Source organism: Neodiprion fabricii, chromosome 1 (assembly GCF_021155785.1).
Source record: "Neodiprion fabricii isolate iyNeoFabr1 chromosome 1, iyNeoFabr1.1, whole genome shotgun sequence".
Classification (NCBI taxonomy): domain Eukaryota; kingdom Metazoa; phylum Arthropoda; class Insecta; order Hymenoptera; family Diprionidae; genus Neodiprion; species Neodiprion fabricii.
Window position 1 is genome coordinate 18,992,931 of NC_060239.1, and position 72,089 is coordinate 19,065,019.

Genomic DNA, 72,089 nt, shown 5'->3' on the forward strand with positions numbered 1-72,089 from the left:
TACTGTTTGCATGAAACTCTCTTTCAAGATCCAAACTTAGATCATTGTGAAGATCACTAAATGTACAAGACTGTAGTGGAACATCCGAGACGGACTGTAAAGAATTGAGAAACGCATCGCCTAGTTGCATAGGTGGTGAATCTTCAATGTTACCGTTTTCAATTTCCAATCCATTCATGTCACACTCTTCATCACTAAGAAATTGGCCCTTAAAATCAAGCAATGCATTAAAATCTTTGTGGGTTTGTTCCTCCAGTAAATCAGTGTTCAGTTTCTTGTCTGCCGAGCAATTCCCACTTTTGAAGAGTTCACAATTTGTATCGAAATCGAGCGAAACGCAATTATTATTGTCACTGCTATAATTAGCATTTAGGTGGCACTTTTCAGCATTAGAATTGGAATCCAATAGCTGTTTCATTCTGTCGTCATTAGATTGCAGGCTGTCTAAAGACTGTTCATTAAATTCGTCACTGAAAACGTTATCAGGAACCTTGTTACTAACAACCAGGGAAATTGCAGAGCTATTGAGCTCATCAGTTATTGGTAAAGCAGCATTCGAAGTCTTGGTATAATTGACTTCACCAATTTCAGGCTCAGAATCAATGTATGTCGAAAATGTTGGCTTTTCAAGACCTTGTTGAAATTCTTGAAAATCATCATCAAATTCAAAATCCCAATCACAATCGAAAGTGTTAGAATAACTATCATCCAAGTTATCAGAGTGTATAATTTTTGTAAATGTATTAATTGGCATCTCAAGCTCATTGTTATAACAGTGTGTAATTTTACGACTGCTGTCCAGCTCCTGCGTTGATTTATTATATCTATTTTCAAATTCTCTGCAGTGCCTAACAATATCATTACCGTTTACATCGTATTTTATTATATTTGTACTTGGTTGTACAATGGCTGACGATTCTAATAGCAGACTATTTACGTCAGAACTCAGTAATTTATCCATTTCATCAATATCGAAATGAAGATCTTCGGAAGCAATGTAATTTTTATAATCTGGTTCTTTGAACTCTTCAAATATTTTCTCAACCGATTGATCAATACGGGTACTTGCACCATCACTGTCATTAGACAAATTCCCAGTCTTACATAGTACTTCCAGATTAGCTGTATGTAGCTCGTCGCAGTAGATAGAGTCCGGCATTAGTTCTTCTGTAATTGCTAAATAGCCTTTTTTTGGTTTGGAAAATTCGCTCTCCACATCCTGCTCTGATATGTTTTTTGGATTTACATCAGAAGCTGTTGAGTTACTATCTTCAGTTAAATTCCGATTATCACGGAATTTTGGCAAAGATAGATTAATTTTTTTTTTTTTTGCAAACGTTTGGTTTATCTTTGATTGGTGACGTTTCAAATTTAACGGCCTCAGGACCTGCTTCCTCTTTCTTTTTTTCATTACTTGATCTTCACTATGTTCACTAGCTTCATTACATTTCATAACGCTCGCATTATCAGACTCAGTTGGGTCAGTAATACTGCTGAAAGTGCCGTCAATAATTTTTGTACTTTTCAAAATATTAGGAATGAATCTACTATGTTTGTTCAGAGTTAATTGTAGAGTCCTACACTTCGAGTCGTTCGTATTCATCTTGACTGATTTATTGAAAAAAATGTCTAATCTTTGCTGCTCGTGTAACATGTTCGTACATTTGTGGAGGAATTGTGATTCGGTAAACAGACCCTTGTCAAGTGCAAAACTGCGCTCTATACTTGGCAATCTTTTGTTACTTCTAGAAATTTGAGTTATTTTCGGTAAGGATAAGTCGGCTATGTTTGACTCATCCAAATTACCCACATCCTTGAGTACAATACTACGAACACCTTCGCTAACTGGCTCACAAATGTTCTTTTTCATTTTGAGTAATTTTCTACCAGATACTTTTGCATCTCGATTTTTATCAATAGGACTAATAACTGCGCTCATGTGGGAATGTCCAGGATTTTTTTTTAAGGTTAATAAAATATGCTTTGGAGAAAAAGTTTTCTTAGCTTTGTCATTTACCGCTGAGGTATTCATTATTGGACCCAATAGTTCTTCCCACAGAGTTGAAATTAAAACAAACAAGTAAAACCGACAATAACAAATGCTTCTCAATTTCTTCTTCTTTGTTTACTGCTTTCGTATTCTAATGACGGCTCTCGTTTAATTTCTTTCCATCCTATTGCCTTCAGATAGTTGAAATTGCATTTTTTCCAAGGCAACAAATTACTACGCACAATGTTCTCCATACTCAAAAATTATGGATCATCCGCCTGTAAATTCATATTTTATGTAACTATTGAATCCGAGGTGTAAAAGCATATCAGTGATTACACAAAAATATTGCACCCCTGGACCAGACAAAATTGAATTTAATAATATTAACGCAATGAAACATTGAAAAGGAATCACTATTTTGCAAGTCACGAATATGAAGCTGATGCTAGCAGCCAAATGCACAAAAATTATCATCGTTATCATCAATTGTAAGAGGCATTCTCCGTCAGTTTAGCCATTATTTTTCAGATCAGGTCATGTATGGGCTCATAATTGGCAAAATTTTATTATTACCTAAAAGTATGTTTCTATGAATCTTTTTAGATTTTTGAATCCTTCAGGAATATGAAATTGTTTTTATCATGCCTTTAGCTTCAATCGGGTAAATATGGGAAAAGTTTTTAATACAGTACAAATTTTATTCTACACTGAACTATGTAACACAATAAATCTCATATTTTTATCCTTATCACAAAGGCTCTTTAAGTGAAAATCTTGAAATCTCCTTTCATTTGTGTCACCTACCTTTCCGAAATCACTTTAATAATAACATACAATTAGAATTCCAACTAATCTATGATTCTGTATAAAATTAGCGATTTCATGTGGAAACCTAAGGAGAAAAAAATTATATGCATTAAATAGCCCATAGGCATTGTACCGATTTTTCTGTCGTTTTTCAAACATCCCTGTAGATTTTACAACATCAATAATGATATCAGAGGTAACCAATTCAGGCTAAGAAAAATTATTTAAATTTTTTGGCTCAAAACAACTTTTACAAGCAGGATAAAAATATAAGATTTATTACATTACATAGTTCAGTGAAAAACAACATTTTTTGAAACAACAATTTTTTTACCAGATCTACTTGATCCAAATTGTATGTTTTATAAAAGAAAAATTAATCTCTTAAAAGACTTGATTGAAAATTGTAAAATAATTCGGAGAGACTACTTTCAAGTACTAATAAAATGTGGTAAATTATTAGCGATATCTGAAAGGGTCCATGAAAAAAAAGTGGGCAGACTGATAGAGAATACCCTATAAATAGGATGAATAAGTAAAGTTTAATGCCTACTATACTGTGAGACTATTAGTTTCCCAATAAATTTTACAAAATCTTGATTACTGAGCTTGGACTGTCTTATTTTCATCAAAATAACAAGTTTAGATGCTAGCCCTGGCTGTCAGCTTCAGCTTTATCTTTGGAATGACTTTGAGGGGTTAAACGTGCCAATTTTTTTTTCTTTTTTTTGTATGATTGCTTATTTTTCAGCCACGTTCATCGTTTTCCTGATATTTCAAACATGTTTTTCAGTTATGATTTGGTCCGTTGACACTCTGGTAACCAATCATGTTGAAGTTTGTAACGTTATTGGAACAATTTATGCTAAAGAAAAATCTCTATTTTACGACTTTAGAATTGTTTGAAACTTAGTAAACCATAATAAAACAAAACATATTAATACTTTGATATCTTAATTCCTCCAAAGTCATTGCAAAAAAAAATAAAGTAGTGAATTTTTTCCCAATGTTTCGTTACGATAACATTACAAACTTCAACCTTGTGGTAACTAGGATAAATAGCATAAATATGGAATTATTAAAAAACAAACTGTGTCGTGAATTCAAATTAAAAATAACTCAACAAAATATGGATAATAAGAATTCAGTTACTCTAATTATATTGAAGATTGAGGGTATAGCAAAAAAGAAGGTAAATAATATCTTTTCATATACAGCTAAATTTTAAGCGAATTTTTTGCCATACCGTAAAATTTTAATGATGCAGTGAATATTTTATTTTCGGCTAGGTATGCGTGTATATTATATTCCGCGAACGTTACAAATTTCACCTCGTTAAAAAAATGATTTCGAGATAGGCAGACTTGCTAATATTAAACAATATTGAGGGTTGGGTTTTTTCTCATAAAACATTTTGATAACGCAGTGGTAACACGTGCTTTCGAATTTGTCAAAGCAATTCAATTACATATCACCTGATGATAAGCACCGATTGGGTTGACAGTACAATAGGTTATAGGTATAATTTGTGGTGAAATATGAGACATGTACAGAGTGTAAGATAATTAGAGCGGCGAAGAAGTTCGTTACGTAATAAAATAGGATATAACGTAGATAGAAGCTTATACACTGATATACTAAAAAGATAGGTAAATACTCACAAAAATCGCCAATCGAATGTTCGAATGAACGGGCAGCGATTGGTAAAAATGCGATGAATTATTTGAGGTCTGCATTGTTCTTGAAATAATATACTTAGGGATGAATCACTACGTCGTGAAATAAACTATGGCAATTTTATCTTCGGATAAATATTCATTTCACTCGTGTAAAATGACGAGTTAAATCGGCTGACGTAAAGCAAACACCATGCCTAACGCCGATGTTGAACGATGGGTGCAAACTCGCGAAGACTCGCCGACGAACTTACCAGTACGAGACTGTTGACCGTGCTCTTGTCTCTGCAGATCGTAGCGTATTCGTAGGATGTATGTGTGCATGCAGCTCAAGCACGAGAGACGGGGTGTCAAGTAACAAAACAACCGACAGTGGGATACGTGTAACCTGCGTCTTTGGTATACACCTCGAGTGGACCGACTTTTTTTCTCTCACAATCAGACACTTGATCGAAAATAGTTTCTCTCTAACGAATTCTCTGTGCTTGCAGCACGTTTGGCTAGCGTCGAAGGATACATGTGTCGTATAATTTACTTATGTATACGTAATCTGACATATTTTTATAGAAAGATCGCAAAATCATAACGTTAATTTGAGGTACAAGTTCGATATACATGTAGTTAAAGAAGTAACGCAGGAAATAGAATTGATGGACAGAAAAATACCAAACTTGGCAGAATGTTCGATTATAATGCAAAAGGAACTCATACAAATTTTTACGATCCGAGGTGGGTTTTTACGCAAGATATTTGTAATTCTTTTTATATCTTTACAAGCCACTTCGACATGGCCTCTTATGAGAAATGACGGAGTTAGCTGCACATTATTCCTTATATCTCCGTAATTGATGGATAGATCAGAATGAAATGTAAACAGCAGAGAGATGAAATACTCAACATCATTTATCCGGCTTAAAAATATTCAAAGGTGACTTATGAGAGGAATAATGAAAACAATAAAAAGTACTAATAGCGAATTTTCGGACCCTCGCTAAAGATATTGCAACGTCGCATATTCGAGGTTATGAGCGCGCATTTTGAAATTTCAACGTATGTGACAACTCGTCCAGGCTATTACATTTTTTATAATTCTTTGTTTTTTGTTTGCACGACATATTTTACCTTTCCAATAAAATCTTGGCTTCTTTTCTTCAGGCATATCGAACTGGCGCTTAAAAGAAATTCACTGATACCGCTGATGAGCTGTCGACGGCATATTTGACATACATATACACGCGCACACAATCAATGAAAAGCGACGTTGCCAGATTAAGTCTACTTTCGTCAAACCACGGGCAAATGTTTTTATGACTAGGTGGGTAGTTGCGTTACTTCCTTAAGGTATCATCCTAGTGTAACGGGTTGAAAAATGAAGTAAACATTTTGAAGAGGACTGGCTCAGCCAGAAAACCATGCGGGATCGGTTATCGGATGTTTACGCTACGGAACAACTCGACTCGAGAGCCCCGAGGACTGCTCTCGGAGGAAGGCGGTCCTGGAGACATTCGACTGAAATAGGCCGAAACCGAAATATTCTCTACAATTTCAAATCTGTCAAAGTTCCTGTTTTAAATAAAATACCTTCTACAAAAATAAGTGATTTTCGTAACATTTTTCGATGCTGATTTATCAATCTGAATTTTTTGTGTCAAATCAAAGCACTTATGAAGAACAGAATTTTTTATATCAAAATTGACAAAATGGCGGAAATTTGGAAAAAACAGTATCGAATTTAGGTTATTTTTTCGACAGTTTATGGGTAAAAAAAAATATGAAGATTTAGAAAAAAAAAACTTCCATAGCAAGTTAAAAAATGGCGAGAAGAATATTGTGTACAAATTTAAGACGAATGGTTTGAAAACTCTCCGTTTGAGAGTGTACACAGTTTTGAAATATCACGTTTCGAGAAAGCTGTTAGAAAAAAAATGTAAAAAAATAAAATAAAATGAACGTTAAAAAATTTATCTTATGTTCTTCATGAGTGCTTTGATTTGACATAAAAAAATAAAACTGATTAGCGTATTTTAAACATCGCAAAAAAAATCACGATAATCAACTATTTTTCGACCCTGTACACTAGTATGATCCCTTAAAGAACGCCGTGAATAATTTTTTTTAAACTTACTTCCTTCTCATATTTTTGGAGAAAAAAAACGAGGGAAAATTATTATATAATCACTTGAAAAATGAAAAGATGAGCTTTCACTCGATCTCTACATTTTGATGTCTAGACAATTAGTTCGAACCATTTGTCATAATCAATAAGATTACAATGAAAAAACCACTTCAATTACTCACGATCAGATCATAGTACTATCCTTGTTCAATACATGGAGATAAGTAGCACAAGACAATGCTTTTAACGCTTCATACCAGCCCCCCGACACTCACCACTGCTCGTGTACTAAAAAATTGTACGCGTTTTGTCCCCCTTTTTTAGTTCCTGTACGTGGCGCTAGTAGACTTTTGACACGCTCGCTGCCCTCGCTGACCGCGCGCAAGCTTATCAGACAACTACTAGCGCCATTAGTGGTGGATGCAGAGTACAAAAAATCCGAAATTACAAAGGTCAACAAAAAAAATTATTTTGTTTCAGTTTATATTTGAATGAATAAATTTTTATTCCACACATCGAATAATAATCAAAATTATCATTTATTACTTATAAAGTATGCTGTTTTCTATTTTACGTTGATATATAAGTATTTAAGTTTTTGGTTCATACCTATGACTAAAAACTTCAAGACTTATTTATCAACGTAAAAAAGACAAAACCAAACTTCATAAGTAATAAATGAATATTTTGGCTACTATTCGATGTATACAATTAAAATTGAATACCTATGACGCAAAAAAAAAATGTTCTTTTGGCCTGTGATTATCATATTTGAATAAAAGTGATTTAAATGCGAAACTCAAGTTTGTTTAATTGTTATTTACAATATAATAAGAAAAGAAAATAGGTAATTTTTCTCAAAATCCGAAATATCGTTCTGGTTTCTACAAAAGCAAACTTTATCTAATAAAACTGATTTTAGTTTTATAATTAGTTACGTGACAGAAATGAAAATCTGACATCTAGAACCCAGACTAAAAATTCATATTGACCGCTGCTATTGATCATATGTAGTCGACATTCAATTTTGATTTATGTATTAACAAAAAAACATCAAACACATATCACGTGTATTTCTATTTTTTTCTTCAAACTAGGGGCTTCACCCCTGCGCGCTTCGCGCGCCAACCCCACCTCGGCGATACGCGCCTCACTATTTCCTTATACACTATCTGTTAGACAGGTGAATTTATTTGTGCTGATTTGATGACAGGTCCGCAACTGTTGATCGGTTGTTTCCGTTCAACCCGACATTGCTATTGGCTCCCTATGCAGGTCTGCTCAGCAGAATTGGGCAGCAGAAATTACTTTCGTCATTTCATTACCCGTAAATTACAGTTACTGTGAATAACTGTAATATTTAGTAACTAATTACAATTGCGGGAAATAATTATAAATTTTGATTTATCAATTACAGTTAGTATAAACAATTGTAATTTTATGATTATCAACTACAATTACTCGAAATAATTGTAATTTTTTTGTTGTCAATTAAAATTACTTGAAAAAATTGTAATTTTTTTGCTACTAATTACAATTACTTGGAACAATTATAATTTTTCTGTTATCCATTACAATTAATGGAATTGATTATGTTTTTTTTTCAAATTTCAATTGTTTTTCATAATTTATTTAAACAAATTACCCTTGGAAATGTAATGTCGAATTCTCAACATAATTTCAAATTCCGAAAACATCGGGAACTTCATGGAGCTTACATATTCACATTGACTGGTCAAGCAAATTATTTAAACAAATTAATTTTTCAAAGTAATGTGAAATCCTTGATCAGCTACCCAAAAAACTTTGGTAACCATAGCCCATTCACATATTGACTGTAAAAGACTCGTTCCGATCACACCATTTGAATACTCCAAAAACGGAGTAAATTTATTTGTCTATTTGTTATTATTTCACAGGAATAACGTTAGAGAAAAAAATTCAATTGGACCACATCGTGTGGTTTACAATTACTCAAAAGAATTTTAATAATGTCTGATTTAATTACAATCACTGAGGATAATTGAAATGATTTCTGATTAAATTCCAATCACTGAAAGTAATTTTGATAAACTTTGATTAAATTCAAATTACTCAATGTAATTTTAATGAAATCCAATTCAATTACAATTACGGGAAATAATGTCGATGGACTCTGAGTCAATTACAATTATCAAAAGTAATTTCACTGAACTCCGATTCAATTATTATTACTGGAAATAATTTTAATGGAATTCGAAGTCATTAAAAATTATCCTTAGTGATTTGTAATTGTTAATTTTTTATTACAATTTTGCCCAACACTGCTGCTCAGATTGTTTTCGTAAACGAATCCACTCACATGTACAAAACCCCCGATGCCATGCATCCCCAATTCCATTTGGCGACTTATTTTGCTATAGTTATTATTTTCCCCATAGTAGAAGAAATTCATAGCTTTGCTATAAGTAGAATTTCTGTGGCTTCAGACAAATTAAAAACTCGTTATGATATTCGAGCCAGGGATATAAAATTTAATCCCGGAGATTCTGTCTGGCTCTTTCAACCTCGAAGACAGAAAGGACGGTGTCCGAAACTACAGAGAAACTGGGAAGGTCCTTACTTAGTGGTTAACCGGATTAAGGATTTGCAGGATCCAAAAAAACCTATTTCTTTTCTGATATAACTCTCCTCGAGTTCTGTTTCATTACTTCTGCTGACATGTTTGCCAGTATGATATATTTGAAACGATACTCAGTCTCACCTCTGGGTGTCGATCTTGAGTGCCGTATACACAATACGCCAGCGTCCGAAAAAGACAATTCCCGTCGGGAATCATCTTGATAATTCTCGTTTGCATGTTTATTTTTTGCGTGTCAGAAACAAATACCTATAAAAATATTTCTCAAAGACTGTCATAAACAGCGGATGACAACTGTCAAAGGAAGTTTTGTTTGCTAGATGCTTTTTGTTTTGTTTTCGACATCTCACCCCACCGCCAACTTCATGCATATGCTATTGTTATTATAATCTTCTTTATCCTATCGTTATTATAATCTTTTTTACCAGTTCATTTGTTCAGAACTTTTTTATTAGATAGAGAGATACAATATTTTTCAATTATTCTTTTATTTAAGAAAAAATTACTTTTTACGCACAAAGTTATCAGGCCTCAAACATCGAACCGTTTGAATTAATGATGTTATTAATTTATAAATGCTACAAAACTGACTCATATCGTTGATTAATGAAATTTATTAACTAACATTTCATTGGAAGCCTATAGTTTTAATTTTAAAATCAATAATATTGTGTATTTAAGTGATATGAGTCAGTTTTGTAGCATTTATAAATTAATAACATCATTATTTCAAACGGTTCGATGTTTGGGGCCTGATGACTCCGAAACGACTCACCTTACGCAAATCTTTATTCAGATCTTAGTTGTAGAGCGTAAAATTTCCTACAAGAATATGTTTTGTTTATATCTTCACACTGATTCGTTTTCGAGCAATAAAATTCTAAATTTTAAAAAAAATTTTTCCCATGTTATTTAAATGGGAAATAGAAAATTGAGAATCGCTACCTCTAAATATCAATATTAAGAGCTCATAACTTACCGAGGTCATTTTTGAGGGACACTCGGAAGATTTTTCAATGTTCTTCGAAAAAAAAAATAGTCGGTTTTTTTGAAACACTCTAATATATAGCCTTATTATAATTAGATCTTGGATCAGATTAACCTTATTTATAATAAAACCATGTAATTACGGGCTGACTTACTTATTGATAAATCAAATCGACAGATTAATAAAAAGCTCGATTAAAATATGATAATTGTTCTAACAAACAGTTCTAGTGGGTTGTGAATCTCGTCGAAGTGAATAAAATACCACAGTTTGAAGTAAATCTGATATCGTTCTAAAACGTCCTCACTGACTCCCCTTTTTTTGGCTCACTGTACAAAATTGATACATCAGTACAGTTTCACTATCGTCATATAGTTTTATCTTGCTATTTTAAGTATCATTGCAGAGGCCTAATAATCTTTATTTTTCCACCATCAGTATCACGAATTGCATGAAGTTTGTGTGGGGCGAAGGGGAGCATCTCGTGTATCTTTGTGACGAAGGTCAAACCATACCTTACATTCCTTTTCCATACTAAAACACTTTCTGCAATACATTTAATGCAACAGCTAGGGAGTGAGTAAAATACCACAATTTGACTGTTGTAGAAAAATCATCACAAATAAAATCTTTAGATTATTTTTGTATATATTTCTTTATTTATTTATTACGTTTATATTATAAATTCTGTTAGATAAAATCTGTTCTTTCGTAATTTGTGTGAAGTTAAAATCGAAATCAAGTAGCTCTGTCACCAATCGTTGTCATCGGCAAGATCATCGTTTTGATCCTTCAAAGTTGAAAATAGTACATCACGTACCTTTGGTCTCGGATCTTCACTTATCTTTGTGGGGACTGCTTTCGCTTGGCCCAGTAACCATTCTAGCTCTGAAAATAGAGGAAATATGATTCCATAATATGAAATTATAGATAAATACTTCATAGAATAGTCTCATATTGTGCAAAAAGAAGTCGATTTTTAATTCTGAAATTTTAACTTAGTTATAATTCAATTAATAACACATAAAGCCAATCCCAGTAATAAAAATCAAGTATGAATCTTCTTAGTCGTTCCAACACCAAGAACCTTGACTTGTACACAAAACAATACAATATTTCTGTATCAGTTGACACACTGGATGGGGCATTTAAAGTGTGACAGAGCAATAGTACTCAAACTATTGATGATATTCAAAAGAGTTTCAGATGAAAGTTACATTGTTCGAGAAGGCCGTCATACCGGACCATCTTATTTCTTTTTCGATGGAGGCGCTGAGGCTACGTCAAGGTCAACGTTACTTTTTTAAATGGAACAATGTATTTTTTTTCCAAGACATTATCACTGACTTTGAGGCAAATTCAGTAATCTACGACACAAGGTCATTCTAGGCACGCGAAGTACGAAAATAGTCGAAAAATCGAATCAAATTAAAATAATTATTTCCAAAGGATTTACTAACCTTGGTTTGTGTCTACCTACAGAAGCTGCTCGAAATGATGACCCTCGACTTGTAAGCAATTGTAACACGTTGTAAATTCGCTGTTTTCGTTTCGCGTAATCGTGGCAGCATCTACCACGCCTGACGACATGAATGAAAAAATATACCGAGCATGTGCTGAAATTACACCACGAATGTTGGCTGAAGTTGGACGATCTTTTCATCAGCGAATTAACAATTGAAAATAATTATTTTGATTTGATTCGATTTTTCGACTATGTATTTTAATACTTCGCGTGCCTAGGATGATCTTGTGTTGGAGATCACTAAATTTTCCTCACAGTCAGTAATAATGTCGTAGAAAAAAAATACGTTGTTCCATTTAAAAAAGTGGCGTTGACTTAGACGTAGCTTCAGCGCCTCCACCGAAAAAGAAATATTATGATCCAGTATGACGGCCTTTTCAAACAATGTAACTTTCATCCGAAACTTTTTTGAGTATCATCGGTAGTTTCAGTACTATTGCCCTGTCACACTTTAAATGCCCCACCTTGTATGACATATGCAGTAGCCTACAATATTACGTATACATCAGTAACGGGCTGTCCATATATTATATAAGTTGATTTTTCGTGTTTGTGAACCCTCCTTCCCCTCAAATAATAAATCATAGAACTTCGTTAAGCCTCCCTTCCTCCCCACCTCAAAATCTTACATCGCATTTAAAAACTATGTAAACATTCAAAATTTGTAAAAAACATTTGAAATTTACCAGGTTAAGCTTAGAGTAAATCCGATACGACAATATCTACAAACATTATTTACTTCAGTTCACCGGGTTAACCCATTACAAATACAGTTGAAGCTCGCTCATCCGACCTTCGATTAACTAAGGTTGCGCATTATCCGAGACGCCCATTTCATCCAAGCACTCTGTATTGACCGAGCTATATCTTTGGATAATACGAAGAACCTCGGATGAAACAGAATAATCCGCTATGCCTTGTAAGTATGAAATATTTTTGTGACGCTACTTTGTTTCAACACGCATAAACTTCTAAAAGTTTCATGAGATTTTTTACATTGCAAGATATAAACCCGACATTTCCGATTCTAGAATCAATGGGAGAACATCGCAATGGCTTGAATTGTATATGTTTTCCGTATCATCCGAGATTTCACTGATTCGGGGTAGGCTCTCCCCATATTATCTCGGATAAACGAGGTTCTACTGTACTAAAATTCATACCCATCGGGCATATGAAAACGTAAAATAACAAAATTATATCAGACAGTAAATTGCGTATTTTACAACAAGTAAATACTACTGAAATTAAAAAACAGCTACCGCGTCTCGGAACGCGAGTACCGTCGCTCACTGCTCTGCTTAATTAAATTGCGCACTCCACATAGAATAAAGTTTTCCTTATAAACTATTTTTGTACTCAACAAAACGTTCTTGTCGAATTTAAAACCTATTTCGTATTATTCCTACCTAGAAACTTAGAAATAGACGTAGGTTCTCCTTCTGTGCTTTTACGCAATATAATTGAATCATAGCGATTTTGAGATCGGCAATCACGGTTCTAGTTATTCTTGATTCAATGTATAAAAAATGTATCCAAGAGAATTGTACTTTTACAGTAGTGACACGTGAGAACGAGCCATATGTCAATTGGAACGAAAATCGACCTACTTCCCCTCTGGAGGTTTTGTTGATAACGATGAAAAATTATATCATATTTTGTTTCTCAAACTTACATCTTTGCCGTTTTGAAATCTACAACGAAAATTGAATTTATATATTAAAAAAAAAAAAAAAAAAAAAAAGAAACGTCTAAATAGTCGTAAATTCAGGGAAACTACATGATACGAAAGTTGGCCGGGTCTGGACCCAGTGTGTATAACTAAGTAGCGAAAAATACATATATGTGCACTACTAGAGTTAACTACATCAGAATCATTTTCTGCCTCCAAATCGTTCAAGTACAAAGAGCGTGGAATATTATCGTTACTTCTTCGGTTATTTACAAACTTCCATAAAGCTACTATGTCAGAGTAGATCCTCACTTCTGTCTCCTCAAACGATATACTATAGTCCACTTCCATTAGGATTTTACATTTGCTTCGAAGTAATTTAAACATGGAGTCATAATTAATCGTGTTATATTTTTGATCCACCTTATGGTATTTTTTTGTTACCCGTAGTGGCTACCCTGAGACAGTAGCTAAACCGTCTGAGAAACTTCGAGAAATGTGTTGCGTATCAAGCAACATCTAGACTAACAAACTATAGTTATCGTAATATCGTTTGTAATGTCTTTCGATGATTTTTTCTTATATTTAAAATTTCACCCGATGGACGGTCAGATGCGAAAAATGCTTTCGTACCTGACCGCCATAAACGAAGGCCATAAACGAAGGCCATAAACGAAGGCTATAAACCCTTAATTTGACAAGCTGGCAAACTCTATCTCTCAACTTCTGCTTTTTTATTCTGCGTCCATACGGCAACCTTATGTTTTGCGTCTCTAATGCGAGACACTGCCAAATGGACAATTTTTGAATATTTTTAGTCTTTGTGTCCACGCTAACCGTCACGTTCGGATTTTATTCCTTAAACTCGGGAAGTTTCTAAGTCAAGAAATTTGTCGAGTCTGCGTGCCAGCTGTCAGTAATATAATTTTATTATAGAGTGCATCCTCGTTTTAAGCCCACGCACATTTTTTATTTTCTCAGCATTTTCGCCAGATTTTCCATCTGGCAATTTAAACTACAACTCTTCCGTGATTGGCGACCTCTGTACCTCCTTCTTGGGTTTTCCGATCTGCGTGACCAATCATCTGTTTCTTAATATTCGAATAACGAAGTAAACGTCAACGCCTTCTTTTCTAAGGAACTCGAAATTGTCAATCACGGAAGTCAGTCTAGCGACAACCATCGAACTATTAACGTCACATCCACTGTTTGACTGTTGGCTTCACGTCCATTTACTAACTTCTTAATTCCATACCTATAACTTGAAATCTTCGTTGTAACAAACGTATACTTGAATAAAGTGTTAAGTTTTCTTAAAATAAAAGCACCGCGCCAGATTAAGTTGGCGCGCGGGTTCCCGTATTTGCGTGACGTCCTTTTTACTCCACCAAAAGGGTGGTGAGATTTACAAACTCATCAGGTATCGTACCATCGACGCGAGGAGACGGGACAAAATGTGTTGATTAGGGTACTACAGTTGATTATCTTGAATAGATACGAGTCAAGTTCATTAAAGCCCTCTGCACTGAGATCAATCGAATCTTTGATTAGTATACTCAGCTGATGTCTGCTCTGTTATAAACCTTCCATTGTTCTCTTTCATGTTGTTCAAGGAGACGGTGTGGAGCGCAAGAATATTTGTACTACGCCGTTGTTGGGAGTAGACTGCTGACTATTCTGTCTTCATAGTCAATCCGAAGTCTCTAACGAAACTTTTTCAAAAATATCATAACTCAACACCTTGAAACTAATTGGAAGAGAGAACATTACGGTCGTACCTATACACTGTAACGTGGCATTTTTACTGCGCGTTCCACACGGCTCCCCGAACTCTAGACGGACCCTAAACTTAGGGGGCCCGCGGAGCAGACCGCGGCTCATTTCGAAAAAGAGCGCCAGGACAACAGTCACGCATCCGAGACTCTGAGAGGGGACCATAGTCAGTCTAGCGAATAAGGCTTTTCAGGATTTTTGTTTATTTTTTTTGTTGCGAGTAAATGCGGCATCATGCAGGGGATCGGCGGCGAATTCGAACGACGTTACCGGATGACAGTCGCGGCGGATCGCGACGAAAGGGAGGGCCTCACACGAGGCTACGGAGACAGCGTCAACGGAGAGCTCTGCCGCGAGGGAACCCAAGGCGGACGAGATTCCCGTTGGTGGCCGGCGAGCCGTAGCCCCCTCCCCCTCCGTCGCCCAACTGACGACAGGTACCCTCGCGAAGTCGTCACCATGCCACTGTCGAGCTACGGGGTACCAGAGACTGGCCAGCCAATCAACACCCCGCGACAGCGGAATTCAACGATAGCGATACGCTAGACTGTAAGAATTTCGTAACGGGAACCCCAATTAGATCGGGAGAATTTTGACTACGGATAGCGCCTATGTTCGGGGCATGTTCGAATTGCGGTTCCGATTTGCAGGACTCGCCACTTGAGTCCTGGCGACGTTACGTAGTGGGTGGTAAAAGTATCGAGTCAGAGTTAAACAAAGAAAAAAAAAAAAAAAAGGAAAATCGCGTGCAATGGCAGCAACTGGAATCGGGGAATTCCTTGGGTGGCTACGAAGTGGTAAGCGCTTGTAATTCTTTGCGGGCATATTTCGAGCGCAAGTTAGATTGTCACACTGATGAACGGTCGGCCCACTTAATCTTGGAGTTAGAGTAGCGCTCGAAATTTGTTTGCCGATCTCCTTGATGATGACCGTAGCCTGAGTTTTCGCGATAACGCGTAGAGTCAAGTGGATCCCTGTAAAGTCTCGCGTAGAGTCACGGTTTCGAGTGGGGAACAATTTCGGTTCGAAATTGAGTGCGGCCAAATTCCGCTGCACGGGGTCTCGTCGAGTCTGCGTACGTAAAAGGGGTCACCTCTCGGGACGGTCGCGTGTTACTGTGCGTAGATACTCGGTTTAGCGGGAAGGGTTGCGAACTTTGTGGAAATAGTGACTACGACTGGAGCTCGGATGCGTCATAATACGCTACACACTCGCACGATCAGAAAAGCTTCCTAGAGTTATTAATTCGGTCGCGATTAGCGCGTCGAGTCAAGTCTTTTTGGTTTATTTTATGAATTCTTGTGCATCAGTAAGGTGGCGACTAGCGCCCGTAGAAGTAAGACATCACCTAGATTCAATCACGATTGCGATTAGCGCGTCGATCATGATCTCGATCACGTTTTTGTCTAGCGGTTTATGATTAAGTGACGACTAGCGTCGTAGTAGAGAACGATCGCGGGCAGCACCTCGAGTCAAAATCTTGTTTTTGGTTTTTGCGAGTTAGGGTATTATTAAGACGGCGACTAGCGCACGTAGGCCGTAGAGGTCTCCTAGATTTACTCGTTTTTTTTTTTTTATTATTTTGTTGTTCCTTCTTTTTTTTTCTTTTGGGTTAAGTTTAAGCATTTGTACTTGGAATCGCGAAGAACGACTTTCGCAGTAGTATTATTATTTTTATTTTTATTTTTTTTTTTTTGTATTATCGCTGACGAGAAATATATTATGGGAATTTTATAGTGATTTGGCCCAACCACGCGTTGGCTTACTTGTGTTGCATCTCTCTCTACCCAAAAATTACCCCTCCCCTTTCCGCGGTACTGAGCTATCGAGTATATGGTCGCGGTATTTCGCATTACCGGTTTCGAGGCGTGTTAATCACGCCAGGCGCCCAACAAATTTCGCGATATTGTTTTAGGTCCAGGGTACATCGTGGACGCCGATTTATTGTGCACGAGGAAGTTCTCGGTCATCTTCTCCGAGTGACCGAGGAGCGGGAAAAATCCACGTCACAATACCTATAAGGTAGTCGTTTAACACTATATGACAGTTTTCGCCATGTTTGTCTAACCAGGTGTCAGTAGGCACTATTATGTTACAGCTAACTAGTAGGATCACAACATTGGGGATAAATTTAAAGGAATGTTGTTAACCCTTGTAGCGAACAAGATAGAGTGGTATTGTTGGGTGTGAAGGTCAATGTCGAAATATGCCCAACCGAAACGTTTTGGTTTTTTATAAATAAAAGTTTATTTCGACATTGACCTTCACACCCAACAATACCACTCTATCCTATTGGGCATGAAGTCAACGAACTTCATTTTGAGGCTTTACACGTTTTTATAGTAAATTTTAATTCCACTATTATAATTCATTATTTTTCTACCGCTTGACTACCGCGTTGAGGTGATATAATTTTCGGTATCCCATGTATCAATCGAATCACCAAATCAGTTTCCCCTTTACCCTTTCTGTCATCCAATTCAGAAAAAACATTGTTGAACAACTCTCTTTACTTATGAGTTCTGTCCTATGAAAGTTTACTATTATTCTTGGTGATGACTTTAGCATTTTGCAGTACCCAGATTACGTGCTCAGTTTCTTCGAATGCACACAGTGGGGCAGAATCCCAAAAAGCTGGCCAAAAATCAAATTTGTGAATTGTATGTATACGTCTATATAGGCTATTCCGCGTCAACCGGATCAGTCATCTCTCAGATATTTTTTTAATTTGGCATGTGGATTGTGTGGGAGGAGTTAGATTTTTGTACCAAAGCGTGAATCTCATAATGCAAAATTCGATTTTTTTATTAACAATAACAAATTAGACTCCCATTTTTTTAAAAAATTCATAACTTTGGTAAAAAATTAGATACAATATATTTTTTTTCTTCAAATTACGCGGAAAGCTCCATAGAATTTAAAAAAAAATACGAAATGGTAAAAAAAAGTTGTTATCAATTGTTTATTTAACAATTAATTTTTCAAAGATTTTTAAAACAGTGACTGACACGATCGAAAAATTTTTTTAAAATTCTGACATGTTCCTTGAGCTGTACTACAACTTGTGAATTAATTCCAGAGGAGTATTTTTCTTCGTTTTCGAGTAAAAAATCATTAAAGGTGTCGATGCGCATGAAATTGCGGCGCGCCGAGTCTCTACGTAACAGCGGGCGGCCGGTTGCCGTCCACCGCTACCCCGCGGTGGCGTCGCAGCGTTATTTCAGAGTCATTTTCACGATGTAGGACATGATTGAAGAATCTGAAAAAAATGCTGTACCTTCACAAGGCCTGCTCAAAGCGATAAGTGAAGTTTCAGGAATGTGTTTTTCACCGTTTTTTTATTACAGAGATTCAAAATAACGGTTACACACCATGAGAGTGCACATAAATGATAATAATTACATAACTTGCTACTTATTTTAAAATAAAAACAGTGAAACGGACGAAACTATCGCAATTTGGATTCTGCAAAATGGAATCACTTTCTGAAGCTATGCAGAATATATAGTTATGCACAGTTATTGCGTATTGTATGTTAGAAATATTTAAATTTTGCAACAAGTAAACATAAAGAATTGAACTGTTTTTTCATGACCATATATCGCGTCTGCTATTTTAAAAATTAACATTTCAATAACAAATTCATAATCAGTGATCCCAGAAACCCTTATGAAATACGATTGGGTATTTTTTACTGAATAATTTGACTAATTAGTTAAGTTATGTCTGCCATTTTGGGTCCACCATTTTGAAAATCGTGATTCTGATGACAGATTCGTAATCAGCGACCCCGAAAACCTCCGAGGAAAGGATTTAAAATCATTTACGCCACTTTCTGATTTTTGGCCAGCTTTTTGGGATTCTGCCCCACTGTGTCGAATGTGACCAATACCGGTATAGACTTTGTACTTGACGTCTTCTATAATCTAACAATTTTGACGTTGCTGCTATAAAATAATGTATTCCCAAGCAAGGGGAAACTTATCTCTGTGAGAGTTACGACCCTCGGTTTCATGTATGTTGTGAAACAGGATATTCTTGCCACCAACTTTTTTTACGCTTGATTCCTTAAAGACTTTCTCTTCAATATGTATATTATTGTGTATACTCGTAGTGTGATCATGCTTCTTACAGCATAAATCTTCTCAACAGCATTATCTGATCTACTTTCAACATCATTGATACAAACAACAGCATCCTGCATTATACAAAAGTTTACATTTAAACAAATTTTACATATTTACAATTTCAAAATGCTATTTTTAATAGCAATTGCACAAAAAATACCTTACCTTAGAAAAGTTATAAGAACCCCCCTCCTTCCAAATATTATCAAGTAAGTAATTATTCTGCCCGCTCCACGCCATAAACATTTTATGTAATATGCAGACAACCCCTAAGGGTTACACTGAATTCAACCATTAAAACTATGTAAATCTGTTGCGCGGACGCTATAGTCAGTCTTTACATACCGCGTATTATGTCACTTATCTTGACTAATATCAAAGCACAAAACTGCATGCAATGCCAAATACAAATATCCAATAAACTTTGTGATTCGTGCGACAATAATAAAAATGGTTTTTCTGCAATTGGTGGTAATCGAATTACACACATACATGCTATGGTGTTTTGTGTAGTAACTTTATTGTCTTCTTTACCTGAAAAACTTATTAATCGAAAAAAATCCTTACAAAAGGATATCTCTTGAAACCGAACAATCACTGAAAATCAGTATACAGCCAAAATAAAAGTACGAGTGTGACTCACAGTGGCTATGTAGATTTTGCACCAAGATTTGAATTGCATCAAAATATATTATAAAAGCAATGTTTTGTTTTTGGTGTTGCGATACTAAAACTGTGAAACGTTATTTCACGGTAAATAGTTTTCTTAAAGTACCGATTTTTAAAACAAATTACCGATAAAAACTGTTTCATTTCATACCATTGAATATGATAAAATCATTTTTAGGTGTGGACATATATTGCATAACAAAACGGGTATGGTTGGCTCGGCAAGTTCGTCTTGTAAAACGTTTTTTTTTCCAATTCTCAACATGCATTTTTTACCTGCTTCAGTGATCTTCATTCCACGCAATTCAATTGGACCAATGAACTGCTTAACCATGTTTCCGTTGTTATAGATGAAAATCGTTGGCAAATTACTGTCCGGCCAATTTGGAATACAAGTTGTAGAGATGCTTTTCAAAAACTTCGTCGCTGGGAACTTTCTAGCCAAAGATGTCAAGTGTTGATTCAGTAGAGAACACAAGGGGATCCTGAAAGAACATTGAACGATTGATTAGTGATTGTGAATTGAAGGTTGTAAGGTTGATTTTGTGAAAGAAACGAAATACGTAATAAATTAGTTCCGAATCAGCCTAATAAAACCATTACTATTGTACCCTACTATCCTCATCATGTTAAATTGTATCCAAATTTAACACCATCCAGAAAACAATTAGTCTTTTTACAGCTGTTATTTGGAAACAAAACATGACACAGACATGAAAAATATGATTGTAAAATTTCAGATATCTACAAATTTATCTGACATGGGCCAAAATTCAATTGTTTCCTAATTATTTTACGATTGTGATTTCTCGTGATTTATTTGCCAGCTAAAATATACACTTTTCTCCATAAGGAGAGACAAAATGAGGAGGGCCCCCTTAGCGCCGAAACATCACGAATTAAATCCCTTACTTTTTCATTGAACTAAACATTGAGAACTTACACCGAGATAAGGTCGAGAAAATATTCAACACAAAATAGTATATCCTGAAAGAGAGAGGTATACCTCTGTGCTCAACAGGTAGTTAACAATTGATTTATTAAATAAAGATTATAATTTTTAAATCACAAAATACCTTGAGCCAGTACAACAGATATTACATTCATAGATTATTTGGTTATTTCTTTAATCAAGGTTGTGCTTAGTACAGTTTGCTATCTAGGACAAATTTATGTCACACTTTACAATTATCCAATAGCATATCTGATTCGGATAACTGTTTTATAGTACATAATAATGCACACCAAATATGTTTAATATACTCTGATATTTTTGCGCCTTTTGTTTTATCTGACATTTGTACATTTGGTAATAGGTTGAAATACTTAATAAATGTATAGATTTTCTTTGAAATTGTTTTCTTATTCAATGGTCTTTTGACGTCTTTATTTCTTGTTACTGTTATTGTAATGATATATTGCATACTTCTTTCGGTATAGTTTTGTAATACCAAGTCTTTAGTACTTTTAAAAAGTTTTTCGAATCTATTTTGAAGTAATTCAAGAGGTTGCAGATCAGCTGCGTAAGCACCTCTCCAGATAATTAGAACATAGTTCAAATACTATATACCAGCATAAGACCTAGGTATTTCAAATTTTTCGACTTACAAGAGGAATATACGGTCAACGGGTTTTTGTAATTCTTTATACTTATAGTAAAGAAAGGTCCAGACCCAAATAACAAATCCGCAAAGCTATAGGGCTAAGTATCCAGAAGTTTTCGAAAAAATGAATTTGAGTGATGTAGAAAAATTACGAGCGAGGGATATACGCTTATGTTGAATAAGTTGATAACGAGACTCGTGGCTCGCCGGGTAGCACACGAGTCTAGTATCCTGTAGATCGCTAGACCGAGTTTCACTGCTAAACTTATTTTTTTGTCTCAAACTCTTTGAAAGCCTATACCCTATCACTTAACAAGGAAATTTGTTTTCGGATGGAGATTTTGTAAAAAAAAAATGTAGTTGCAAAAATTCATCCTTCATACAATGTGCAAGATGCCGTAAAACAATTTGCTTTCCTTGCTTTTACGACGAATATCATCCGGGTTCATGTGAAACTTTGGAGCAAGAGTAAAAGTTTACGTGATTGTAAGAAAAACTATAATGTAATAAAAAAGAATGAACGCCATATATGTAACGATTATTTTTGTACTGTAAGTTAGTTAGAATTAAGGAAAAATATAAAATAAACTCTTACATTACATTTTTGATTTTTGTACAAAAAAAAAAAAAAATGTGGGCTTTATATAGAGATAGAGAGAGAGAGAGAGAGAGAGGGAGAGAGGAAGAGATGGAGCGAGGGAGCGGGAGAGAGAGAGAGATAGATAGAGAGAGAGAGAGAGAGAGAGAGATAGATAGAGAGAGAGAGAGAGAGAGAGAGAGAGATAGATAGATAGATAGAGAGAGAGAGAGAGAGAGAGAGAGAGAGAGAGAGAGAGAGAGAGAGAGAGAGAGAGAGAGAGAGAGAGAGAGATTATCTGCATCATTGTACTGCTCGGTACAGTATCCACATAACTAATATAAATTATTGCACTGCAAATATTATACACTACCATTACTTTACACGGAGATCTGTTTTCCTCTATAATCTGAAGCTTTCTTTGCCCAGCACAGCTGGGTCGTCACATAATTTTTAAATTTTATTTCCCAAAAATGAACTTTTACCTGACTTTTCCAGCGTCTAAGAATTCCTTGAAATTTGCATATTTCCGATATGATAACAATCATGATAACCCGATATAAATAAACAAATTTACTTCTATTTGATGTAAATATGTTCATTCGGCATGCATTACCCTTGCTTGTAGAGATGTAAAACAACCCAAATCTCTTTTCCGGCACAATTAACTTCTTGAACATAATCTTGTGCTGATATTTCTCTAACTTCGCCAAATTTTGCCTTCTCCGTAAGTTCTTTAATTTCAGCTATCCTCTTTCTCCGGTATTCCAACAGCACTTTTTCGTCTTCTTCATCTTCAAGTTCATCTAGCTCATCGAGTGTTAGACTGTCCGCGTTATGGCTAGCTGGAGAAAATATAATAATGAATAATACTGACTCATGCAACTCAAGGTGGGTAAATTTGCTTTCGCTCATCAGCAATCATGGTGACCACTTTTCGGACAAAAAATTCCCTGATTTCTCCCCGACCAGTTGTCCAATTTTCCCTGACTAAACGTCTTATTATTTTCATTAGTGCTACGAGTTCCCAATTAAAATATCCCCAATTCTTCATTTCATTTTAAAAAAAAGTACATGTTCCCTTTTAAAAAAAACAATGTTGACCTCCAAATGACCTTGTAAACCTCCACCAAATGAAAAGTACGATGGCACGGTGTTTTTGCCCTTTCGAACCATGACACTTTTATTTCAACCACTTTCTCTAAAATGGCTGGTCTCGAGATATTCTGCTGTGTCAACTTAAATGGACCACCCTGTATACCGCGACTTTTCGTGGATGGTGAATGACGGGGACACCAACCCAAACTAGGTCAACCATACCCTTTTCAAGCTAGATTACGGTTGGATTTTCACGTGTAACAAACAGCTGGATGCAGCATACTCTGATAGGTCAATTTACCAAAACCACCATTTGGTGACGTCTTACACTTGGTGATTTTGGTGAATTGACCAATCAGAGCATGCTGCATCCAGCGGGTTGGCGCACGTGAAATTCCAACCGTATACTGACACTACAGTTTGAACTCGAGAACAGCGCGCGTAGAATTTGAAGACCGAGAGCATTTTGATCAACGGAAAGAAAAGTACAATGAATTAGTTTGCTCGTATACGGAAATTATTCTGTGAATATTTATGCAAAATCGATCAATGTAATTTCGATATTGGGTGGTTCATGTAAAAAAAAAATTGTTCATATTGTGAAGAAATGAACTAATCGATCGACAAAATTTATCAATTACTGTCAGGTTTGACTTGGAAACATTTTATCATGAATCAAGCCATTCGTAAGATGTTTTTGCTGAATCGTTGGAACAAGGAAATTATTGCCCATTACAATAAATGATTAATAATTATATTTTAACAAAATTATGCTAAATTAGTAATTTGTGTTACAGGACTTCCGTTTCCGGAGTGGTGTGAGTGACATTTGGTAGAGAGAGTGAGCGCGACACTAAAAGAAAGTAGTGGGTTGGTAAGGGTGAGTAGGGAATGAAAGAGTGCAGGGAAGGGGGGTAGGCCGAGTAAGGTGGAGCTAATAGGTAGGGAAAGGAGCCATAGTATAGGATCGGTGATAACGGTGACGGATCTATGGAAGAGGAAGAGGGCAAGGAGGGAAGAAGAAGTAGAGGAATTAGAGGAATTAGAAAAAAGGGAAAGAGTTTTTGGGAAGAGCAAGAAAGTGCAGACGTCGCCAGAGGGCACGGGAGGTGAGGAAGAGAAAGAAGAGGGAGGTAGCATAAAAGAATTATTAAGGGTGATGAGAAAGGGGATAAAGGTAGAGAGAGAAGAGGTCAAAGAGCAGGGAAAGGACCTCAGGGAAGAAATGGAGAAAATAAAAGGGGAAATAGAAAAAAGAAAGGAGCAATAGGTAGCAGAGAGAAGGAAGATCAGGGATGCAATTAGGGACCTGGTAAAGAGATTAGAGGCAGTGGAAGTGCGAGGAGGGGCAGTAGAAAAGATAGAAGAGATGCTGACAAAGGTAGAGAAAAAGAAGATAGAATATGATGTAAGGAGGGCGGGGGAGGGGAGGGTAGGGGTGGCTGAGCAAGCAATGGAGAGAGTAAAGGAGATGGACTGGGCGTTACAGAGGAAAGAAAGGGAGGAGCGCAGGGAAAATGTAATAGTGAAAGGGGTAGGAATAGAGAAGGGACAGGAAAAGGAAGGGCTGCTGAAGATTATGCAGGTAGAGGTTGAAATGAGAGAGATGTGAAAAGTAGGTACAAAAGGAGAGGGGACAAAAGGGATATGGGTAGTAAGGCTAGGGGTCAGAGAGCAAAAGAGACAGGTAATGGAGAAGAAACGGAAATTGAGAGGAAGGGAAGAGAGAATAGAAGAGGATCTAACCTGGGTAGAAAAAAAAATGAAGTGGAAGTTGAGAGGGGTAGCAGCAGCTGAGGAGGGGAAGGGAAATAGAGTAGGACTAGGATAATATGGATTGAAGGGAAGATGTGAAAATGGGATAAGATAGGAGAGGTGCTCAGAGATGATATGGGCAGAGAGAGGGATGGAGAGGGAAGGACGGAGGGGGAACAGAGCCCAGAAAAGGACAGGGAGGGGATAACGAGAGTCAAAAGGCAAGAGGGTGACGCGGAAACACAGGAAAGGGGGAGAGGGGATAGGCTGGCGGGGGAATGGACGAAGGGGGAAGAGGAGGATGGGCAAAACACAGAGGGGTGGGAAATGGTATTCTGGAATGCAGCGGGGCTAGGGAAGAAAGTCGAGGAGTTATGGAAGGGATTAAGGAAGTAACGCAACTACCCACCTAGTCATAAAAACATTTGCCCGTGGTTTGACCTAAGTAGTACTTAATCTGGCAACGTCGCTTTTCATTGATTGTGTGCGCGTGTATATGTATGTCAAATATGCCGTCGACAGCTCATCAGCGGTATCAGTGAATTTCTTTTAAGCGCCAGTTCGATATGCCTGAAGAAAAGAAGCCAAGATTTCATTGGAAAAGTAAAATATGTCGTGCAAACAAAAAACAAAGAATTATAAAAAATGTAATAGCCTGCACGAGTTGTCACATACGTTGAAATTTCAAAATGCGCGCTCATAACCTCGAATATGCGACGTTGCAATATCTTTAGCGAGGGTCCGAAAATTCGCTATTAGTAATTTTTATTGTTTTCATTATTCCTCTCATAAGTCACCTTTGAATATTTTTAAGCCGGATAAATGATGTTGAGTATTTCATCTCTCTGCTGTTTACATTTCATTCTGATCTATCCATCAATTACGGAGATATAAGGAATAATGTGCAGCTAACTCCGTCATTTCTCATAAGAGGTCATGTCGAAGTGGCTTGTAAAGATATAAAAAGAATTACAAATATCTCGCGTCAAAACCCACCTCGGATCGTAAAAATTTGTATGAGTTCTTTTTACATTATCATCGAACATTCTGCCAAGTTTGGTATTTTTCTGTCCATCAATTCTATTTCCTGCGTTACTTCCTTAATAGAGTGGTACGTTGTGTTATTAATGGAGACTTGGATGGAAGAAAAGAGATAGGATAAGATAAGGAATAAGCTGCCAGTGGGGTCCGAATGGGAAGTGCGATATACGCAAAAAACAAGAAAGGAAAAGTATTGGGGGAATAGTGACAGGGGGAAGAGGGAATACAAGGAGAGGAAAAAAGGGGGGATGGTTACGATCAAAATGAGAGTGGGGGGCGGGGGGGTTGGCTAGTAATAGGGATATACGTAAACGGGGACTTGAAAAAGAAATTAGAAGAAATAATGGAAAGAGTAGAGGAGGCAGGCGAGGGGACAAAAATGCTCGTAGGCGGAGATTTCAATGCCAGGATAGAACAAGAGGGGGGAGGGTACTGGGGAAAGAGGAAGAAATTGCAACTAGGAGGTCGAAGGACAGGAAAGTAAACGCGGAAGGACGGGAGCTGTTAAAGTTTATAGAAGAGACATACTGGTCAGTAATGAATGGAAATACAGAAGGGAATAAAGAAGGGAAATTGACGTACGTGTGAAGGGTAGGGGAGACGTTAATAGACTATGCTATGGGAGATAACGAGGTTCGGGACAGGATGCAAAGAGTAAATATAGGAGACAGCGTGAACTCACAATCAGATGATCATCCAGTTACAGTATGGATGAAGGGGCAGTGGTCAGGAAAGGAAAGGAAAAAAGGATAGGAGAGCAGCTAGAGGGGTGTGGACAGAGGAGAGCAAGCAGAGATTTAAAAGAGGGTGAAATGGGAGGGAGTAGGGGGAGAGGACATAGGGAAAGAGATACAGGAAAGGCTAAGGGAGTTTAGATGAGCAGTAGAGGCAGGGAGGAGGGGGGATAGAGAGAAAAAGGGTTGGTGGGACGAGGAATGTAGGCAAAAGAAAGCAGGGTTTAGAACAAGTCTAAGAAATTGGAGAAAGGGGGAGGAAGTGGGGGAAGAATGTAGAAAGAAAAAAAGGGAATATAAGCTATGCGAGGTAAAAAAAAGGGAAGAGAATGAGAGATTCTTAAAGGAAGCAGATGAAGCAAAGACGGAAAGCAAAGTATGGGAGATAGTAAATAGAGAAAGAAAGAAGTGAAAGAGGGTAAGTAAAGGAATAGGGGCAGAGGAGTGGAGGAGGCGTTTTATGGGACTGTTAGGAGGGGTGGAGAAAAGGGTAATAGGGGGATGGGGACAGCAAGCAAGGGCGTCGGGGGGGGGGGGGGGGGGGGAGGATGAAGAGAGTGAGATATAGAAGGAGGGGATAAAGAAGGCGATAGGAAAAATGAGGGACGGAAAGGCACCGGGAGGGGATGAAATAGGGGGGGGGGGGGGGGGGGTGTACGTGGTATGGGAATATCGGGGGGAGGAGATAGAGGAGTGGGTTTAGAAACTTTACAATGAAGTACACACTGAGATTGTGACCGAAACAAGTATATTTTAAATCGCGAAATCCAATGATGCTGAAACTGGCAGCCAGAATTAGTAGCCGAACCTCAGAATGCAGGGACGAATAATAGGGGACGGGGCCCTGGGATAAAAAATTTTTAACGCATGTCCAAAAAAATCTGAATAAAATTCACAGAAGTAGTTTTCCCATCGTAGAACACGGTGCCGTTTCAACTGTTGCGTTGCAAAGCTCCGTTGTTTATTAATTTGTTAATTAACAACCGGCTGCTAACATTAAAATCTACACGCATGACCGAAAAAATCTGAAAAAATTCACAGAAGTAGTTTTCGCATCGTAGAACACGATGCCGTTCCAACTTTTGCGTTGCAAAGCTCCATTATTTATTGATTTGTTAATAGTTATGTTCATTACCAGTATTATTAAAAAATGTGTGGGTTGTATGGATTGATTGTGTTTGGCATTTCAACAATTCTGTTAATAAACAATTGACAGCAAGACGAACACACATGCTCGTAAGAATTTTTGATAATTCACAAGTATTTCATTTTTATTGCAGATGACGGTGAATAGTCGACTTTTGCGTTTCATAACTTGTTTATTGATTGTTTTCATGAAAAATAGACGGTGGATGAAACGCATATGCTCATAAAAACTTGAGAAACATTACAGATATTTCATTTCGCACCCAGAAAACGAGTTCGTGAGAACTCCGACGTTGCACGGCCTGGTTCGTTTGTTATCAATTTTTTAATTAAACAAATGATAGCGACAAGGGCGCTCATGCTGAAAAAAAAGTTAAAAAATTCAGAGACGTCATATTTCGAACCCAGAAGACGGTCACATGAAAACTTTGGCGTTGCACTTCCGAATTGTCTAGTTGAAAAATTATAAACAATTAGCAGCCGGTAGCAGCAACGCATCACGCATGCTCGGGCAAATTTAAAGAAATTGGAGAATGTTCCAATTCTAACTATAAAAATGGTAACAAGTCGACTGTTGCGTTGCACGATTTGGTTTTTTTTTTATCTATTTTTTAATGAACAATTGACGGTGAGACGAAAACGCATGCTCGGAAAAATTTGGAAAAATTCTTGAATATTCTTATCTCGACTCTGAAAAAATTTACATGAAAACAACTATTAAAATGTAATTAATTATTAAAATTTGAAAATTGTAATTATTTTCAATTTGATTATTCAAATATATAATTATACATACATGATTATATAATACATAATTATTTGATATCGAGAGTTCTTTGATCGTATATTAATAAAAAAAATAAGTCAAATGGATTTCAAACTTTTTTGTTTAAATCAAAATGTTTCAACAACAGTAAAGAAAAACGTAGAATTATGCTCAATTATATTTGCAGAAGTGATTTTTCAATGTTTAAAAAAGTTGTCAAGAAACAAATTTTTTCATAAAACATTTTACCCTCCTACCCCTCCCCCCCCCCCCCCTTCTTCTCTAAATATCAGCTCACGTTCTTAAAAGTGTAATATTAATTTAAAATTATTGTAATTATTAATGTATAAGTAGACTATAAATTTCCAGCTGTATAAATTAATATTTGCGACAGTTAAAGATTATTTTTAGACAGTTAGAAATAATTCCACAGTTGAAGAAATTTGATAATCGTTCTGAAATTATAGCTCGTTCAAAAAAACTGAGCTTTGCAACGCAAAAGTTGAAACGGCATCGTGTTCTACGATGGGAAAACTACTTCTGTGAATTTTTTCAGATTTTTTTGAACATGCGTTAAAAATTTTTTATCCCGGGGCCCCGTCCCCTATTATTCGTCCGTGCATTCTGAGGTTCGGCTACTAACTCTGGCTGCCAGTTTCAGCTTCATCGAAATCCACCCTCTTGGTGAGAGGGGTTAGAGTTGAAATGAAAATCCGGAAAAATTAGGGAATCCTTTTTGAATTATTTGGGATCGATTTGGGGGGCAGTCTGGAAAAATTCTTCAACAGTCTCAATAATTCCCTTCCAGCCATTTATTAGATGTTGGTCTTCTTTTTTTTACCTTGATCAAGTTTGAAATTCCCTGACATTTCCATGATTCCCTGGCCAATATTTTTTCCTCCGACATTTCCCAGTTTTCCCTAACCATGGTCACCATGTCAATGCGTATCAATGGCATTTCAAAAGAGACTTCGAAAAACTATCACAACCAAATTTTTAGATATCCAATATTTCTGGTTTCCTAGTTATGGAAAAAATTAATATAAAAGAATTGCGCTAATACAGGAGAACTAAAACTTATAAAGCAAGCTTCTATGATTATTCTAGAGTACTAACAGCCCGTTGCGACTGCATCTATTAACATTTTCAAACGCGAACTTGTTTGTAAAATTCTTCGAGACTTGAAAACTTTTAAATATAACTTTCCTCTATTTATCAAAGTTTATTCAGCATTCGCATAAGTGTATGATCCCGTTTCGACTTGGCTTACAAATATTATATCTCCGTAAATGTAGCTATCCACATACAAAAAGAATCTCAATCGATTCACTAATTCTGGAGTTATAAGGTAACATCCGGACAGACAGACAGAAAGAAGTTGAGTTTAAAATATGCAGAGATTACCATTTTTGGAATTCTTTTAAAAGTTTTCAAGTGTTCTCCCTCGATGGCATTAAGAGGTGACTCAAAGGATTTCACGTGAAATATGGATTCCAATCAAATCTATCGAGCCGATCTTTGTAGAGGTCGAAAAGTGGTGCGTCGTAGTTTAAATTTGAAAAAATCAAAATTCAGCTGTTTTCTGATTTCTCGGGCTTTTCTGTAAAAACGGTGATATTTTTACCTCGATTTGTAATCAAAAAATCGAAAAACCATATGCCTATGTATTTTTCAGCTAATATAAATGGGTCATGATAAAAAATCCATGTTACAGTAGAACCTCGCTTATCCGACCTTCGATTAACCGAGGTTCCACATTCTCCAAGACGCCCATCTCATCCGAGCACTCTGCATCGACAGAGGGGTATCTTTGAATAATACGGAGAAGCTTGGATAAAATGGAAAAATCCGCTTTGCCTTGTAAGTATGAAATAGTTTTGTGTCGCTACTTTCAATACGCATAAACGATAAAAGTTTCTTGCGATTTTTTTACATTGCAAGATAAAAACGCGAGATTTCCGATTCTAGATTCAAGAGGAGAACATCGTAATGGCTTGAATTGTATATATTTTGCGTATTATCCAAGATTTCACGCATCCGAAGTAGGTTCTCCCCATATTACCTCGGATAAACGAGATTTTACTGTACAAATTTTTTTTACAACATTCATCTGTTCTTTAAACTTTCTAGAATTTCTCAATCTTGACTCCAATTTCTGTCTCAGACATTCTAAGAGTATTGACTTTATGTACCTTCAAACTAATGTATTTGAAATTCCATAAAATTTTGGCACTGGCCTACTCAGTGACTTGATTCATTTGTTCTATCTCAAATGAGCGAATCTGGTGATCACCGCATATTGCATAACCGCGAACTTCAGTAGACGTGGATCACAAGACTGACACGTCCTGAAGAGAGAAGTAGACTCCGGCGCTCGAAACTTCTAGAATATTTGACACCAAGAAATGGACCTAGACCTATCAGCCCTAAGGAGTGAAGGCGATGAGAAGACCTCCGTAAAGTTGGCCCCCCCACTTGCTCAAACAAATTGGATAAAAATAAAGATTATAGAGCTATTTATGGGCTCTGCAGTACCGCAAACCGCGATTTTTGAGCTCGTTTCTGTTACGAGAAAATCAATTTTGAGAAGTAGGAGGGCCAGCTTACCGAAAAGCTAGCCCCTCCAGATTAAAGTAAATTTGTAAAAATTATTTTGAACACGTGGGAATTACGAGCTAATTACGAGCTCCTGATATACGTTGGAAACAATGTCGAAGAAACTACCCCTATGGATATATCCACGCCCAATCGCGATGAGAAAAAAAAAGAAGGATTCAAAATGATGAGTATTGCATGTTGCCTGATTTAAGAGCTTTTTAATACCAGAGGTGACAATTTTTGATTTCCACCCATTAGTAAGAAACAAAAAAAAAAAAAAACACCATGCTTAAAATTCTTGACAGCGAATTCTTTTTTATGGCAAAATGTTCAGCTATGTGAGAGGCAACAGGATATACATGATTCAATTTTGGAGCCACATTCGCTTAAGCTGACTTACCGATTGAAGTGTTCTCAGGGTACTTCAAGTTTTGTATCTTCTGCACCTAATTTAATCTTTCATCTTCTGCTCACATTCATTGGCAATGAACATGGAATCCAGATTTCCCTCTGAACTTGAATAAATTATCCACTTTGTGAGTGTATGTAGAAATTGATTTAATGTTCTTTCGTATTTTGTTCAAATACCAATAAAATGCCCGTATTATTTTCAAGGACTACACATATATTCACTTATTGTCATTATACTAAACTTACATTTTAAATGATTAACAGTTTTATATCAACTGAGTATCGGATACGGTGTGCTTAATATTTTCACGGTTCCTCAGTAAAACTGTTACCAAGCTTCTTGACTCATCTTAAAACATATGTAAACTAATATTTAGATATTTTTATTCCTTCAAGAGTATATACGAGTCGACTGCTAAAGAAGTGAGTGAATTTTGGGAACTTACACCTCGACAACCAATGATTCAATTCGATTGAGGTTTTTTTTTCAATTTAAAAGCGGATAAATCGAGCGTGATTTGTATATTTATTCAATTATAATCAATTAATAGGAAGGATTTTGATTGACAATAAAGTCAACCATTTCACTCGGTAACATGTTTTGCGATGCTCACGATTCCAAGTTGTCACTTGAACTGTACCAAAAAATCCAATACTTAATGTTCGTTGCCACGATCCCACTTTTTAAAAAATCAACACATTTTTTCTCCTAGATGTACTGCCAACTCGAAATCATGGGAATCACAAAACATGTCACCGAGCGAAATGGTTGACGTTATTTTCAATAGCAATGCTTCTCATCAATTGATTCTAATGAAAAAAAAATGTCAATGAAGCCCGATCTACATACTTTTTAATAAAACAAATTCCAATCGAATAGAATAATTGGTTGTCAGACACAACTTCCTAAAATTCATCCACTTCTCGACCGGTCAACTCGTACATACCCCCTTAATAGCGATTAAAAGTCAGTAGTTGATGCGTTTTACGTACCGTAAGTCGACTTTTCAATAACGGCAGGACACGCTTGAATATGCCAATACACCTCATACAGAGTTACAAAAAATATACAATCGAAACATGCATATCCTGTTAGCTCTTAAGTAGCTGAACATTTTGTCGTAAAAAAAGAATTCGTTGCCATGAATTGAAAATCAAAACATGTCACCGCTGGTATTAAAAAGCTCTTAAATCACGCAACATGCGGCACTCATCATTTTGAATTTTTCTTTTTTTTACTCGTCGCGATTGGCCGTGGATATATCCATAGGGGTTGTTTCTATGACATTGTTTCTAACGTATATTAGGAATTCCTAATTAGCTACTAATTCTCACGTGTTCAAAATAATTTTTACAAATTGACTTTACTCTGAGGGACTTTACTCTGGATCCCCTACTTTTCAAAATTGACTTTCTCGTAACAGAAACTAGCTCAAAAATCGGGTTTCGCGACATCGCAGAGCCCATAAGTAGCTCTATAATCTATAATTTTTTCCAATTTTTTTGAGCAAGTGGGGGGGCCAGCTTTATGGAGGTGATGGGAAGTAGGGTGGGCCCTTCCTTCGTCACCCTCCGGCCCACTAGAACTGTTAATCATGATACACCATTGCTGTAAAATTTAAGATCAAAACTCTGACGAGAACAGATAAAGTGATATATCTATTCAAATATATGCCACCAAAGATATTCATAAACATAAACGTTTCAAAAAGAAATCAATATTATTCATGAACAGTCTTCTGTTTTTTTAAATGAGATAGATCATCAAAGTTTTCAGCTCTATGAAGCAATGATTTCAATGAGATCCCACTTTTTTCCATCTTGAATGGTTTTTTGCATGGAATTCAATGGAATAAGAATTGCAAACTGAATAATTATTGTAGTGCCTTTGAATTGTGTTTTTCGAATAGTCCACCTCTGTATGCATATATGAATGAATAACACATTCGCAATGGGTAGGGGTAAATTAAGATCTGAAAAGTTCCAAATACGCAAACGCCTACTCTATAAGATCCTGAACGTACAGAAACTCAAGATGTAAAAAAGTGCAAACGTAGAAAAATGAAATACATAAAACCAAAACATAGAATTGTCAGAATTGTACAACATTTCTATTTATTATTCTGATTCTATATCACTTATACTTTCTATACTTTGACCTTTCCGATTCAAATTTTCTATATTTTGACTTTCTACATTCTGAAAATCATATGAGATTTTCGCATCCTAGATAATTCAGTATTACGATACATTTACTTTGTAAACGTTCTATATTTTAACCCCCACCTATATGCAATTATTAAAGAAATTACAGAAAAATAAAGTTTTACCAATTGACTATGATTTTGTACTCATTGAAAGTACAAAAAAAATATTAGCACTTACTTGAGTACCTCAATGCGGAAGTTTTACGGGATTTGGAATACGTCAGTTTGAAGACACGTAAATTCAATATCTTGAGAGACTCTGATTGAGAAATTGGAGTTCAGATTTGACAATTTTAACTAGCTCCAAAAACTTATGAAACAACTAGTATTTTCCGATTTTCGAACACGATTCATCTATATTAACTGAAAGATATATATTTATATGCTGTTTCAATTTTATGATCATGAATTAGAGGTGCAAGGAACACTATTCTTTCAGAAAAACCCAAGATATCAGAAAAAGTGTCGAAAAACTTTTTTTTTTTAATTTTAAGTATGACGCATCACTGTTTTTTACTACTACCAAGATCAGGTTGATAGATCTCATCAAATCCTATACCTCATGTTTAATTCAAAGAGTCACCTCTCGATGCCATTGAGCATGAGCACTTTGAAAATTTTGAGAAAACAAAATAAAAACTAATTCTTAAAAATGGTAAAAGATTTTTAAAGTTTTAGTCGTCATTGACAGGCTCCATTTTTTTTTTTTTTTTTTGTTTGAATTAGTATTAGTATTTATCAATGTCCATGACAATGTTGGACAATTTATTGTTATATTCATCTGTCTTAACAGAATTAAACGATTACAAAAACAAAAAATCTGAAATAGGAGAAAGCCAAAAATGCTACTCTAGAAATTAAAATACAATTTAAGAACTTAAACTAGCCAAAACAAAACCAAAACAGTCAAAGTAAGCGAAACAGAGAAAGAATAAACCCAAGTAAAGCGATAAAGAATAAGATTACAGAGAAGCAAAGTAAAAGTACAGAGATGAAGGTCAGGTTATGTAAAATAAAATTAAAAATAAAAATAAATATAACCACACAACTTAAAATTCAAATTAATGTAATAAGTAGTTAAAATAGAATGAAGCATTCGGGATAGACTGCACCCTGTCGCGGATCCCCAGCGGCTAGCAGGTAATTAAAAAGACTCTGTGTAGCCTTCCAAGGAACTGGATTCCCTCAACTCAGTGGAAAGGAACTCCCATAAACGCAACACTTCAACCGGAAAAGATCGCCGATACGATTCACTTGCAAACCGCAGAGTAATAAAATTGCTGAAGCAGAACCTGGTCAGGTCACGAACTGCAGGTCTCTAAAAAATAGTTCTCAGGAAACCTGGTCTCCCAGATTGAAAAATTATGAAAAGCAGAGTACTCAAAAGATAAAGCTGGCGATCCTGAACAGAACTAGAGAGCCAAGCTTTCGATGGTAAGGCGTAATATGCTTCCTCCTTGCCGCATCGCGAACAAAGTATATGCATGAATTAAGTAGGTGGTACAAGCATGCAATCTACACCCCAGAGAGATCGTGATAGACAATAGACAATTGTCAAGAAGGTATTGTGAAACAAATATTTTGAATTTTCTCCATATCTAGGAAATGGGAAGTACTGAGGGTCCAAAAGTTTGGTTTTGAAGGTTTCTCAAGATCACTATTAAAATGCCATGAATGTGCACTTGGTAACTACTAAATGTAAATTTACCACCTTAACCTGCATGAGTTATAACCTCTATACAGGTATACGTATGTCGCTGTTACATACTCATTCTGGTGATTTATACTGACATATAAAATGTAGCTGATAATACATACCTCGGCCAAGTTTTTTATCGATTGTACTTTCCAAGAGATCGACAATTTGATCCTCTGTGATTTCTTTCTCCTTTTCTTTTGCAGGAATAATTCCTTGCTTTCTCAAGGCATCATTCCACTCGGTATCTTCGTTTGGGTCTTGCTGAAATGTTAATTAATTGCAACTATACATCTCATTCCAAATCAAAATTCTTCAAGCGAAGGACGCATTACAATCGTACAGATAGAAGGTGAATAGCAGAAATAATACCATGTACATATCAACCTTTTATGTTTGGTAATTAGTTTAAGTGCAGTGATGCGAAATGGCCATGTGTGAAATATCTATGATATCACGTATATACCTCTGAATAGTATTTACAATTCTTGTTTTGAGAATGACACCAAATAAGGTGACACTCACTGATAGGATAAAAATACCCTTGCTTATGGAAATATCGCTAGTGTTATGATTCTTGAATTTGTATACTTACCATTTTATATTGAAAGTAAGAATATTAATAATTAATAATATGAAAATACAATTGTCTATACAATTCTTTTAAGAGTACGTCAAAAACAAACTTCAGTACTCCACGCGGTGGCACTGCTTCGCACTGCTCGCAAGCTCGCATATGCATATGTATAGATGACACGGATACCTTGCGTAGCATGCACGGTCTTACATACAGATCTGGCAACGAAGCCAATTTTCTACAGAGCGGCGTGGTTCTCTTGTTGTCCGTAGTTTTTAGTGTTTGAAATAGCCATGTCGCGGCGCTGCTATCTAGGGATGTACGTGGGGTAGGGATGAAAATGTGCCACCGAAATTATATTTGAAATGAATCATATAACCTAAAATTAGCGCGTACGTCATACTCACGGTCTTACATACGCGTGAAACGCTGTTACGTTTTAAAAAAAAGATGGTTAAACCATGTGTGGTATCGCGGTGTAAAAAATTATCGAAATTGGTCAACCAATAAAAACAACACCGTTTCTTTAAACAACATACGTTTATTTCATTTATTACCTTCGTAGATTTATTATTCGTACATACACATGAAATTTATATATTTTTTTCCTTAAAATGAACGAGATTGATGTAGATAATTTGTTTATATTTTTTTCTATTATTTAAGTTATAGCCCCGCTTAGGGTTTAATCAAGCTTGGTGGTTTATTCGGTTAGGTCACCGCCTGAATTAATTCAAACGCAAGCGATACAAGTATTCCATAACTTGATAAGTAAACCATAAAGGGCATAGCCGGATAAGCAGGTCGAATCGGCCCCCGCTGAATTTTTTGTCGGTACTTCAGGGATCAATTTGGACCCAAATGAAAATAATTCAGTGAAAATTTCAGCTATTAATCTTAAACGGTTTCCGAGTAATTGAAAAAAAACCTATTTTTTAGTATTTATTTTTTTTTTAATAGTAAAATTAAAATTTTTTTTTTGCTTATTTTTTTTTAAATACTTACGAGTAAAAGCTGTGAAAAAAATTTTTTTTTATGATTTCTAGACTATTAGCCGATTTTTAAACTAAAAAACAAAATTAGAATTATTTTTTTTATGCCTATTTTCAAACATGCAATCACCAAATTTGGACAGAATACGTCTTTTATACCCCTCTGTACTTAGGAATTTTTTCAATTTTTTTTGGTTTGGTGTAACGTCATGAAAAAAATTAAAAACCAATTTTTTGTTAATTATTTTATATTTCAACTGCTTAGAACACTACTTACAACTAATTATAAAATGTATTTATTCATAAAAATATTCATCGAAAACGTAAGTGGTCATCAAAATAGTTGTTAATATTTTCGTCAATCTTCATCACTGTCTTCATTAATAACTACACAGCGCCCGGTATTATTAAAAATGCGACTTAATTGCATATTTTACTGACAGGATCATACCAGCTTTCTCAAGCAGTGTCATACTTAGCTGAGATGATGGATGAAGATAATAATATAAGCCTTCAGTACGTAAGATCGGCTGAAAACATTCTTAGATTTCAAGTAAGATCTCGGCATATTAATGCAAAAACATATCGCTGCTTCATTGAGTATCATCGTGGCAAAAATGGAGTTAACGGAATTTCTCGATATTGATGTGATTGTGCCAACGGTCGGCGTACAGTTGGTTGTTGTTCGCATGTAGCAGCTATTATTTATTACCTATCACATGCTAGATATTTATCGAGAATTGTAAGACCAGCAGAAATTTTAAGTCGCATTTTCAATAATACCGGGCGCTGTGTAGTTATTAATGAAGACAGTGATGAAGATTGACGAAAATATTAACAAATATTTTGATGACCACTTACGTTTTTGATGAATATTTTTATGAATAAATACATTTTATAATTAGTTGTAAGTAGTGTTCTAAGCAGTTGAAATATAAAATAATTAACAAAAAATTGGTTTTGAATTTTTTTCATGACGTTGCACCAAACCAAAAAAATTGAAAGAATTCCTGAGTACAGAGGGGTATAAAAGACGTATTCTGTCCAAATTTGGTGATTGCATGTTTTAAAATAAGCATAAAAAAAAAATAATTGTAATTTTGTTTTTTAGTTTAAAAATCGGCTATTAGTCTAGAAATCATAAAAAAAAAATTTTTTCACAGCTTTTACTCATAAGTATTTAAAAAAAATCAGCAAAAAAAAATTTTTAATTTTACTATTAAAAAAAAAATAAATACTAAAAAATAGGTATTTTTTCAATTACTCGGAAACCGTTTAAGATTAATAGCTGAAATTTTCACTGAATTATTTTCATTTGGGTCCAAATTGATCCCTGAAGTACCGACAAAAAATTCAGCGGGGGCCGATTCGACCTGCTTATCCGGCTATGCCCTTTCCATAATGACGGCTAAAAATAAAAAACGGAGATGATACTCTTTGCCTCTTATTCCTAATAAGTGATCAATAAATGTGAAATAGGAGTTTAATTGCAACTAATTTTATTTGAAATTACTTGAAATATATTTAAAGGTGTTTATTTTCTCAATAGACCGTTTACAGGGCACTAAAGGTTGAATAATAATTATTTCAGAGTCAAGACGGGCAAAAGCGTTGTTTCATCGGCCAGAACTAAGTTCTAAAAAATGGAATATTTAATTGCGAGAAAAAGAATATTGGTTCTGAATTTCTAAGACAGCTTTTGAACGGGTAGCGTAGTGTGCAAATGACTGGGTACCGCAAGACTAGGTAGAGCAGGAATCTACACTACAGGTGGGATCTGTGGCATAAGCCGACAGAGCGTTTTAGAAAGTTGATATTTTATACTGGTGATAAAGGAATTTGAAATGTAAGAAAGCATAAGGATTACGCCAAGAGACTTGACTCGGAAACAGGATGTCAAGTCTAGGGGCACAATCCAAAAGAGCGTTTTGACGCGTGGTGCCCTTATTTATAGGGACCGGTAGCTATGTTCTTCTAATCCCTTACTCTAGTTTTTTGTGGTACACTACGCTTCTTTCGTCCTTAGAGCATATACAGTATATGTTCTAAGCTTCCGTCGACTCGAGTAACTAAGCTAAAGCAGGTCTATAGGGTTGTCGTGGTGTGGCCTTCGGAATGCGTATGAGTTTGATGATTCATACTGGGTGCTTTCCATTTACTGACTCAGATCGACTTGTGTCGCTATTTCTGATGTAACCGGCCAATCTGGGCAAAGGAATACACCAGAAATAGCGACACAAGTCGACTTGAGTCAGTAAATGGAAAGCACCCACTGTGTTGCGTTAAGCTGCCGTCCCATAGTCCGGAATTTATTCCGTCTCCACGAACCCGGAATTCAGTGACTTTTCAAGCCGCAATCAGAGGCGTTCCGGACATTCCGTTCCGTGTGCGCTACCAGTATTTGCGACAGTTTGCGAACTGTCTGTAACATCCGACCGGAACGTCCGTATGTTTTATCGACTATTATTACTGCATGTTACTTTTATCAACTAACCAAACTCGAAGTACGAGAATCTTGTAACCATAAGAAATTAAAACAACTGTCTAACTATTTGGAATATCCCTAGATGGAAATAACTATGGGAATGTTCCGATATACACTGCGAGCACTGTAAGGTGTGTCGTCAATTTAGTATACTGCGAAGCCGTTCCTTTATAGTTAGCTATACTGGTTACTGCTTAAAACGGGTCGCAGTACAGTATACTGTGATCGACATTTTTTGGCGTTACTTTCATTTCATACATAATATTTGTTTCACATTGCAATAAACACAATTTATTCAAATTTTCCATTTTTGTTTTTAACCGCCGGTATTTTTAAATGACAATATTCAATAATAATAATTCTCACTAGTGGAAACTGTTAAATTTCTGAACGCTGTTGATCACGTGATCAAAGCACTGAGAGTACCTTACCTCGAAACCTCCAGTGTTCGCAGTAGAAATATGGTGGTTATTCATGACGTCATATATTTCCCTAGGGTACTGCGGCCGAATACTGCAGTCCATGTCGGAACGAATTTTTCTACAGTGAGAGCACTGTGCAGTGCTCGCAGTGCATATCGGAACATACCCTATGACATTCACTAACCAAAGCTTAAAAACCATGTTACGAGATCTTCGCACTACAAAGAGCTATAACATTATTATACGTTACTATATATCACTATAATATTAACACCATAATTGACTAATACGATTATATCCAATTATTATATAGCACTCGACAATGCCATTTGTGCATTCGGAGCTGAGAGCTATACTATAGCAACTTACGCTTCACCATATAGCCTGGAGTATAGAAGACTGTAAAACCAACCATAGATAAATGTATAACCAATATAATGTAAAGATAGCACTGCTGCAATAACCCATAAAACCAGAGACTGCAAAACCTTCAAAACCGTGAATACTAATTATCCAGCATGAACTATACCTTCCTCCGTAACGCCGTATTGTAGGCAACACGCGCAACGTTTGGAAGGCAATGCAGATATCCAATGTGGAGCCATACAGAGCTTCATCTAGAGAACACATTAGGAAACTTGCCGACGAAACGATTGAAGGTAAATCAACTCACAATAAACTCAAAGATGCATACGTGGCAACGCCCAATGACAGGCAACCAACAAATATAAAGAAAACGTTCTAGAAGCTTCCAAGCCGATATATATCAATATAAGAATTAACAATTACAGTAGAGAATTATATACAAAAGCACACATGTAAACCTGCTCTAAAACTATGGATTATCAAATTGTTAAATACCCTAAATCTGTTAAGATAATTATAACACAAACACCTAAGAATATTCGCAGCAGCGCGATTCTAATAATGTTAAGCAAACAGCAACTATGTCTCATAAACAATCGCTATTGTACTTCAGGTGAATAACGACAGTAATCAATTATAATACATATGTAATTTTATATAGATACACGCTATAAAACTAACAAACGACGAGTAACCAATATGACATATGGACTTTGTAACGAGCAAGATAGTAAAAATATTGAGAAGTAAACAGGAACTAGAATTAAGCGCATCGTGACCCCGAAAATGCACACGGCACTAACATAAAACATGAGTCACTGCCAGCGCATACGCACTGCGATAACCATATTAGGAAATAGCTGCCGAAAGCACAAGACGGGGGAAAAGCACAGTAGCCGCGGGGCCAAGGGGGGCTTGCGCCCCAACAACAAAGCCCACGCCGAATGGAAAATTACAGAATAAAGACCCCGCACCTACACCATCGCACCAGTGCAGCTTTATACCATATGTAAAAACTTGCAATATAGTAATAGCTAATGAACTAAGATCACAGGCGTGCATGCGGTGAAGATGTCGTGTCCTAATTAGAATTCCTAGAGAAAGGGGGAGGTGCGCAAAGAGTGACAAAAATCTAAAGAGGGGGATCGTTCTGCGCAACGATCGACCCCTATAAAAACGGCGACCGATCACCCGATCGTCCTCTTGGTTTCTACCTCCAGATTCGTCATCTTGTTCCGGTACAGTCTCGCGGTAAAATCCTTTTGCCTTTTGCATTTAAACTTTTCATATAACGTTACTCTGCCCAAAAGTCTAGCGAGCTTTCAGCTCCATTTTGTCGTATTAATTTAAGATCTTACACTAAGTAACTCCGTTTTTGTGACTTGAAATATTGAACTTATAAAATAAATCCAAGTTAATCAAAGTATCCAAATATATTAAAATCAATCATTCCGTTAAATCCTCTCACCAATCTACGCTGCAAGTCATCATATCCAGAGTATTCTCAAGAGGTAAGCCAATTGATTAAATCTTTTATCCAACAATTACTCCTTCCTCGGTTCGTTCGATTAGAGCGACAGAATGCCCGTTGTCCGGTGTATTTCAATACTTTATCGGTAATTGGTGACCCAAACTACTGATGTGAGTCTAGCTGTAGCTGTGTGAATGATTCCGGTGTCTAACATCTGGAAATTTCCACCAGGTACCGTTCCGACGTCACACGTCAAACAAATCTCCGTATACGTGTCGTGGTCACGAACCACGGTCTGTTTTGTCAGGCCAGGTTCCATCATAGACTTATAAAGATAGACTGAGCGCTCCTATAAGAGGCACTGAAGCTTGCGTATAAACGACAGAGATATGCCGGGAGTACTGCTCTCTCTTTTCAATCGGTTTCATAGCGGGAGACAAGGCCGCAGTGGAAGTAGAACAGCTATAGATATAGGCGCATAATTTCGCCTCATTCTCCGCTACCGCCTCGATCCCCGCCGCAAATATCGTCAGAGAGAGAAAGGAGTACTCCCGGCATATTTCTGTCCTTTAAATGTTTGCTTCAAGAGGCTCATAATAGCGCTCAGTCTATCTTATAAGTCTATGGGTTCCATCAAAGCAAGTAATGGATTGAAAAGGCCGGGTGTCATCGGAAAATAATTCACGTATTTATCGTTGTCAACTGAATCCATTTCGCTTATCAAGTTGTCACTTGCACCCTGCTGAAATCGCATCTCTGCAGTAAAATCGGGCGAACCCAAAACTTATTTTTATCGAGATCATTTTCTGTCTACAAAACATTGTAAATGCACATGAATCGTAACAACTTGCGGGACAGCACTTCTCTCTGTCTCGGCGGTACTGCCTTCCATTTCATCCACACAGCCGCGATAGATAACAAAACGGTTTCAGCATCCATTCTTAACAATATTACAATTCATTCACCAAAAAAGAGGTTAAGTGCGAAATACAAGCATGTAAACCACTGTCTTACATACAGGTCTTGCAACTCTGGTGGTGGAGGTGACTCACTTCTTAAGTCCGCTTTCAGTAATTTTTAGATTGGCCGCAAGGGTCACTGTAACCTAGTAGGGTTACTCGTGTCACCTGTGAGCGACAGAGATAGAAAAAATTTCTCTCTGTTTGCGCAAGCGCGCTACAGCCTAACCCTAATCAACCACACGAATTACTTTATTAATGTCCGAAATCGCGAATATCAGATAATAATACTATAAAAACGAATACAATGATACGAAAAAAATGCGATACTAAAGAGAATGGGCAACCTTACCATTTAGCAGTTTGCGACAACGGCCAAAAATAACGAAATTTGAGGTTCTGTAACTCAGCCCTACTAGATAGTAGCGACGCAGTGCCGAAACCGTAAACTACAAATTGATTCAATATCTGAGTCACTCCGAGCCTACCGCCACCACCAGAGTTGCAAGACCTGTATGTAAGACCGTGATGTAAACAATACATATGCTTGTGTGGGTGACACGAATCCGTCTCTGTCAGCATCGGGTGTCCCATAATACGGAATGCACAGGCCCAGAACCACGGTCCTACATACAGGTCTGGAAACTCCGGTGGTGGGGCTAAATTCAGTGCCCACGTCAATGATAGGCACGTAGTTAAAACATTGTATGACATTTTGAAGAGTGTATCTTACCGTTATTATAGTATGTATTAGTTACTACAATTATGTTTGTAATTATTATCGTATATCAGGTATAATATGTGATGTATATTTCAATATAATATATAGTAATATATTATATTATATTTACACTCGAGAATTCATCACAATTGTAACAAAAAAGGATAATTGTGGTTCGAAAGAAAACAGATGGCACCTGATGGCTGAAAACATGAAATAAACTGTCAAGCAACTACGGACACCATCCAAATGCTTTGTTATGGGGAACTGCAAATTTATTGTTTAATATTTTTAATATTAAATATTACCGTCTGAATTAAAAAAAAACTAGGAAACTAGTTTTATAGTTAATAGAGTTCTCATGCTAAGCATTGTTGAGGTTACATTACTTACCGTACATGGTCTAAATATACTCATTCATTTCCTGTCGTGAATTTTGTTTGTAAATACTCGCCAACATATCATTTTTTCAGTAATATTAAAATCTTAGCGCGCGTGTAGCGAGTTCAAATTTCCAATGTGTACCTTCCTAATCTAGAGACCTTGGTTGCATTCAAGGTCCCTAGATTAGGAAGGCCACGCGTGTTCCAGTTTTTCTCACTATAACGTGGGCAAAAATGTTCTATGCGCGTTCGCCCAATAAATATCAAACTTACATTACCGCATTAACCAGTTTTGATCACGGTCTTACAGAAGAGAGCTTATAGACAGGTCTGGGCACTCCGGCTGTGAAACCGTGCTCGAAAATGAAGCCGATGTTGTGAATTTTCGCCAATAGCGCTAGTGAGAGAGAGGCCTACAGTAGGCATACACCGGCCTCGGAGATTGCAGCGCTCCGGTATTTGGTGCACAAATTGAGAAGCACAGGCTTCAAGACGGTCACGCTGCGTTATATAAGAAGGGGCTTGGAGTGCCCAGACCTGTCTATAAGACCGTGGTATTGACCAATCTTGCTCAATTTTTTAAGGTTAAGCATTAACGAGTTGCGTCTTTAGTGTCCTGACCACGGTCTTATGTACAGGTCTGGAAACTCCATTGGAGTGGGTAGGTCACTTATTGAAGCAATTTTTGTGTGCACTAGTCGCCACTAGGTTCGTTGCGATCTTATCAACAGCGGCAGCGGGGACGGGGGGTCCAGACAAGCCGTGGTATTCGCATATATGTATATGGGTATTCGCTACTTACACTCACTCATCGTATTTATTGAGGTTATTGTTATCCTGGTAACTAAACCGCAGCGACAACTGGTGGTGCCGCTAGAATCGAAATTTGCCCTCGCTAAGCGACGCGAATAATCGTGGCTGGCGGCATAGGAGTTTCCAGACCTGTATATGAGACCCTGGTCCTGACGTTCACGAAATAAATAGAATCACGTATATATTTTGAGGTTAATCATTGTGACAGGTCAGGAATCAGAACCACACCATGTACTTTCCATTGAGAGCACCGTGTGACACAGTGTACAAATTTCTATTGTAAGCGGCCAATCCAGCCAAAGGAATAGACCAGAATTAGGTTTGTTCGTGCTAGCTACACTTTCTACACTTTCGTGGGGAGTATACACTTGCGCGTTCGTTTTAGCGGGCGTGACGTCGGATGGCGCTGTTCGTTTTACAAATGTCACTAGACTTTCGTTACACTTTGTGTACACTTTTTACACTTGGTCTAGACCAAAAAAAGTGTAAATGGTTCAATTCGCATGAATGGTACAGGTTTTTCCACCACGTTAGTGAACTGTGATGCGATGTATACCTTAAAACTCACGAGTGACAACAAACCCATAACCTCACTACAAATCAGAACAAAGCAATATAGTATTTTACTTGAAAAACAACGTTCAATTTGATAATGGTGTACTTAAAACATAAGGTATGAAAGATTTCGTGAACAAATTCCAAAAATGCTTTATCTTATATACTAATTTGTTGTATTAATAAGTGATTCGAGGAAAAAAACTACTGTACGTGATGTGCGCTATTTTCTTGTCCCCACTTTTCTGCACCTTTACACTATTGCGTTCGCGCTATCTTAGCTACACTCGAGAAGCCGACATACACTCTCCCGCAATCCCTAGTACACTACCCTAGTTCTTTTTACACTCACGAGTGTAGAGTGTAGCTAACACGAACAAACCTAATGTTTACACCGTGTCATATTGTGCTCTAAATGGAAAGCATCCATTGTCATACGAAACTTTTGGCGCATTCTCACTAATTTTTTTGCCCACGAGTGACTTGACCTTCCTAATCTAGGGATCTTGAATGCAACATGTGATATCAGCGCTGCGGGTGGTGCTATCGGTACTACAAACTTTCAATCAGAATGTAGTCCACCTTTGCCTTCGGAAAGAGTACTGAGTTATGTCTACTTCTTCTTTTTTAGCCACGTGAACATAACTATTAAACGTAGACGTATCGTAGTTGTAATACCGAGGTTTGGATTTAATAGATTGTAATTCGAATCATAAATGTTGAAAAGCTTAATTCTTTATTCAGTTATACTAGACTTAACGGACTTATCACATGATTCATATCCGCTAAATCTAACACTTCACACTGAATTATAAAATGCTAAATCAAAACAGTCAACCTATTTGGAACTCTGTAGATAAATACATTGAACCATTGTTGAAACGCGTTTTAGAAACGCAAAGAATTGGTAAGAAATTAGTTACTACTCAGTCAAAATGTGAAACTATATTCTTATTTGTGCCTTCTAAAATTTTTTTTAAACCTGCAGGTGTGTCATGTGGCAAAGTTGAAGTAAATAATATCACATCTAGCTGTGGAAAGGACCGAGGTGATCGTTTCTACCTTTCCATACCCTACGCTGGAAAGACACTTAGTTGGAACGTGTTGTTCAATTCACTGTGCCCAGAGCTAAGCCCAGATTTCTTATTCGACGATGACACTTTTCTTGCTGACCCAGACGTGACTACCATTTTAACTCATGTCCCAAGCCTAGCCAGTTGGGATGTGACAAATGACGATGCCTTGCTCATGGTGATCGTTCAACTTCTTTCATATTATAAAGAACATCAGGTTAATAATTCATTTACATGATACAATAGCAAAGCACAAAGTTAGCTACAAAACGTACTGACAATAATTAAAATAAGCCAAGGAAGCCTATTAGTTCAAATTCTGGCTGTTATTGGGAAAAAGTAATATATTTATTACTTTGTAGGTGTAAGACTGTATTATACTATCGTATGTGAAAAAAGTTTTCTCGTTTTAGCAGACAGTTTTGGATTTTAGCTCACTATCATGATGTGGATGTAAATACCTAGTTTTGATGTATCATTTTTTTAAATTTCCATTGTGATAAAACAATTTTTTTTTCTATTACATTTTAGTTTTAGCAATTCTTCTAGTTGGCTATCTTCTTTTAAGAATATGTGAAAATTTTAGCAATTCCAAAACTCCTAAACTCTACTGTAGTAGAAATCAATATTTTTTAACTGGTAATTCTCATAATCTGGAGACATCAAAGCAAAAAGAACTGTCATAAATGCAACCTACAATATTTATGAAAACGTTTTGAAAATTGTCAGTAATATTTTACAATATTCTTATTCTGGCAAATATCATGCAAAGTACCATCAACTTTGAGTATGATAGTCAAAAACAGCTTTTTATTTTTACACATTTCTGGACAGGGTGGTGACAGACTGGGAAAACTGAGAACAGTCAAGGAATTTCGTCTGTTGGGAAAAGTTAGGGAATTATAATGGATCATAGGGAAAAATGTACTTTTTTTCCAAATCTTTTTCAAACTTCACTCAGCTCTGCTTCGTAAATTCAGTTAAGCTAACTTTTGGAAATACTATTGTTTAATTTCTACTTATTTGTGTCAAACGAAGCAATACGATGTATTTTTTAGATCCAAATTTATATATTCAAGGTGCACAACTTCTGGAGCTTTTGGTCATAAAAGCTGCCTAACATTACCTAAGTTTCGTAGGAAAAAGTCAGCGAATTCTGAATTTTTTGACAGGAAAAGTCAGGGAAGTCAGGGAAGAAGAATTTTATGTCAGTAAAATTGTCGCCACCCTGCTGGACCAATATTCTATATATCGAGAAAGACAATGCGGTCTGTACTTTCATAATACCTTAATTTCAATCTGATTTAACTTAGGAAGCAAAATCTTATGAATTCTAACTTGATACCAATGAGGGTCGTTAAAGTCTATTTCGTGTTTTTCACTTGTACTTTAAGGACAGATATTAATCATCTCATAACTGGAGTCTGCTAATACCTAGGATTCATCCCTAAAAATTCGCGAAATTTTTATAAATTTGCAGACAATTTTTTTTGGTATGCATTGCAAAAACTCACAAATCTAAAGAAATTCACTTTTATAATTTGAAAATTTCCCGAATGTAATAAATCTAAATTATGCAAAATTATATGAGATGTTCCAGTTTTTCCACAATTTTTTTTCAAAATTATATTGATATCAATACTAGTTATAAAAAATGTCATTGTTATTCTATTAACAGATCCACCTTCTTGAAAAACAAGGAGAACGGTTGAAGTTCGAGTACAGCACTCTAGTTAATGAGACTGAAATATGTCCCGAAGACATGGAAGTAATATCATTGCCAACAGGTGTGAGGCCTGTAGAAACTCGATTTTTAATACGTATGGCAATGGATTTTTCAAAATTACCAGAACGCATTTCTCATCCTCAAGATGATGAAGCTATGCTGCTTGTAACCTTTAATGGGCCAGATTATGACCATATAACACCAGAACTATATCTTTCTAAGAGTTTGGAAGATGCTTTTGGAGGCCCTGCAGCTCTTCATATACCACCTTTCCAGTCATCAAAATACTTGATGGATTATGTACCGGAAGTGAAAGGATATATAAATGAAAAAGTAAGCTTCTGTCTTATATCGATATTAACATAAATACGAACACTTCATCATCTGTTAGTTAACTATCTGAAACAATAATCTCAGTCTTTGAACCTAAATTTTGCAAATGAGATAAGTTTCAGACCTTTGAAATTGAGTGGTCTTCGGTTATACTGTTGCGCTTATCACAAATTATCTCAGTTTTCAGGCGAGTATAAAAATGTATGCAAGTTCCCAAACAAAGTGTTCATTCTTTGATATGATCATTTAAAGAAAGTCACATTAATAATATATACCATGTAAAAATCGCCTCAAAATGGGTATAATTTATCACTGAAACTGTAAGATTTTTAGGGTCAGATAAAAACCACCTACCATTAAATCTTTTCACCTATTGATATCAGATACATTGCATGAAGGCAGATCTCAGTATACTGCAATTGATAAAATTCGGACATACATTTAAAAAATCATGAGTAATAAAGGTCTGAGATGTACAGATTTTCAGTTCTTAGTATGTATTACGCAGATAAGGAATACGATCTGTCTTTCAATATTTACCAAAAATCGTTGGAAATACCGAAATATAATTATATTCCCTACATTTCAAAATAGCGGTGTGCAAATAACATTCGAATTATCAAATAATCCGGATATTAGAATTATTTTAGTTATTCAAATAATTCGAATAATTTCCGTAATTTAGATAGTTTGATTTACTCAAATTATTCGCTATAACTTTCAAATTTTCCGTGTGTTATTTTCTGATTTACGAATACCGACTTATTGTTAGTTGAATAAAAGTTGCGAACATTGTAATTATTTCTGACAGGAAATTGCATGTAATATGTAATGTAAAATTAGAGTTGATTGTCAGTTCTGCCTGAATGGTTCTAAAAATTGAAATTGTCCGAACTCGAAGCAAATTATTCCATTTGAATCACATTACTCGTGATATCAAACTATTCATACACTCCTATTTTAAAAGTCTACAATATAATTACTCACTCCTAACAAATCATGTGGTTTCTTTCTACAGATCAATTTACTAGCAATTTGCTTTGAGAAGAGGAAGAGTTTCATAGCAGCACTGCTTCTGTTAAAGCGTGGTAGCATCATAGAGTACGATGCTGTGGAAGCCAGTAATGTGACATTGCTGGTTGAACACCGAGACTTTTATTGCATGATTCATTTCAAATTGCCAACAACATTTCCAAAACAACCGCCACAAATCACTTTGCGGTCTATATATCACATGACTTCATTAGGGACACTCTTCAGTCAAAATGTAGAAGATCTTCCATACAGTCCTCGATGGGTGCCATTTGAGATGGTTACAAAAGCACTAAATCATATTGCAGAAAAGGAAATTCATAAATTTCAGACCAACTCTGTAAAGAATAGTCACTTCTGAATCAGTAAATATCAAAGTCAGATACACAATACCTGTTATTTGGTGATAGCCCAATATACCGCTTGCTGAACAGTAACACACTTTTGATGTATTATTATAAATAAGTCTATTTTCAAAAAGGTCATATAAATTGTATAATAACTGCTTTAAAATACTAAATTAAAAAAACATTTCATTAGTCTTACTTTATCATCCGTGATGCGTCAGTTGAATCAATGTGATTAATCAGTAAATGAGGTCAAATACCATGTCTATTAAGTTAGGATTGGGACATGTACTGCACCATTCCTCTAATATTCGAGATTTGTGATCTAAAGGGATCACAAAAATATGATTTAAAATATAGCAAATTCTACGAAAGAATGCATACTGACTTCGAATTTACATATTCGCAAATTGCATTAGTTACATTTCTATTGTCAGTTCTTGTAAAAGGTGGGTTTAAATTTCTAAGTAAACTCTGTAGTGACTTGGAGCAGCAGAGTTTTGGAATGAAATCCTTCAGAATTCGTGTTCAACTTTTTTATTCTGTGTCAAAAAATGTACGTTATTTTTTTCAAACGGATAAAGTGTTTCGTTTGGAAGCAAAACTTTTTTTAGCTCTCACCTGAAAAATTACTTTAGAAAAAAAATTGATATTTCTTGCAAAAGGATACGTCCTAAATTCAATTTTCAAATATCTTGATCGAAATTTGAATGTTCCCTATTTAAATAATATTAAAAATGTTACCATTCGTAATCAGCTACGTTCAAAGACTAATACTTCATTCCGTGGACCTTAATTTTAGAAAATTGGTTTGGCTACGAATTTATCAATTAAATTTTTGCTATAAACTCAATAGCTTAGTCACTAACGACTTCTAAAGGTGAATTGTTAAATACAATTAACAGTGGCTTATGCATACTTTTTGAATCGTTTGGGCTACAGAATTAGGTCGCGGACTTTTGTTAATTCCCCAAAAAAAATACTTATAGTATCAAATCTGTGTCATTAAATGCGGCTGAGTGGTGACAGAAAATGATATCTTCGCGATTTCGTTTAAGAAGTAAAAATTTATTTTACTTTCTATTGCAAGTTTTTTAGTTTAGAGCAAGAAAAAATGTTGCATCCAATTGGAACAACTTATTGCTCATAAAATCAGACCTTTATACAATGACAACACTTCTGTTAAGTCGAATGTCGTTATGTTCCACAGAAACATGAATATAAATTAATCTAACTAGACGACAGGCTCTGCAAAGATGAGGATAAAATAGTATATTGTGTTACAATAGGTTAAGAGCTGGTGGACATTTTAGTTATGTCATTTGGTAACAAAATTTTCCATCTTATCGTACTTTCTTAAAGACACCCCAACCTTCATTTCTAGCTATATGAAGCAACAATGTCCCAAAGCTGAAACTTTTTTAATATGGGATATTTTTTACATAGGATTCAATTATAAAAAAATAAAAAATCTATTTGGTTGTATTTTTTACGAAAAAAAAATTGTTTTTTTTCTCCAAAACGTTTGTTTTTTTTGCTCGATATCAACGGCACACGAATTTTCCATTCTGTGTTTATCATTTTTATTCATATGATAGTAGGTTATTATGAGTACCCTCCATGCATATATACATACTTCCGAACGACTTACTATATTTATATTCAATGATTTCGCAAAAAGTCGAACTTTGCTGTGAAATTCATATGATGCTCATGTGGATATTGCCTGTGTATAAGACATGCTATTCAGATATAGTAGATCATTTTTCCCCTTTCAAAATCACCAGAATCAGACATTCAAAACATGACATTGAAGCATCGTTTATGCCTCTGTGGTCACACCGGAATAGTCGTGTATTGTATACATTCGCGTTTACTATACTTCGTTTACCCGTATAACACCATCAGTCATAAAAATGCTGGCAAAAAGAAAGCAGTGTTCGTATTTCGAGAATTTAGTGTGTAAGAGATGGAGGAGTAATAATTGTACCACTCAAATGAGATCCGAGCCCACGTGTGAAACAAGCACAAACGTTTTGGAGATTGATAAAGAACTACAACTCAACCAGCCGCTTCCGAATATTCATGTTGCCAAAAAAAAGTTCGAAATCAGTAATAATTATCAGCAGTATATGATCATTGACGTATCAGTACTAGAAGATATTTTGAGTGGAACAGTTTGTAGTGTGTGTTTTACGAAAAATATGGAGATCCACATACCGGATGTCAATTGTGGCTTTGCGTATAAAACAGAAATAAATATGGATTCGACAATATCGTCAACATGGTCTTCAGATGATGTGACTGAAACTGGATCCAAGTGCAAAACTTTTGACATAAGCTCACGTCTTACTGCGATAATTCTGCGCATCGGTAAAGGTTAAGCCAGTATTGTAACATTCGCGATGGTAATAAGTATGAATCCATTTTGGAATAGAGCATTCGATGGGTACACGAAGGCTTTGAATGCTTCAATTAATAAAAGAATTGAGTATACGCTACATGAGACTTATTTAATGGTAAAAAGGCGTACATAAATCTCTCAACCGACAGTATTAGTACCTGGTTTACTCGTGGCCATACGTCAAAATATGTCGTGAAATACATGATTGATGCACTCACCGGATATGTAATTGATTTTACAAGCATGTCAAAGTATTGCTACAGCTGATTACAAACAAAACGACTTGGGCGAAGACATTCCAGAATGGGATCGGTGAATTGTAAGATCACAAAGCAGAATGTGTAATGAATTGCTCGGGGTCCTCAGGAGCAATGGAAATGACCCTGGCAGCGGAACTGTGGCAACGTCCTCAACAATATGGTCTATGATATACTGGAATGCTGTCAGACGGTAATTCTAAAGCGTTTTATCATTTAAACCAGAAATCGTAATAGTCCAGGAAACGGGTAGAAAAAAAGGGCAGTTTTATGTCACGGCGTGCACAAAGGATGAGACCTGCGGATTCTGGTAACTCTACTAGGTAACTAGGATTCTGGTAATTCTATTAAGATCTCCTAAACTATTAATTGTACAGAAAAAAATTTTTTGTACGTCTTAGACGGACGAACAATTTCGTTTTTGGAAAATTGAAATCGGATAATTAGTTCTCTTGTAAAAAAGTAAAAACCGGCTGAAATGGCCATTTCTTAATTAACTAATTATGAGTCCAACCATGCATGTATGGCTTTAAGATTCTCGGAAAATATGTCTCTTAGGGCACTCGAGAAGCTCGCAAAACCGGGGCTCGATCGGATAAACAGTTTGTGAGAAAAGCTATTTGTTATGAAAAAACCGACTTTTTTTGCAAGGAATTTGCAGAGCCGTAGAGCGTCGTACAGCAATTTAATTAGCGGATTTTTAATCGAGAAGGATCCTATTATCATGTACACTTAGGGGAGAAATGATTTTTTATTATTAAGTTGGTGAAAAATAGCTCCAAAAAGAGGGTATGTTTTTCAGCCATAAACAAATGGAATTTCATCGCCAATTTTTACGTTACAGGGCTACGATTAGTCTCACTTGAAAGCTGTTATTTTTTGACGAATTTACAAAAAAAAAAATTTGACAAAAGTCAATTAGGGAGGGAGATAATTTTTTTTTTTCATTAATTATTGCACCGCCGCGCCGGTTTTAAACATAGAGGGATAAAAATTGGACACGATACAGGAAAGGCTTCATACTAACCGACAATAAATTCTGGTAGCAGTTGCTCATGAATTTGTTCATCCGCTTTGCGGTCAACTCAGTGATAGAATATATCACCGCGTATGGCGGTGGAGTGGGGGAAGCCATCTCGGCCGGCCCGCGCTCGCGTAAACCCGACTAACTTTTTCCGCTGATCAAGAATTTGTTATAAAAAATATTTTAAAAAATGATCTTCCGTTTGAAATATGTTTATGTAAATTTTTTTTTCTTTTTTTAACGTTAGTTTATTTATTTTTTTATTTCATCTAAATTAAATTATATTGACGTCATATGCTTTGATTACAGAACTCACAAAAAAAAACAGATCTGCTAAAAATACATTGTTATTGCAGTACGCGTCTCTTCGTTTTGGAAAAAAATCGACAAAATAAGCGACATGATATAAAATAAGGACAAAATAAGGTCTGAAATAATTATGAAACGTTTTTATAAATTACAATGGCTTATTTATTATGAGAATACGTTACAAATAATATCAGAATAAAACGTAAAAAACGTTGGAAAAAAATCAAACGCATTCAGACACGTTTTTTTCTTCATTTCACGAATGTTACAATATTTTTATATTTAATGTACTAAATAATAGCTACAGACATTTTTACTTGAATATTAACAATGTTTTCTTAAACATACAATTCTTTACAATCAATATTTACAAGTCTACGTATTCTACGCTGTTCGCTCGAGTTCTTTTTATTGGCACCTCTTTTCTCATATTCCCCATGTTTTTAGGATCAACAAGATACCTCAGTGCAACGTTTCAAAATGAAATGATCGAATATTTGGGCACCAAACTCGAGAATCATTTATTGGATCAAATCAGGGCGTCACCGTTTTTTACCATCATCATGGATATCACGCAGGACATATCAAAAGTGGATCAACTAAGCATCGTCGTAAGATATGCAGTGATATCAAGATCGGAAAATGGACAACCAATCGATATTGAAGGAAGAGAAGTATTTCTAGGTTTCCACGCAGTCACTCAACACAGCGCCGCGCGCCGCGGATTTGGTAAATCAAGTTACCACGTTGTTCTCCGAAAAGGGTCTTGATTTTAAAAAGTGTGTTGGGCAAGGTTACGATGGGGCCAGTGTAATGAGTGGTGCGTATAATGGAGTACAAAAACAAGTTAAAGATATTTAGCCGAACGCAGAGTACGTACATTGCGCCAGTCATAATTTAAATTTGGTAGTTAATGATGCCGTTCGAGGTTCCGTCGAAATTCAGAAGTTTTTTGCAACAATTCAAGACCTGTTTAACTTCTTTGGAAACGGCATTAAGCGCTGGGACCTTTTATCGAAATTCACCGGTGAATCAGAACTTACTTTGAAAAAATTGAATCCGACAAGATGGTCCAGCAGGGTAAACTCAATAACTGCAGTCAAACTTCGTTTTTTCGATATCATTAAAGCATTGTCCGAAATAACGCTGAAGAGTTCCAATAAAGATGAACGTAGTGAAGCAGAAATTATAAAATCAAAAATGCTGAATTTTGAGTTTGTATTTCTTTGTGAATTCGTGCACAGCGTATTGAACAACATCAATTATGTTTCCAAAATTTTGCAAAAACGTGATATCGTTTTGAATGAGGCGAGTAAGGCTTTGGACGAAACAACGGATAAATTGAAAAAGTATCGAAATGTCTTCGAGTCCTTCAAATCTAAGGCTACCGAACCGCGAGAAAATACGATATCGATCCTACCCTTCCAGAAAAGCGACGGAGAAAAACTAAAAAGCACTTCGATGAATTGGCTTCTGATCACCGATTTGAAAACCAGGAAGAAGTCTTTAGAGTAACTATTTTCAACACTGTACTCGACATAATAATCAATCAGTTAGATGCGCGTTTTATTGGTATGAGTGCAGTTTGTAAATCGTTCGACTTCCTGATGCCAAAAAATTTGCTTAGCTGAAATGAAACGATTTTACTCCAGAAATGTGATCAGTTGCAGAAGAAATATTGCGATTTAATTGGACCCAATTTTTCGCTTCAATTTCTTAATGTTTATCATCTGATCCTCCCTCAATTGATGAAGACGTGGTCTATTCGCCAGCTTTGCAAAGAAATTATAACGAAATTTGGCGTGCTCGAATGTGACCTTACGGAAGTGTATACAGCGATGCTTCTGTTTCATACAATTCCCGTTACTTCCGCGGCAGCAGAAAGATCTTTCAGTAAACTGAAGATTATAGAAAATTATTTAAGAAACAGCATTTGACAAGATCGCCTCCGACATTTATCGTTAATTGCAATAGAAAATGAGGCGGCATCAAACTTGGATTTGAGTGAAATTATAGACGAATTCGTAAAAATTAAAGCGCGCAAGAGATTGTAAATTGGGCGGCGAATTCTGTTAAAAATCGTTTTTTCCCTTAATTAATCTCATCTGTATAATAAATATTCTATATTATCACGTGCGTCGTTGTTTATTTATTCCCTTTTTCTTCTATTAAACACATGGAGATTCTAATAGAGACGACGTATGGATTTAGCCTACTAGGGATAAGTTCAACTCACTGTTGCCTATTCTTATTCTTATCAATAATTTTGAAGGCCAATATAAGTTCAAACTACGCGAAAAGAGGGGAGGAAAAGGGCCTGATTCTTTCCCTATGCACCAGGGCCCTTGTCCCCCTAGCTACGCCACTGAAGAGAAACAAACATATATCTAATTATTCGGATTATTTATATTACTTCAAAAATTCCCCAAATTTTGAGTGCATATTCGTAATAAGTGACCGCAAAAACCACCGAGTACTAACTTTCGCTCTCGTCAAACGACTTTTGCGTTTTGGTCCGCCATCTTGAATCCGCCATCTTGAATTTTCAAATTTTGAGTGCAGGTTCGTAATCAGCGACCCCAAAAACCCTCGAGTACAAAATTCAAGTTGATAGTAAGTAAGGAAAAATGTGTGCCGCTAAGGGTTAATTACATAAAATATTATATAAATATAAAATATGTATATTAAATCAATTAATCAAAAATAATAAAAACACTAAATAAAAGATCTAGTTGTTCGTATTTGAAATGTATATTATTCATAAATGTCAACGATAAGCTTACCAATTAACCGCATCCATGTGTTTTTCGGATTCTTCTTCATTATCATCTAAATCAATTTCTTCCATATTTTCAAATATTTTGACGTGATAACGTCACATCTTATAAATTCATACGCAGGCACACAACACACACGTACAAACATACGCACACATTTAACTCTCAGACCAGAGGTAGTGAACTATACAGTGAGACTACGAAGCACCGCACAAAGAGGAGACCCCGAGTATAGGATACGCTGTGTAATGTATTCCATCTCATTCTTTTGCACGTTCAATATATATGTTTGTCTCTTTCTATAGCGCCTCAAGTTTTCGTGTTATACTTGATTTTACTCCTGATATAATTTCCGTACCGGGCCCTATAACTCAAATCGTTTCTTAAGGAGTAAACTCCAATAAACTCCAAAAACACTGAAACAGAGACAGTTAATGTATTATTGTTTAGCAACCTCGATTATAAGTTAAGATTATTTCTTATTATAAAGTCAGCCAGAACCGTGATAACCTGGGTTGTCCATTTTAGGAAAATTTCTTGCACGTCGGTGCCTATTGTAATTTTGTGTGAGTAAAAAGCCTTTAAAGAGCTTGACTAGGGGGAGGCTAAAGTATGGGCACTCCTAAACCAAGTGGTTAGCCGACGGAACAGGGTGACCACACGTGCAAACCTGTGGAGCAGCCACACCCATCCTGGCTAGGTGCTCTTTGGAATTTGTATGACTTGATTTAACCCGATTCATCAGTGCTATTTTCTTCTGCTAAGAGACATATTGGCAAATCATGGACGGCCGGTAAATTTGGTCGCTAAAGAGCAATAGGTGATTTCTTTCAGGCGTCCTGATTCGAGGGTACTAGATTGACTTGAAGTTAAGGTAGTGCGTCTAGATAAGTGCCTTAGGTCGGCCCAGAATAGAGCTCGTTACCCGGGATTGCAACGTGTGCTGGGATCCAGATACGGAAACATTGGTAATCTAGTTGCGGAGGTTAAAAGCTTTACTTTTATTGAGATTAAAATAGGATTAACTTTGTTGTAGGTCTATGGGAGCGTGAGGGCTGTGAAGACGCTAAGGCAATCGGAGAGGATTAACGATCTGTTGCATCTCATTTCAATAATTAACTCAACGGCCTTGCAAATACTAAGCGCTTCTGCAGAAAAGATGGATGAGTTGCTGTTCAAGCCAAAACAGGCTGGTTCCCTTTCTCTCGGTGGAATAACCGAGGTAGAGACCCTCGAGGGGGAAGATCTTTTGGAGCCGTCTGTATAAAACTGTGAGTGATTGGGAAACCTCGTACCGCAAATGGATCTCAGCCTTGCAGTGGGGAAAGGATCCTTCCTTACAGTGAAACCTATTTCCGTCATAATATTTGGTTCGGTGAAAATTGCAAAATAGTCTAGACCGAAGCATGGGGGAATCTTAGAGGACATAATCCATGATGCCGACGTCCGGATACAAGTCGAGACCTTAAAACTGAATGGCGGGGAGCAACCCGGGCCCCGACCACGCTTATCGATGATTGCTACAACCAGTTTGAGTTTGGGGGGGGGCACTGAGATGGAGGCCACGTTATTCGAGTTCGTTTTTAAACAACCGATACAAATTTTTAAAGATATGGACTGGACCACATCCAGTCTAAACAGGTGGGATCTAGCCGCATCACCAAAAAATTGGGAGCCCTAATCAAGGATGGCCCTCACGTAACTCTTGTAAACAAGTAGCAAAGTGGAAGGGTGACATCCCCAGGTGAAACTGGAAATAGATTTTAATAATGCGACTGCTTGTAAGGACTTGAGTCGTTTGTACTCTATGTGAGCTTTCTACAAAAGTTTCCTGTCCAAGTACATTCACAAAAATCTAACTTTAGCGAAGTTGTAAATCGGTGGGCCGTTCAATTGGATCTGAATCGGGCTATTCCCAAGACACCTTTTGGAAAAGATGTATAATTGTGTCTTGGTTGTGCTCACCGAGAGAGCCCTTTCGAGAAGCTCGATGCTGAGGGAGCTGAATGAGGATGAGACCTCATTAAGGGAGGTTTGTAGGACTTTATGGAAGGAGTAGTTACCACGTCATCGGCATATGTAAGAGTCCTAGTATCAGCACCTGTAAATTGGGCGATGGTTCTTAAGTAGCCGTTGAAAAGAAGAGGGCTCACAATAGAACCCCGGGGTAGTCCCAGGTTAGTAGATCTGATTCCCAGGCTGGCACCCAAGGGTCCCCCATGGATCACTCTAAACGAAATGACCTTCCGGATGAAAAAGATTATCCCTTCCAGAAGGCCAAGGTCTTGGATTAAAATTTTTGGAATGACATTATCAAAGGCACCCTCTATGTCCATAAAGACTCCGGTGAGGAATCCCTTGCAGGGAAAAGCTATATTGATCTCAGTTGTAAGGACAGCCACGTTATCGTTAACCGATTTGCCTTTCCTAAAACCGAAAATCAATCTTGGCAAGGCAAGGTGGTTTTTAATCCACCAGTGCAGCCTGAGGTTTATTATTCGCTCCGTGGTTTTAAGAAGGACCGAGGAAACGGATATTGGTCTTAATCCCTTGAAGCGCGGCTTTGGAATAAAGCACAGTACACAGTAAGACCACTCTGAAGAGAATTTGCGGGATTTAAAAATTAAGGTGCACAATCCAAGTAAGAAATCCAGCCCTTGGGCTGGAGACGTTTTAACACTTCGTTAGAGATGAGATCAATCCCCGGCGAGGATTTGCTCTTAGAGACCCGTATATACCATTCTAATTCTCCTCTAGCGAGATTGCTGTCTTAAATTGGGTCTATTTTACCTGATATGGAGAAAACGGGTTTTTCGGCGACGTAAGGAATAGATATCTGTTCAAAAGTAGATTATCGGGGGAGTAGAAATCCACAGATTTAGGTAGATGAAACCTTCTCTTAAAGCCTTTAATTGATGCCCAAACTCTGTCGATGCTCGTTCGAGGGCAGATAGAAGAGCAAAATTCTGTAAAGCTATTACGCTTGGTTTGCCTGAGGAAGTTTTTCACCTCCTTTTCAAGTTTGTTATAATCTTCCCAATTCGACTCGGAGGGGTTATCTCGGAATCGTTTGGCTGCCGCCCTCCTGGCAGCAACCTTGATGGTATAGTTCTGACTCCACGATGGAGCGGCGGGAGGTAGGTACGGGGCGTCTTTCTAAAGGTAGTTATCTGGGAGTTATACTTCCAGTTAATATCTGCCTCATTAGGAATGGAACGAAGGTTGAATTTCAAGGTGTTATTGAAAAAAGCCCAGTCTACCTAATTAAGGGACAGCCTTTGCTTGACTTGCAGCTTGTGGAAATTTAGTTCCGCCAGCCTGATATAAATTGGATCGTAATCGCTAGGGGATCGTCCAAGTTTGACCAGGAGAAGCTCGAGAAAAGCGAAGTTGAAACAAAAGTCAGGTCGGGCACGCTCTTTCTATATAAATGTACATGCATTCTGGTGGCTGATCCATTGTTTAGTATGCGTAAATTACTCTCTTGGAATGCCTCGGACAAAAATCTTCCGTCCTGATTTTGTAGTTGGCTGCCCCAAAGGGATAGTGTGCATTAAAGTCTCCGCAGATGATTATATTATCGAATTGGGATACAACCTGGAAGAACTCCCTCCACTCGAGACGATTCAGAAATTTGTTCGGAGGGCGATAAACGTTAAGAATAGGGATGCTGCTGGAGTTCGAAAGCCGTAGTCGGATCATGTCCCACTTCATCTTATTCGGGAGGGGGAGATGGTCAATTCTTTGGTAAAAAGGTCTTTTGAGATCAGCAAGGCAAGCCCCCCCCCCGAGGTGGGGCGCAGCCTCTCCCTCCTGACCGTATTGAAGCGTCTGTGGTGTAAAAGCTGATTCGAAGTTAATCAAGTCTCCGTCAGATATACGACGTCGTATCTATTACGAAAGCCCTCAAAATCGTTCCATTTAGAGAAAATACTGCGACAGTTCCATTGAACTAGATCTAGAGAATAAGCCATATTAATTGTGGCGTTGCCGCATATAAAGCTCCTCCGAAGCTTTGATGTTCGCTATAATTTTTTCGGAGTCGGGAAATTCTTCGGCAATCCGATTGCATAAAAATTTGGAGAAGTCCCCAAGGAACTTCCGAATTTCAGTCCGCACCCAGTCCATCATCTTCATGTCCGAGTCTGACGAAGAGGGTAAGGTTTGGGATATATCAAGATACTGTGCTACATCCATTGAGGATGTAGATCCTCATAAATAAATTCCGAATCAAGGTAGTCGAGTAGTCTGTTTTTTCCTTAAAGGCAACGGGACCTGTTAGGGGGGAGTCTGAGGACGGTATGGAGGTAGCCTGTCCAAAGAAATTTGTCGTAGTTCTTCTGGAGTTCCGGTTAGCATAGGAAGAGATTACTGGAGAGGATGTGGATGGCATGGTCTTAGAGTCGTTCTTTCTGGCGAGAGATAGCGAAGAGAATTCTTTCCTGTTCAGTAAGGGAATCTGAGCGGTGGGCGGATGAATGGCCTTAGAGGCTACCGTTTCTTTAGAGAATTGAAGTTAAGAGAATAAGTTCTTTTTCCTTGATGTAAACCGGACAACCCCTGTCTGACGCTCTGTATTTACCTTAGCAGTTTGCGCAGTGGAAGTTTTGAGTTGAACTTGGCACCTCGCAAGATGTTTCATGGTGTAATCCACCCCAATTATTGCACTTGTTTTTTCCCCGGCACTAAGATTGTACGTGACTGAACCTAAAGCAATTGCGACAAAGGGCATAGCCGGATAAGCAGGTCGAATCGGCCCCCGCTGAATTTTTTGTCGGTACTTCAGGGATCAATTTGGACCCAAATGAAAATAATTCAGTGAAAATTTCAGCTATTAATCTTAAACGGTTTCCGAGTAATTGAATAAAAACCTATTTTTTAGTATTTATTTTTTTTTTAATAGTAAAATTAAAAATTTTTTTTGCTGATTTTTTTTGTATACTTACGAGTAAAAGCTGTGAAAAAAATTTTTTTTTATGATTTCTAGACTAATAGCCGATTTTTAAACTAAAAAACAAAATTAGTAGACTAAAAACTAAGCGACACGTATTTTTTTTTATCGGCTATGAACCAGTTTAAGGGGTGAAACCACCCTTCAAAGTGAGGCATGTCAAGGGTCGATTTGGCAGTTTCACCCACAAGAATATAATATTTTTAACCAATCCAACTGGAAAAGTTTTCTCATGAAGAGAAATGAAAAATGTATTTTTCTCAAAAAAATAAAAAAAAAATTAAGGGAGTGAGGCAGCCCTAAAATATTTATGTAAAAAATTGTCAAATTCAAGTGTAAAAATCTGAAAAAATATATATTGCGTATGAATACAAAAGAAAATTTATGTGTTTTTGGATATTCCCGAAAAAAATATTGGCCGGGGTAACTAACCCCGAACGCTGTTTATCTTGCGTGTATGCACAGAATCGTCAAATTTAAGTCTAAAAATATGAAAAAATAAACAATGCGTACGAACACGAAGGAAATATGACATATAATTGGATTCCCTCGTAAAAAAATATTGGACGGCATAACTACGCTTGAACGCTGTTTGTCTTGCGCTTACGGGGGGGGGGGGGGGGGGGTAAGGTATTAAATTTTTTTCTTTCATTTTTTTTTTATTTTTCTAATTGATTGCACAATATGTCAAGAATATTGTGTTAAAATTTCAAGTCGATTGAAGCAAAATTGACGAAGTTATGAGTAAGCGTCCGTTGCTCCGGGATGAGGTTTTATATCTGACCGACAGTTACGCGACGCGCTCACCCGGCCCAATTAAAACCAAACGGGTCTGTTCAGGTAGAGTCAAGAATATTCGAGGCATGGTATATACATCAATTAAACACTGTACGCCGTGCTGAGCAGTAACAAGTGACGCTAAAATTTTGACTCTGTCTTCCTTCAATTCGTACATCGAAAGTGTTACTTTGTTAGCGTTCGTGTTCGTACATCGAAAAATGCCCCGAAAAATTAGCAGAGAAGATCGTAGGAACACTAATGAGCGGTTATACCGACCTAAAAAAAAACTGCCTCCACAAAAGCGTGGAAGCGACGAAGTGGAAGCTAATAGCGCGTCAGCGAAAAAAATTAAAAATAATCCTGTAGTAGAAGTAGAAGAAGATGTCCAAAAACATTACAGAATCGTAGATTTTGTTCTTGTTTTTTCGACTATTGCTACTTTGGTCAAATGTGTGAAGTGTGATGGAAAAATTACATTCCAAACGTGCAAAAAAGAGGGTCTAGGTTTCAAAATCAAGGTCACATGTGAAAAGTGTAAACAGCCGAATTACATTCCATCTAGTGAAAGAATTAATGCTGGTGCGTACGATGTCAATTATCGATTCGCTTTCGTAATGCGAGTGTTAGGCTTAGGTTTATCCGGATGCAATAAGTTTTGCGGACTAATGGATTTGGCTAGTACTTTCTTATCGAAACCAACCTATCATTCATATATTGACAAAAATTGTGAATCGATAAAAAATGTTGCCAAGAAGTTCTTCGCATCGGCTGTACGAGAAGAGAAAGAAGCAATGTGTGAAGCGAATGATGCAGAAAAACCGTCAGAATTGACCGTGTCTGGCGATGGCACATGGAAAAAAAGAGGGTTCTCTTCGTTGTTTGGCGTTACTTCGCTAATTGGATATTATACCGGAAAGGTATTAGACATTCTTGTGAAAAGCAGTGACTGCCACGATTGTAAGACTTGGACAAACAAATTGTATTCTGCCAAATACGAAGCGTGGTACGAAGAGCATGTTGATAGTGGCAATTGCAAAGCCAACCACGACGGACCCGCTGGAAACATGGAGGTATCAGCAGTTATAGAAATGTTCCAACGATCGGTGGAAAATCTTGGAGTGAAATTTCGTAACTACATCGGAGACGGTGACTCAAAGACGTACAGCGGCGTTGTTAATGCGAAACCTTATGGTGAAGATTTTTTAATAAACAAACAGAATGCATAGGGCATGTGCAAAAGAGAATGGGAACACGCCTGCGTGAACTAGTAAAAAAACACGTAGTTGAAACAAAAACCAAGGCTGGAAAGACTGTAAAAAGGAAAAGCCTTTCTGGCAGAGGAAAGCTTACTGCTAAAATGATCGACAAATTGACTGTTTACTATGGACTGGCTATTCGACGTAATCATGATTCAGTTGAGAAGATGAAAAATGCCATATGGGCAACTTATCATCACTACAGTTCAACCGACGAGAACCCTCAGCACGAGAAATGCCCGAGCGGCGAAGACTCCTGGTGCGAATGGCAGAGAGCTGCAGCTGCAGATGCTCTAGGATCATTTAAACACAGCTACACAGCTCTTCCTAATGACATTCTGGAAGCCATCAGGCCCATTTATCACGACTTGAGCAAGGACCAACTGTTGCAGCGATATCTTGGAGGTTTTACGAAAAATAATAATGAGAGTCTCAATCAGCTCATTTGGAAAATCTCTCCAAAGTCTGTCAGTGGCACCGCTACAATCGTTGAAATTGCAGCTCATGTAGCTACATGTACTTTCAATGAAGGTTCTTTTGCCTTGCTGGCCTTTATGCAAGAGATGCACATCCCGACAGGGCCAAGTTCTCATGACTGGGCACGACAAGCTGACGAGTTGCGAATTAGTAGAGCAGAGGAGCAAGCAGCGCGTGACAGTAAAGAAGAAAGAGTTTTGCGTAGACAAATGCGAAAAGATGCTCTAGACCATTTTGATGGAAGCCTTTTGCTCTACGGGCCTGGCATCGACGACTCTGTGTGAGTATAAAAAAATTGTCGAATTTTATGTTGAATTTGTCAGTACGCAAAACTTTAAAGCGTTTTTCTGAGACTTGTCATTTTTGGAGTCCGTGCCCACCATAACTAAAAATCTACTGGACCAATCGTTTTGAAATTTTGCAGTGTTTTTTCACATTATTCACCAGGTATTGTCGGGAGCTTTTTTTTTTCAATAATTATCAATTTTACAACAACAAATTAGACGTTTTTTTTAGCGAAAATCTGGTTTTTGGCTTCCAAGTGCTACAAAAAATCGAAAAATCGAAAAAAAAAAAAAATCCTCCCGTGAATACCTCGACAAACATCTCCTTTAACAAATGCATTTTGATTTTTTCGTTTCAGATGATTTGGTTGCGAGTTATGATGGGCACCGCAAAACAACTTTTTCTCGAGGCGCCTCCGGAGATTCACCGTCAGTCGCTCAATTTTTGATATTTTGCAATGAAAATTTAGGGAAATATTGTTCAAATGTTACATTATCATGTATGGATTGCCTGAATTAATTAACACCATCTGTATTGCCAAAAAAAAATCTTAAAAACATGCTTTTTTTTCACCGAATTAACCTTACCCCCCCCTTACGCGCAAAATGGTCCAATTCAAATCTAAAGATTTGAAAAAATGTATATTGCGTATGTACACAAAAGAAAATTTACGTGTTTCTGGATTCAGTCAAAAAAAAATATTGGACGGGGTAACTACCCCTCAACTCTGTATATCTTGCGCGTACGCGAAAAATTGTCAAATTCAAGTCTAAAAATCTGAAAAAATATATATTGCGTATAAACACGAAGAATATAAGACGTATCTTTGGATTTTCTCGAAAATAAATATTGGACGGAACTACCTCAAAATGTTTTGAATTGTTACCGTTTTTCATTTTCTCACTGTATCATCAAAGGGTCAAAAATAAATCATCGGGAACGAGAACAATTTCGGGAACAAAGACAGTGTCTCCAGTAAAGAAGCTGCTGATAACGGATTAGACGCAATATTGTATTATGCTGCGATAAATTACTCTTGAAGTGATAGTCTACACTAGAACCTTGAACTGTAAGAAAATGAAAATAATAAATTTGAATTTTTAAAGGTTCTAGAGTAAAATATCACTTCAAGAGTAACGTATCGCAGCATGACACAATATTGTGTATTGTCCATCATCAGCAGCTTCAATATCAACGCAACCATTTATACATAAGATACCATATTTGCTTCTACAAGTGTGGAAATATTCACTGTAAATTGGTTTTTACGATAAAGTAACTCATGTTTTCAGTTTTATTTGTGAGTTCTGCACAGTAAGCGCTACGTCAAAGTGAGCAGTTCTTTTCAGAGAAAATTTAATATTTTATATGAGTTTATGTGTAGAAATCATAAATTTCTCATTCGGAAAACAGTTAAAGATTTTGTAAGTTTTTCAAATTTTCAACGAGATATTTTCGTATAGAAATAAGTTGGTTAAAGAGTCGAATTGAAATAATATTTTTTGGTCATTGTTATTAATTGAAAATCAAGTTCATCTCGTATTATTATTATATTATTATGTTTTGTCTTGTGAATTATTTTTGTTGTGTATAACAAGTAAATTAAAATTGTTCTTGGTTAATTATAAAATAATATTTAAAAATTGTAGGATATAAATGTTATTTTTCTGATGCAATGTGAGATGTGTTCAATGAACAAAACAACACGTTGGCCAACTAATTATTAAATTCATTGCATTATAAATATTGAATAACAATATCAAAATTCTAAAGCGTGAAAATAAGTTTAATTTTCATTGTCACTCGTCTGCCTTTGTCGCCTTTTTCAACTTCCTTATGTACCGATATTTAGGAATAAAAGGGATATTATTCGAGTTATTACAACGCATTTTTTCAGCAATACTGAAGATGAAAGTAAATCCTATAAATGTCGTCAATCTTTTGCTTGGCGTATTTCAATCGCTAAATACAGAAGAGACTCCGATATATCGAAGGGAAATCGAATTAAAAGAGTACATCGAAGATATTTTATTGACTGCGATGAATGAATTTAATGGCGTGGAAATGACGATTGAAGAATCCCTAGATTTTCAAGAACCATACAAAAATACTAATGCCCGAATAATAGAAGATGACATTATGCATACTTTACCTATCCAGCCTGTGCCACCTACAAATGAGTGTACGAAAGACGAAGAAGATGTATCGTATGATTATTAATCAAGAGCTATAGATTTCTGGAGAAGTTGACAAAAAAGAAATTTACGCATTGACACTGTAAGAAAAAATGTTAAAAGAGTAAAATCTATAAATCAACTGCGACCATGGGCTAATTCATTAAATAAAGGTGGCACTTACAGAAAAAAAATCGCTAGAATTTGCGACATTACGTTTAATAATTTTAAAGTACCTATCGACGCTTATTTCATCGTTCCTGATAATGATTTACGCAAATGGGCCTTACCAGCCCAGAAAGAAATTGGCCATGAAGATTTTCGATTTACAGCTTCAAAAAAATGATTGAATCGATTTAAACACGCATACAGTATAGTATCCAGGAAAATCAATAAATTTATCACTAGAAAAACTTCAGAAGATGCTGAATGGTAAAAAGTGAAAGCAGATGAATTTGTGGCTTATGTTAAACACGATATAGCAAATTTTGGAATTCAAAATGTGTACAATTCCGATTAAAGCGGATTCCAGCTGGAGATGCATTCAGGAAGAACTTTGGCTGTCGAAGGAGAAAAGCAAGTACAGTACGTAAGGGTAGTTCCGTCCAATATTTTTTTTCGACAAAATCCAGAAACACGTAAATTTTCTTTTGTGTACATACGCAATATACATTTTTTCAAATTTTTAGATTTCAATTGGACCATTTTTCGCGTAAGCGCAAAATAAACAGCGTCCAAGGGTAGTTACCCCGTCCAATATTTTTTTTCTAAAAAATCCAAATATATGTATTTTGTTAGAACGGAATTCGATCCATCACGCGGATCACCGCGCAAGTCGAACGCGCGACACATAGCATACCAGTCACCTACTACGGGACTCATACACAAAACATAAACACAAACACTCGACACACAAAACGTTATACAACACAAAACTACGAATGTACAGAAAGGAACAAATAAACCTACAATATTAATCATACAACTCGTGTCATTCTTGCACTCCGCAGTGCCGTGCACCGCAATCTCCAACATATTTCCATCGTCTTCATACGCATTGTATATTTTATCAGAGTTTTAGACTTGAAATTGACCATTTTCTCGCGTAAACGCAAGATAAACAGCGTGTAAGGGTAGTTACCCCTCCAATATTTTTTTACGAGGAAATCCAATTATATGTCATATTTCCTTCGTGTTCGTACGCATTGTATATTTTTTCAGATTTTTAGGCTTAGATTTGACGATTTTGTGCATACGCGCAAGATAAACAGCGTTCGGGGTTAGTTACCCCGGCCAATATTTTTTTCGGGAAAATCCAAAAACACATAAATTTTCTTTTGTATTCATACGCAATATATTATAAGAATATTTGAAAATTATTAAATGAGGCGAAATCTATATTAACAATCTTTTATCAAACTATGATTAGTAGAGTGACCATTTTAATTTATTTATAAATATGACTACACATGAGCTGTCATTAATTTTACAATTCATTCATTCAGCATTCATTCATTCCCGGTATATTTAGTTAAAACGGTGTATATATTGTTAAAATCAGTGTATATGGTTAAAAACAGTGTAGTTTGTTAAAATGGGTGGATATCGTTGAAATTATGATGTATTGTCAATAACGGTTTTTCGTCGAGGCACTATATTTGTTTATTGCACTTTTAATGTTCTCGTTCTATCGTCTCTCTTTTTAAATTTGCTTGGCTTTTCGAGTGTTTTAATTTTTAATTTAACTGGTATGTCCCCGTAGTTTAAATTTCCGTTATTATTTTTAAATGGTCGATTTTCGATCAGTCACGATTCCATTTCAGAGAGGAACACCTCCACACCTCCTTCCTCCTGGAGAGACGTAGACCAAGCCCTCTACTTTCAAATTTGTGACCAGTTTCCCCACTCCCTGGGTCTAACCTAATCCACTCGTGCCGTGTTCATCGCGCATTTATATTTGAATCATTACAATATATTTTTTCAGATTTTTAGACTTGAATTTGACAATTTTTTACATAAATGTGATTATATTTAGGGCTGGCTCAACCCCTTAATTTTTTTTTTTTTTTTTTTGAGAAAAATACATTTTTCATTTCTCTTCATGAGAAAACTTTTCCAGTTGGATTGATTAAAAAATATTATGTTCTTGTGGATGAAACTGCCAAATCGCCCCTTGACATGCCTCACTTTGAAGGGTGGTTTCACCCCCTTAAACTGCTTTATGGCCGATAAAAAAAAATCCGTGTCGCTTAGTTTTTAGTCTACTATAATATACTATAAAAGAAATCAAATCGGAGACTTCGGGCTGGGATACCTTCTTTGTAAGTCGGAACTAAGCGCTTTGCTTGAAGTTCCGTATCACAATTTACTGAAGCTAACTTCAATTGTGCCCTCCAGATGAGGAACACTTCGCTACCAAAAACCTGGGTGAGACAGTTCGACGCTATGCCGGTCAATCGCTAACGATGCTCTCCGCGGTTCTCCTATTTATACTCGTCCCGATTTCCCATCCCGCTACATCGTCGTCGTCTCTTCCTTATCCATTACCTTTCCGGAGGATCTTTGAGTCAGTGTTGTCAACAAGGCATCGGTCACCGTTTGTTGTTGTTGTGATTTTTTGTATGTTATGGGCATTGCTGATGTCGATGGTGACCTCGATCAGCTGTCCGTTACAATACCTATTGCTATATACGGACCCTCAAAGAGGGCACCAAGGGAATTAGTTGATCAGTCCCCCTAATTTTGTTAGGTGGGGAATTTGAATCGCCGGGGGCCTCGTCAGAGAGATCCCTGCTCCTTTTCGAGACCGGTGTTGCTAACGTATCAGGCATAACAACAGGAAAGAGAAAAAAAGAAGAAAAAAAGATATAAAAACGAACAGCAGAGAAAGAAACCAGAGGATTTACAACAATCAACAAGACAGGACAAAACTTGCGGAGATCGAAACAGGGAGTTAGGAGAGGAGTTGCCTACCTCTCCTTATCGCTTTCCAATTCCGGCTGGAACCGGTCTCTGTTGATAGCCGAAGTTCAAAAGTATTCGTTCGACTCAAGTTGTGATCGTAATAAACGTAATACCAAGGATAAGCAAGCCAATGGCTGTAGCCCACTTTGATCCGCCAGCTGCAGATCACTTTCGCTGCGTAGATGCGCGTGGATACGTAGAATGGGTGGAAAAATGTTTACTAAGACACCAGAAGGTATAGGCAGTTGTAGAAGCAGAAATATGCACAAGTGGACACCAGGATAATCATACACCATATAATTCAGCACTAGAATATTCAACTAGACGTGATCGGTCATCTTGAAGCTTTTCAGGTCATGAAAATACTATTCATCATAGATAAAGAGGTTAAAAATTTCCTCAGAGATACCAAAAGAAATAGTTTCAGAGAATTCTGCTCCTCGATTGGCCCGCAGACTAGTAGTCCAGTCATTATATACATTTGGAAATGAAAATGAACCGGGAAAGCCAAATTTTGGATATTACGTGGGGGGCGGCTAGAAAAGCTTAAGTTCAAATTGTCGATCAAAATAACCTTGTGCGTTTTCCGCCATCTTGAAAAAGGGTTAAATTTAGTTTTTTCATCATAACTCGGTTCCCCGTTGAGATACGAAATTTTTTATACAATGCTTTTTTGTTGCTCTCTGCACGATCTACAATTAAGGTCTAATACATTTTTCACGTATCGATCGTCGTTATCGAGATATCGATAAAAAAAATCATAAATTTGGAGAGAAAAAATTGTTTTTCGCTATTTCCTTTTTTCTCGTCAAAGATGTCGAAAAATGTCTGAAATGAAACTTCTAGAGCGTGTTCAGACCTACAAATTCGTTTTTCTATTTTTCATTTCCGACGAAAATTACGACCTCTAGCGCGCCGCAAAGTCAGTAAGACTGTGCCCGGTTTCGATTGAGCCGCTCGCACGGTTGTATCCACACGTAAAAATGGATGAATGGTAGTTCAGGGAATTATTGGTATACAAAATAAATTAATGAACCAGCCAAATTATAAATCAAACACATGAAATTTATTAATCAAATAATTTTTATACAGCAAAAATAATAATTATTCGTGGTCATTTTTTTCACACGTTTTTCGTCGTTTTGATGGTCCTGGCTGTTGAAGTTCCTCCTCGGTACATTCATCGAGTCGTGAAAATTCTTCGATCGCGGCTGTTATTTGGAGTGAGCTATCGCTGTACATTTTTTTTCCATTGTTCCAATGCACGACGTTTATCTTTTGTTATCATTGTAGCAAGTAAAACTTGCAAAGATTCAGGAACAGCGGCTTCGACATCTTTCACGAATTCATCCGATGGGGGGTAATTGTTTTTATCGTAAACGACGCCTCTAATGTCCTCACGGATTATCGCAGCAGCTTCGCGAATAACTCTTAATCTTTCTTCGTGATAATCCTTTTTTTTTTCTCCGTACCATTTATCCGAGAGTATTTTGAAACCGGTATTTCGAAAGCACACCACGCAATCACGTCCTTGTTTTTCGATTATGAGAATGTCGTCTCCATACTTGTCTTGCAAATGTTTTTTAACCGTTATGATGTGAGGAACGAAATCTCCATTTATTTGGTTCACCAACTCGCTAATAGAAAATTGACATTCGTCTGAATTTTCTTTTAGAAAGGAGTAAATTGCCTCCATTGCCTCGTCTACTTTGTCCCCCGTAGGTCGTCCTTTCTTATTCCCCTCCTCAGGTAGTGCATGATATACATGAGAAATACATGTTCGATGGTATCGAGCTCCTACTGCGACGAGATCAGGTATACCATGAATACGCTCGATGATTGAAGTGGCAAATTCATCGTCACGTCCAGACAGGTATCCCATAACTTTTTCTTTCATCGATATTTCTACCACGGAATGAATTTTTTTCCGTCTATGCATTGGCAATTTTGATTCGTTGCAAAATATTTCTCGACAAAATAAACATCGATTTTTAAAATCAAAAGTGGGAATGACCTGCAGTTGTTCTTCTGGTTCTGGTTCTTGCGATGGAGACTCGCTTCGTCGAGAAGCAATTGACGCTAGCCGTTGGTTTCCATATTTTTTGTAGCACGAACTATGAACACTCACTGAGTCAATATTTTGTAACATCTCTTGATGCTCCATACACGTCCTCTTTTCACGCTCACCGCTAAGAGAGTCTGAACAGCTCTCTTTTTAGCCACATAAACATCGTCAATCAGAGGTTTTTTGCAAATGAAACAATCACCTATTTTCACACAAATTTTCAAACACGTTCGCTCGCTTCAAAAGACTCGAGACAACTGACTGGAATGCTACGAATAAGGAGCAGATGTTCCGGCGATAATCCGTGAGGACATTAGAGGTGTCGTTTACGATAAAAACAATTACCCCCCATCGGATGAATTCGTGAAAGATGTCGAAGCCGCTGTTCCTAAATCTTTGCAAGTTTTACTTGCTACAATGATAACAAAAGATAAACGTCGTGCATTGGAACAATGGAAAAAAAATGTACAGCGATAGCTCACTCCATAATAACAGCCGCGATTGAAGAATTT

At 36.7% G+C, this 72,089-nt stretch overlaps 3 protein-coding genes and 1 long non-coding RNA gene across 7 annotated transcripts in view; 2 read left to right on the top strand and 2 right to left on the bottom strand.

The window, feature by feature from the left end:
• The window catches only part of LOC124177087, a 15,007-nt gene extending 10,105 nt beyond the window's left edge, over positions 1 to 4,902 (bottom strand). The window contains exons 1-2 of one of the 3 annotated variants that reach the window (XR_006869547.1): positions 4,462 to 4,902; positions 1 to 2,268 (exon numbers count right to left, since the gene is read on the bottom strand). The exon at positions 1 to 2,268 is cut by the window's left edge and continues 701 nt beyond it. Coding sequence is in view for 2 of the 3 variants with exons in the window: in XM_046559136.1 (XP_046415092.1) it covers positions 1 to 2,032 (2,032 nt within the window). In the remaining variant the exon portion in view is untranslated. The remainder of the gene's footprint in view (positions 2,269 to 4,461) is intronic. The other 2 variants (XM_046559136.1, XM_046559220.1) reach the window with 2 other exon arrangements.
• Positions 4,903 to 7,699: 2,797 nt separating this feature from the next.
• LOC124179288 lies at positions 7,700 to 21,438 on the top strand. The gene is made up of 3 exons (XR_006870009.1): positions 7,700 to 7,832; positions 20,916 to 20,920; positions 21,429 to 21,438. It is a non-coding gene; the product is annotated as an uncharacterized LOC124179288 (long non-coding RNA).
• On the bottom strand, positions 10,837 to 36,374 carry LOC124178729 (viral IAP-associated factor homolog). Its single transcript, XM_046562345.1, has 5 exons — positions 36,195 to 36,374; positions 35,722 to 35,863; positions 22,764 to 22,992; positions 20,243 to 20,451; positions 10,837 to 11,088 (listed from the first exon to the last, which is right to left on the bottom strand). The coding sequence occupies exons 1-5, from the start codon at positions 36,195 to 36,197 to the stop codon at positions 10,952 to 10,954; spliced, it is 720 nt and encodes a 239-aa protein (XP_046418301.1). The 5' UTR covers positions 36,198 to 36,374; the 3' UTR covers positions 10,837 to 10,951.
• Positions 36,375 to 45,936: 9,562 nt separating this feature from the next.
• On the top strand, positions 45,937 to 52,137 carry LOC124177729 (BRISC and BRCA1-A complex member 2-like). Of its 2 annotated transcripts, none has more exons than XM_046560574.1 (4): positions 45,937 to 46,250; positions 46,332 to 46,594; positions 48,095 to 48,475; positions 49,494 to 52,137. In XM_046560574.1, exons 1-4 carry the CDS (start codon positions 46,160 to 46,162, stop codon positions 49,866 to 49,868), a joined length of 1,110 nt encoding a protein of 369 aa, XP_046416530.1. In that variant the 5' UTR covers positions 45,937 to 46,159; the 3' UTR covers positions 49,869 to 52,137. The 2 variants fall into 2 exon arrangements, with proteins under 2 accessions (XP_046416530.1, XP_046416443.1); XM_046560487.1 differs by having other exon boundaries at positions 45,938 to 46,250; positions 46,332 to 46,633.
• The last annotated feature ends 19,952 nt before the right edge of the window (positions 52,138 to 72,089 follow it).

Excerpts from the sequence above, each read along its gene's own strand:
- LOC124178729 (XM_046562345.1), bottom strand. Across the intron at positions 20,452-22,763 it reads TTACATCTCTACAAGCAAGG|GATCCCCTTGTGTTCTCTAC; the intron begins GTAATGCATGCC and ends ATGTTCTTTCAG. Across the intron at positions 11,089-20,242 it reads AATGAAGATCACTGAAGCAG|AGCTAGAATGGTTACTGGGC; the intron begins GTAAAAAATGCA and ends CTCTATTTTCAG.
- LOC124177729 (XM_046560487.1), top strand. The coding sequence starts at position 46,160 with ATGCTAAATCAAAACAGTCAACCTATTTGGAACTCTGTAGATAAATAC. Across the intron at positions 46,251-46,331 it reads TTTAGAAACGCAAAGAATTG|GTGTGTCATGTGGCAAAGTT; the intron begins GTAAGAAATTAG and ends TTAAACCTGCAG. Across the intron at positions 46,634-48,094 it reads CATATTATAAAGAACATCAG|ATCCACCTTCTTGAAAAACA; the intron begins GTTAATAATTCA and ends TTCTATTAACAG.